Raw genomic sequence first — 60,948 nt, forward strand, 5'->3', positions numbered from 1 at the left:
TTCGCGATGCTTTTTATGTACCATATTATGGTTTTATGTACCATATTCATTTATTTACCGCCGTGATACGATATTATAAAATCCATACGATCGTGGCAGTTTTCTTGACAGAACCTCTCAATAACGAATACCTCTCGGCAGCGAATTTTTTCTCGGGATAATCGACTTCGTTATACAGAGGTTCGACTATAATTATATTTGATAAACACCCCTTTACAAGGATGAAATCACTCTTTATATAACCCGAAAACATTCTAAAATATCTTGAAAAACATACCCTGTAGATTTAAAAGAAGAAACCCCTGAAGAACCACCCCTGAAAGACTCGGTTATTCAACCCTAAACTCTTATCGGTTAACACTCTTTTCGTTGAAGAAACAAGGATGAAGTCTCCTTGAATAAATCTCGGAATCAACTTGAATTATCCTGAAATAGGGAGATGAAATCACCCTGAATATATCTCGAAACACATATGAATATATCCCCAAATACACCCTTAAATTTAATGAAATACATACCCTGAAATATCCTTGAAGGAACCCCTAAAGAACCACACCTGGAGGACTCGGTTATCCCTACACAGTGTCTCAGCTGAAGAAATGACGTGCGTTGTTATCTTCTTATGCCCAGACGAATAGACGAGTAGTTTCCAGTCTTGTTTGAGAGAAAAGAAGAATGATTGAGAGAGAGAAGTTGATGAGGGAGAACGGTTGAGAGAGAAGGGATGATGTGCAGTAGAATCATACAGTGGTGCCATTTCAACGACTCTACACAGTATAACTGTATTATTCCACTATATTGTATACTGAATGACAATAAGTTTTGCAACACTGCAATGTTTCAACATCGGACCTGTTCAATCCTGTAGAAAATTATATTTTCTCCTACACAACACACAACACTGTTTTACTTGCTTGTTGGCTGACTGACTATATAGGCCTATAGTCTAGTTGGCTCGTCTCCTACTACTTTATACTGTGTACATAGTATTATACGATGTAAAAACACTTCACTCACATGGGCTACTTTTCAACAAATTTATAAAAACAATATAAAAATCTTGAATTACCCTTTATTTTTTTAAAAAACTAGTTCAACAACTAGTTCCGACCCCAACTTAGGTCATTTTCAAGTTATGATTTCAAAAATAAAGGGTACTTCAAGATTTTTATATTGTTTTTATTAATTGTCAGTATATTGTTTTATTAATTATTAAATACGATTTATATTCACAATTATTTTTGTAATAGTAGGTACTGTATATGAGCTGCTTCGCTCGTATGCAATGACTCATTAGGCAAAAACGTTGCAACAAGTTAGCTTTGCTAACTCTAGGGCTATGGCGTTCTTATCTCGATTATTATCTTAGTTTTATCGTTTTTGACAGTAGGACTTATCTCATTATCATTATTTTGATTATCATCGATTACTTTTATAATTATCTGAATCGTTTGGAATAGAGATTGAGAATTTTTGTTTTACACGTTTACACAGTATAATCTTGGCTTTAATTTTGATGAAAGTCAAAACCAAACCACCCGAAAAATCTATAATTCTCAATAAGTTACCCCGTTGAATGTTTCGGTTGAGAAATATTTTTGTTAAATATTATAAAATTCAGGCATACAGTATTTCTTGACGACTTGATTGTTCAAGTCAAAATCAAACCACCTGAAAATTTTAAATTTCTAAAAACGTTAGCCCGTTAAAGCCCGGTTCAGACGCTCAAGTTTAGCTTCAGTCTTTTGCTCAAGCAAAAGTCGGAGCATGTAAGTCGTTGCGTCTGGACGGTAAAACGGATGGGTGTTCATGAAAGGTGATGGTCGTCAAACTTAAAATGTATCGGCCGGGAATCTTTTTCCATCAAACCGTCCGTCTTTTGCCTATCCACCAAAACCTAAATCGCGTAGAAATGGAGATAGAGAAATATTGTGATTTCAGATTCGGATTCAGCGCCCTCAAATTATTAAAATGCCTCGCGAGTACTTGAAAATAAGCAAGTTTTTTATCGATTGTATATAACGCCATAACCCTGTTTTGATTCTCATGATACTCTCAGAATTTGATGTTGATATTATGATTTACTATCATGATTTATAATAAGATGTACCTGCTATATTGTTGATAAGAATACTATCTACAAATTTCAATCCATTTACAATCACTGTGTCTCGAGATATGACATGTAAACAAAGCCATTTAGCGATTAACAGTAATATTTCTATCATTATGTTGTTGAATATAGCATTATCCAGTTGAATCAGCGATAAAATACGATATAAATTATTACTCATCTACCGGATATATGTCAACCGTATAATCTATCGAAAAGAATTGACGAAAATTGTGAAATATCAACGCAGTGGAGCTGCGGTAAATAGGAAAACGGACCACATAAGACGGGATGCGTGTGGACGCAATTTTTTTTCTTGAACCAAACGATCCTTTTGCTTGAGCGAAAAACTGATCGTAAACTTGAGCGTCTGGACCCAGCTTTATGCTTCCGTTATGAAATTATGCTCCCGTTATTAAATCGTCCAGTTGACTGTTTTACAGATGGAGTATATCTGTATCTAGTATATCTGACTCATGATGAATGTGAAAATCAAACCACACAGAAAAATCTATCAAAAATTTATCTCTAATTTTTTAAATCACGAAATTTTGGAGAAACTCTGAAATCTTTTCTCTTTGATAATGAGAGAGGAAGTGAGGCTCCACTGGAAATTTTTCAATTTTTAAAAGTTAGCCCTATTTTTAAATAATTACGGAATTTGGGGGTAGCTTTTTGGAGAAATACTGATTTTTTCTCGTTGATAATGGGACATGAAGTAAAGCTTCACAGATTGGTATAGGTATTTTCGATTGTTGAAGATTTTAAGGGCGGAAAATTAGGGGCGCTGTCCTTTTCATGAATTGAATTGATATTGATAATGAATTTGATCATTATTAAAATTTACTGAGAGGATGATACACTTCTAGAGCATTCATGCAACCCAGTGAAGAACCCGTCAATGGAAGAGCAGAAGCTATAAACAATTTATTATTATACTTGAACACATTATTACACCTTATTTATCGAATAAAAAAATAAAAGTAAAAAATCTGGTGTGGCGCACTCACACAACTTTCCTTGCCGTTCTAAAAATTGATGACCTGACGCTAGTGTGCACGTGCATCACAAGTCCACTTATAAACAAAGATCTGAGCCAGCTGGTGACAGGACAATAACGCTGGAGACATACGAGGTCTGCTATCTCTTCATAGTGAATGATTTAATAGAATCAACAGTTGCCAACAGTTTGCAATTAGATAATCACATTTTCTCGAATTTTGAGCTTATTTTCAATTTTAGGTGAAAATGGTACTGAACATTAATTGAAGAGATTTTCATATTCAATCTTTTCCACTTGAATTTTTTTGTTTAAATTGTATCTGAAGCCTGATAATTTGGGAATCTAAAATCAAACTTTGCATAGATGGGGCGGAGCTCCTGAAATTTTTACAGATATAGGACTTGTGGCAATTGATAGAACTTATCAATGACTATTCTAGGTATACATTTAATAAATTGAATTTGATAAACCAAAGTTTAATAAATCATAGTTCAGCTTTAGCCTACTTAATAATAAAAGCTCAACTAAACAGAGCCTTCTCGAATATGAGTGAATCCGTGGCGTAATTGGTAGTACGAGTGACTGATAAATGAAAGGTTGCTGGTTCGAGATCGATCGAATTTATTTTTTCGCTGAGAAATTTCAATTCTGATGAAGATTATACACGTAATTTTAACAAAATAATGAATAATTATTCTAGTTTTCATGTTTCCTGGACATAAGGACATTGCGTTTTACAAAACAAAAATTTCCCCAGTGCAAAGCACGGGCTATCTGATAGTACAAAATAATTGAACGATCGTTAGCGAGTTCTCACTTTTGACTTACTGAAGGCCCAAGTCGTTCTCCGTCTGTTTGTATGTTCTACAATAAATTTAGATTTAATTGATCAATCTGCTTCAAATTTTGAACACGAATTCTTCTAACCTTTTTACAGGTCAAGTTTGTTGGACAACAAAATTGACTCACTCCTTCGTCTATTTTTAAAATATAAAATAAAACATTGAAAGTGCATAACAAAAAAAAATTGTTGTGACTTATCAATTAGTCAACTGGAATAATTATGTGCTTGCTATTTCTTCTGTATTTTTCCATTCATTTGAAAAAGCTGATACCATTTGGGAGATATCAACGGAGATACCTCCGTCTGTCGGAGGAGACGGTAAGCTGTCGGTCCCGACTACCTAAAAAGTAGTAATCTCTCATCGTCATCCATCTCACTCATTACCCACGCACAAGCCTAAGAGCGTATGTGGGCATCACCCTCAGTATTATAATTATTATTATCACACAGATTAACCTTCATGTGCCGATACATGATTTCAGCTAAATAATACAGATTTAATAAGTTCATAATTTCACAGATTTATAATTCATAAGTTCCATATTAACTCGCTTCCGTTAACGTCTGTCTGCCTGTCTACTGTCTGTCTGTAACTTAGTGGCAGGGCAGAGATTTGACAACGCTGTTTTTCTAACATTTTCTACTGCCATTATAACGTGTGGACCCCAATATAGTGTGTTGATTGTCATCTTTAGAAAATATATTAATATTCGTGGATATGAAGATGCCAAGAAAATCAATGAGATCCTTGTGGAATAAATCTATATAAATTCCTCAAATTTTGACATTCAATCATTTATTTATGTGTCCACCGAATTTGATGATTTTTTCTTAGTATTGTTCGTTATGTTCAGGACCAGGTTTATGGCCTATGAAATTTATAATCCGTCTTAAGGGCTCTTTCCTACGGTCCTTCAAAGTTTGCATTTAATCCTTATGGGAGAAGATTTGTAAACTGGCTACACACAGAAATGAAAATCAGCTGTTATAATCATTGCTTCATCCAACATCCGTCGGTAGATCTGTTTTTACTTTCCTTGCCCTACTACCATAGGTAAGGAAAGTATTGCTTTCCAAAAAAAATTAAGGTACCCCAATTTCCAGTTTTTCAGACGTTTCAAGGCCCCCTGAGTCCAAAAACATGATTTTTGGGTGTTGGTCTGTGTGTGTGTATGTGTGTGTGTATGTGTGTATGTCTGTGAACACGATAACTCCATTCCCAATCAACCGATTGACTTGAAATTTTAAACCTAAGGTCCTTATACCATGAGGATCCGACAATAAGAAATTCAATAAAATTCAATCCAAGATGGCGGAAAAAATGGCGGATTATTACTAAAAAACCATGTTTTTCACGGTTTTCTCGAAAACGGCTCTAACGATTTTCTTCAAATTTATACCATGGATAGCTATTTACAAGCCCTATCAACTGGCATGAGTCTCATTTCTGGGAAAATTTCAGGAGCTCTGTAATATTATTGAGAAAAATGGTGGATAATGACTAAAAAAACATGTTTTTCACGGTTTTCTCGAGAAAGGCTCTAACGATTTTCTTCAAATTTATACCATGGATAGCTATTTATAAGCCCTATCAACTGGCATTAGTCTCATTTCTGGGAAAATTTCAGGAGCTCCGTAATATTCTTGAGAAAAATGGCGGATAATCACTAAAAAACCATGTTTTTCACGATTTTCTCAGAAACGGCTCTAATGATTTTTTCAAATTCATACCCTGTATATTTATTTATCAGATCTATCAACTGGCATGAGTCTTTTTCCTGGGAAACTAATGTGGTCCACCCCATCCTTGAGAAATGGACTTTGTAACCTCCATCTCGTGCATGAGGTAGGTAGGTGGAGCAGTTTATAAAGAGTACACACATAGTCAAGATATTTCATCTGTAGAACAGCTGTTTTGACGACTTTAGAAAAAATCATCGAATTTCACAATACAGTAATTTACACAAAGGAAAAAGTACTCTGAAAACATTATAATATACACATATACAGTAGTCTGATCGTAGTTGCAAATATGTTACCGCCAATTAAGTTTGTAGTGTTAATGTTGATGTTGTGTAACTTTTCCATAATTGAATAGACTTAGAACGTTGTCAAAAATCCACTTTAATTAAATTAAAATTAAAAAGCATGCTCCTGTAAAATATTAATTTTTAATTTTTATTTAATTAAAGTGGATTTTTGACAACGTTCCAAGTCTATTCAATTGCCGCCAATTGTCATTATGTTATTCCCCTACATTATTCTGAGGCTTACGAATGAGGCTTACAGTTCAATGAGCAAGGAAAGTTGTGTGAGTGTACCACACCAGATTTTTCAATTTTTTTTTCTACTGATTAACAAAAGTTTTATTCTTTATAATGCCGCGGTACGAACGACGTAGACAAAGTTGGGTCGTAGAGCTCGAAATGCTGTAAATTTAGAATTTGCACAGGAAAATCAGCAGCAAGGAGATATACCATTCAATTCCCAGCAAGCTGTATTCATCTATAACTAAAAATACAAACTGCTGTACATAGGAAGTCCATATTGAGATTCAAATGTAAATACTGATTGTTGGATAATTTTCATAAAAATATAGTGAATCAGATTAAGCTAAGGCTAAGCACACCTGAGGAGGCGCGGCTTGGTGATACAAAGTGTTGATCTTATGGAGATTGCCTTATCACACCGTTCAACGCCATGCTCGATTCAGTATGTGCTAGTTCTTCCATTCAAACCAATAAGCAAGAAGAAACTGGATAGAAAATGCTGCATCGCGCCTCCTCCGATGTGCATCCAGCTAAAGTTTGTCATGAGATGCATTAACAACAGAACTACTGTATTTGGCGGTACAAAGTTCGCCGGGCCAGCTAGTTTGTAATAAAAATTAGTCTCAGTCGTATGGTTTTATTTTACAAATTTTAAAAATAGTGTTCAATAACTTACAAGCTAAACTAAAATCTAATAATAAGATCAGTTATAGATTAGTTCCGATGTTCCTTATCGAGCCTTGTCTCCTTCTAAGGTTTGAATCTCTGTTAGCTGCTTCATTGTCTTTTGTAGAGTTTCCCGTGTTTTTCGAAAAGACCGCCTCACTGGAATCACATTTTTCAGCAAGGTTTTCTTTGGTGTTGGCTGCTGAAAACAATTGATTTATTAGAAAATATATGAGAAATTCGTGAGGATAATGATAAATATTGTAATGGAAAGTGAATATAAATGACTTAAGGCGGGTTGCACAAAGGCCTGTTGAGCTATAACCGTGATTAATTTCACGAGAACCAATCAGAGAAGGGTTTTTTGTAAAGATGGCTTCTCTGATTGGTTCTCGTGGAATTAATCACGATTAAAATTTAACCGGCTTTTGTGCAAACGGCACTTAAACTAATAGAATATTATTGAAATAACTAAGAATGAAAGACAAAGGATTATTCACAGCAGTACATAACCACAAAAATCTGGTGTGGCGCACTCACACAACTTTCCTTGCCGTTATGAAAATTGATCACCTGACGCTAGTGTTCCCGCTCATCTCAAGTCTACTATTCAAAGATCTGAGCCAGCTGGTGACAGGACAATAACGCTGGATACACACGAGATCTGCTATCTCTTCATAGTGAATGATTTAATAGAATCAACAGTTGCCAACAGTTTCCAATTGAATAATCACATTTTCTCAAATTTCAAGCTTATTTTTAATTTTAGGTGAAAATGTTACTGAACATTAATTGAAGAGATTTTCATGCTCAATCTTTTCCACTCGAAATGTTTCGTTTAAATTATATCTGAGACCTGATAATTGGAAATCTAAAATCAAACTTTGCATAGATGGGGCGGAGCTCCTGAAATTTTTACAGATATGGGACTTGTGGCAGTTGATAGAGCTTATCAATTATTTTAGGTATGAATTTGATCAAAATCGTTGGAGCCATTTTCGAGAAAAACGCGAAAACCCATGTTTTTGACATTTTCGACATTTTAGCCGCCATCTTGAATTGCATTTGATCGAAATTGTTCGTGTCGGATCCTTATAGTGTAACGACCTCAAGTTCCAAATTTCAAGTCATTCCGTTGATTGGGAGACGAGATATCGTGTACACAGACGCATATACACTCATACACACACACACACACACACACACACACACACACACACACACACACACCTTAGCTCTCTTTTTGCATAACTGAAGATCTCACACTCAACACTGAAGCTGCTGCAACAGTCGTGGGGATGTGCGTAAACTTGTGAAATTATACATCAAATTGAAGAGAATTTGATGCTCTGAAAGCTCATGATAAGCATGGATTTTTCCCATCGATATTAAAAAAGTTATAAGAGCAAAAATATCAAAAAAATCGAAGGAAAATGTGTTTTTTCAAAAATGTCACATCTTTTAGAGCGGATATCTCGAAAAGTGAAAGAGATATTGAAAACCTTGGCGATTTTCAAAGAATCAGGGAAGACTCCTGCTTGAAAAGCGCTATTCACAAGGAAAACGAGAGGCTCGGCGATTACATCACAACATTTTCTAAGGACTTTAACAGAAATGCTGTCATACCCAACACTATTTTTTTGCTTCAAGCTTTTTATCACTTGCATAACTTCGGTTACATTTGTTGGACTTAGAAAGTAGCTTGCCAATCTATTTTTCACAGTTGGTGGTTGTGTATTATTTTGTATAGGCCTACCACTAGACTTTGGAACGGGAGCAATGGAAATGAAATATCTGTTGAGAACATCTGCAATATCCTTCGGCTCAGACACTTTCTTATTATTCACTTCCAGAACTATGTCCTTCATCAATGTATTTTTTCCTCCTCTAAATTTATTTATTATGTTCCAACTAGTTTTAGACTTATTATTTGAACTTGAAATAATATTAGCATAGTGCTGTTTCTTCGCCTCAATGACCTTATTGACATATTGCCGCTTAACACGCCTCAATAAATCCTCATCTACAACCAACCCCTCCTTGATCCTGAATCTTGACAAGTCTATAAGCGCCCTTAGCTGCTGAATCTCAGGATTTATCGACTCAAGTCTCATCCTAAACATCCTATTTTCATTTCTCTTACTGCGTTTTCTCTTTTTTTTTATTGGTGGACACTGAACACCTATATGATGCAATAGGCAGCTGTGAAAGGAATCAAATTGTTGGTTCACATCAGACTTTTCATATAGAGAGGACCACGTTTCTCTACTAAGAGCTGCTTTCAAATTGTTCAAATTCGAATTTGAGAAATTATAAGGAAATGCTGGACCAGCCTGATCATCCTTCTTATCAGCTCTCCCCGAATCAAGATCAACAGTGGTGGAGAACACTTGAGCTGAATGATCTGACAAAAAAGTATGCAGAACCGCTGACTTACAATTATCCTCAAAAATGTTGGTCATTACATTATCTATCGTTGTTCTGGAGTCAGGTCTAATTCTTATTGGCTCTGATATTGTATAACGTAAACCAAACTGATCCAAGACGATAACCAAATTTCTGTAAGCTGGGGTATTTTTTAAGACATCAATATTATAATCGCCAGCTAAAATAATGTTATTTTTCAACCTCTCTGTTATCCGTTCAATTAAGCATGAGAATCTGTCGAAAAACAAGTCAATATCTCCATTAGGTGGTCGATATACCCCACAGATTACAAAGTCCACATCTTTCCCAAATTCTAACCTAATACCGCATATCTCAATGTCGCCCATTGAACATATGTTACTATTATCCAGAATCCTCAAACTGCTACCCAAAAAATCCAACAAAACATCACTGACAAATATAGCAACCCCCCCTTTTCTCATACCGGACCTACAATAGCTACATGACAGAGACATATTATTCAATTTTATACAATTTATTTTGTCCTCCTTTAGACCATGCTCTGTAATAATTAAGACGTCAGGCCTTTCATCTTCAATTAAAATCTCTAGCAGATTTATCTTGTGAAATAGACCATCTATGTTCTGATGAATCACTTTAAAATTATTAGCCACCTGCTTATGTCTATTTGTCTTGAATTCACAGTTATCTACAATGTTATTTACATGATTGATAGAGGAAGAAGAAGAAGGAGAAGTAGCCATCACATTAGCCTTGTCATAATCTATTCGTTTAAATCCGGGCTACATGAAGATGATGCATAATTATGTTCAAATACCACATTTTTACCATTATCATGTATTTGAATAACAGATAAATCATCCGATACTTCGATGCTTGAATCATTCATCATCACCGGAATAACTGAAAACATTGTCCTATTGGGAGATGTATTACAAGGTACAGGAGACTGCGATGAAAAGGGTGCAAGAGAAGAGGATTCATAGAGGGAGGCTACTCCCATAAGAGACATCTCTGCAGGAACAGGAGTCAGACAACAGAGAGTCGGAGAACTGGATGGAATGATTGTGATGGGGTAAGACCCTATGTCGGGAGATTCAGGCAATCGGTTGATTATTTTATTTATAGCAGCCTCACCTCCAGCAGTCACCGTTCGATCAGCACCACTCATCAAAGTCTGCTTTTACGAATCTTCCCAAGTGTTTTGAGAGTACTTGTTTACCACGCCTATTCAGATGCAGACCGTGTTTTGTGAGGCTGGATCTCTGGAGGATGTCATTGATGTCCAGGAAGGAAAGCTGCAGCACACCAACATAGCCGTGCACCACTCTTGATATGTACGAGTTTGAGTAGATTATGTTATCGTTTAGGCTGGTGTCATCATAGCGGCAAGGGACGCTGCAAATCACAATATTGGACTCCAACTTCAGTTCTAGAAGACTACTTATTCCTTGGCAAATTGTAAGTTGATGGGGTTCATCTTTATGAAAATCATTTGTTCCTGCCAGTATTACGATGACATCATCCTTAGTGAAATCCTTGACAAACTGTAGCCCATCCAGGATGACGTGTTTTAATTTAGCTCCTGGCTTGGTATAAACGAAAAAATCAAAGTCCTCATGCAGTTGATCTAGGTATTTACTCAATTGTTTACCCTGACTATCAGCTAATATTGTCATCCTCTTTTTCTTTTTATTGTAGGTTGAATCACTATATTTCAAGTAATGAGTCTTTTGAACCCTGTTTTCAGCAGCAGGTCTATGAACTTTACCTTTCACCTGTTGTTTATGAGAAATAGGCCTATTCTTTGTCGCAGATAACGAAAACTCAGAGAACGAATCAAATCTGTTTTGTACCATTATAGCAGCTCCTGTTTCATTAAGATTGGTTCCAGCCTTTATCGAGTGTCTTGGCTCAATAAAATCATCATACTGAGAGCCTACTTTGTCGATGACAATAGGTACTTTCATTCGTAGGTACATTATCGTTTTCAGTTTGAATTATTCTAATTATTTCATTTTTATTCATCAATTCTTCTTTAATTTGATCAATATCTTGCAGCAGTGAGTTAATCTTATCAAAGCTCGTTCTCAATTCACTACTCAAGTCTTCTATTTCTCTATGGAGAAGGTTATTATTTTCATTTAGAAGTTTAATTGTATTCTCTCGGAGAATAATAATATCCAGCCCATCACAGTCAGGCTTGCATTTCTTTGTCGATAGTCTATAACTAGATTCGGTTTGTGTATCTATGTTTCTCAAATCAAGTTCCCGCTTATCAGTATTAGGTACATTTTCCAGGTCAAGCTCAGTTTGTGTTCCATTATCATTAACGTGATTTTTAACCCCATTCCCTACAATGGAATGGATTTCATCAATATACGACACACACCCCAATCAGATCTTCAATTTGAGTTTGAGTTTCACAGTCAACAACAGATTTATCAGTTAGGCTCATCAATTTCAACTCATTCTCAATTGATCTGTGTATTGCCGCGTCCCATTCAGTTCGCATCTTTTCAAGTTGGCGTCTAAGTGCGACATTATCACGCTCTGCCGCTGACTGACCTTCACAACCCTCTTGCCTATTATCGATTATCGGAGAAACACACCCATTTGTATTATTTAAGGAGCAAGAGTGACAAGAGTTTTCAATGCATTCAAATTCCTTTGGTGAAGAGCATTGAGTACTGTTAATATTTAGACTAATGCTCTTTATGAAGGATGAGGAGAAATTACTGGAAACTCTCACAGAGCCCCGCTCAACCCTGGGGGTGCTGGGGGTGCAATTACTACTAGAAGCTCCCTTACTCATGATCGTCTTACTTCTAGAGTCCGCATCGAAGTCAGAAGGCAAAACTCTTTCTTCTTCGTCAATATTTGGTGTGGAGTATGCGACAGAGTTATCTAACTCATTGTTACCAATATCCGGAGTTGAATGATTATGTAAGAGAGGAAGCTCAGTTATTCTAGATACAGACTTATCTGTTTTGAGAGATGCACTACATGTTTTATTAAGACAACGCCATCTAATATCACCCAATGCAGTATCTGCTGATTTTCTAAAAGAGTACCCCCTGAACACCAGTTTTGGATTTCCGCGACTAGTAACACCAAGAGAAAACTTATTCATCCCTACACTTGAATGATAGCAATTATACTAAAAATAAAAACTAGAAAGAATCAAATATAACGACTGACAATATACTATACTATGATCTAAGTACTATGAGACTATACTATAGGCATAAATAAATGATCATCAAACAATTTTCTTTCCACATATAGTTACGAACACATTTTTATAGTTAGTATATCAGGAAGAACAATCGATTTAAAAAGATTTATTCTTATTAAATATGTATTGATCAAATTTTGCTAATGAAAAGGAAATATTATATAGTGAGAAATGAGAAAAACATGATAACAGTCGTCAAGCTCAATAAGTAATCATTATCATCTCAGGTCTCAGTATGAAGCACTAGAAGTGCAGATTAGACCGACCAGTCACCAAGCAGCCAATTCATTCCTACGTAGAAAACACCAACGAGTGAGAGATAAAGCCGATAGAAAGGATGACATCAGTCTTCAATACTCCTTATCACAAGTTAGCAATACGATTCTCTCAAATAGGTGTAGTATCCGATGCAATTAAACACAGCCAGCATGCAGCATCCAAAACGCAGAGTTATGAACAAGAAGGCAGACAACACTGTATACTAAGGTATCCTGGTATACACCAAATATAATACACCGACAGCCCAAGCGTTACAAACAAAATGTAGATTAGTAGTGATTGAGAAATGCTAGTTGATACGGAGCAATTCGCATGTCAGTTCAACATATGTGAAGCGGTTTTTGACATAAGTTCAATATGACAGGAAAACTTTCATTTGTAAAGTTTGTTGTAAGATTCAACCTGGATGACAATTGATTTGAATGATTTCCAAAATCATACGTAAATTTATATGTAATTTATCTTTCTGTAATGACGGATTGATTATCAGATTGACCCTTGTTATTATTATCATCCAAAGCAATGTAACAATCAGCTGAACGATATGATAACGAAGATTGAAACTAGAGTCTATAGGTACTGTATTGAAAGTTGAAGCAGCAAGCTACAGGTCACAGAGCGCACTGATAAACGAACTATGTTCAAATTCTTACCCGCCGGCTTTGAAATATTGAGGTTAGGAGCAGAAGAGATTATTTAAAAACCACTCACAATTCAAAAACACTTTGGCATTTGACTACTTCTTTCGAAACATTGGAGACATGAGACTTCACTGATACCACTAAACACAGTCTAATAAGTTAACTGAGTGAGTAATTGTATAAATCACGATACTTTGAAGAGCTAATAAATTGTTGACCAACACACTGCGCGCATGCGCTCCTCTCCTCTCCTCTCCTCTCCGCTCCTCTCAATAACATATGGTATGGACATTTCAATTATAATTTTAAGATATTGGAATAAGAAGAATATACATGCTAAAAGAACTTTAAACCCTTAAAAACCACCCTAAGAGTTAAAATATCGCCAAAAGATTTCTTAGTGCGCCTCTAAAGGGCCAACTGAACATACCTACCAAATTTGAACGTCTTTGGTCTGGTTGATTTTTAGTTCTACGAGTGAGTACCATTTAACTTTTATTTATATAGATAGAAGATATTTGATAAAAACTTGAAGTACCCTTTAAAATAAATAAAGTAATAATACCCTTTAATAAAGGTTACTACAAGTTTTTATTCATTTGAACAAAAGTAGCCCATTTAAGTGATTTTACTGTAATATTTGTTTATTAAATTCCTAATTCGCACACGACTCGACATACGTCTCAATGAACTAAAATGCCAATGCTCCGATGACGACTAGTGTGCGCAGCAACTAAAAAAATCTGGTGTGGCGCACTCACACAACTTTCCTTGCCATTAAATTGATCACCTGACGCTAGTGTAAACGCGCATCTCAACTCAAAGATCTGAGCCAGCTGGTGACAGTTCAATAACGCTGGATACACACGAGATCAGCTTTCTCTTCATAGTGAATGATTTAATAGAATCAACAGTTGCCAAAAGTTTGCAATTGAATAATTACATTTTCTCAAATTTCAAGCTTATTTTCAATTTTAGGTGAAAATGTTACTAGACATCAATTGAAGAGATTTCCATGCTCAATTTTTCCCACTCAAAATTTTCCGTTTCAATTATATCTGAGACCTGATAATTAGAAAACTAAAATCGAACTTTGGATAGATGGGGCAGAGCTCATGAAATTTTTTCAGATATGGGACTTGTGGCAGTTGATATAGCTTATCAATGACTATTTTAGTTATGAATTTGATCAAAATCGTTGGAGCCATTTTAGAGAAAATCGCGAAAAACCCTGTTTTTGCCATTTTAGCCACCATCTTGAATGGAATTTGATCGAAATTGTTCGTGTCGGATCCTTATAGTGTAAGGACCTTAAGTTCCAAATTTCAAGTCATTCCGTTAATTGGGAGATGAGATATCGTGTACACAGACGCACATACACTCATACACACACACACACACATACAGACCAATACCCAAAAACAACTTTTTTGGACTCAGGGGACCTTAAAACGTATAGAAATTTAGAAATTGGGGTACCTTATTTTTTTTCGGAAAGCAATACTTTCCTTACCTATGGTAAAAGGGCAAGGAAAGTAAAAAGTATGATCCGTCCGATGACGATCTGTGTGCGCCTACTATAAGAGTATGAACGGCACAATATGAGAGACTACCAGCGTCATAAAGCTTCACGGGAAAGAACTACGTGTACTATAGGCTTGAGATAACAGTAAAAGTTGCGATATAAACGCCCTATACCATGGGATATCTACTTAGGCTATTGTTTTTCTATGCTAATATTAAAAAATTAGACTGCAGTGTCGTTAAAAATAGTTCAAAAAACGGATTATTATTTACAGCTCGTCATGGATAGTGAAATAGATCAATATAAAGCTTATGATGAGAAACAATACCGGTAAGTCAAGAATATTTATTATTTATTCATTTCATTCTCTCACTTGAAATGACATCAATGATGAAACATGTTGTGAGTAAAATAAAAAAAGGAACTTGGATTCTTTATTTTTATTTCTTGATAATGTCAAAGCTTGTATGTAAGTAAGTTATAATATAATTGTTGTACAGTATTCAGTATATTATCATAGAGAAACAATAGCGTAAGTAGATATCCCATGGTATAGGGAATTTATGTCGCAACTTTTACTGTTATCTCAAGCTGTTTACAGTCGATTATTGTCAATTTTTACTGTTTTTTTGAGGTGATAGTGTATGAACTGCACAATTTGAGAGACTACCAGCGTCACACAGCTGCATAGGAAAGAACTACGTGAACTATCGGCTTGGGATAACAGTAAAAGTTGCGACATAAACGCCCTATACCATGGGATATCTACTTATGCTATCGTTTCTCTATGATATTATTCAGTAATTGATGTTTACTAATCATATGTAAAGACAATTACAAGCTTTCTGTTTATCTACGATTTAAAACAGAGCATTACACCTCATTTTTAAACGGTCAAAACTCTTGATGACAGAGCCGTATGCCGACACGAGTAGGAGCGTGTAAACAGCAAGCCTGTAATCACCTTCAAATATAATACGCTATAAACGACTTTATAACGTGCTTACATACGAGCTTTGTCATATAAAAAGGACAAGTACTGTCTATTACAAGCGATTCTTTCAACGAAATGAAATATCAACCGACGCTGACTCCTTTGGACTTAGCTGAGTATGAAAACTGTTTTGATTCCATGTCATATCAACCCCCACGATATCATTGTGTCGGCGAGAAATCTGTGAGTATGAAAACGGCCAATACGTACTGTGCAAATATGATAAAAAGCTTGTTTCGTTAACTCATGCTAGATGTGTCAAATCACTACCTCCGTAAACAAAGCCGTAGTGCATTCGTGTGACGTCAGCACAGGTAGGGCTCCTACACTAAAGTGCGAGATAAATTACTTTTAACACGGCTCTTTCTCGAAGACGGAGAGGTCCGATGCTCTATCCTCCACTAATCACTCCCACTACCTAGCAGCATTCTCCTTCTTTTGTGTCTGAGTGAGAGAGCTTTGTAACGCGACGCGGCAACACTCCCCTCCATCTATTGCTGGCAATGTTCCAAGTAGTGAACTGGTCAGCAGGTATATTGGTTTGTGTATGTTACGGAGATGTGTCAAATCAAATCAAATCAAATTTATTTGTTTCCAACATTTACAGTATAAACAATATATAAAAAGATATAATTGAAACAACACTCACATGGACACGCAGGTCTGTTTGTGAGTTGTTTGAGTTCGTAATTACATTATTTAAATTATTATAACTTGAGAGAAATTCCTGGAAATTAGATTTGGCTAGGTACATTGTATTGAAATGAACAGAATAACTTAAATAAAGAAGTAAATTGAATTATGATATGTTAGATAATAGAAATTATTATTCAATCATAGAAATATTGTAGCACAACTACACACATACAACTCACACATACAGGGAGGGGGAAGACAGCCACACACACACCACACACATACACACACACCAACAATCTAAAATGGCTGTTAAATGCATTTAAATTCATTGGTTGATTACTGATGGAGGTAAAGAAGATGAAAATTGGAAGCTCAAAATAATAAATATATAGAGGAATAAAATTTGTATAGAATATAGGTCTACAGTAGAATAATTTGAAGCGTAAGCCTGGAGTTTAACCAACCGCGTTAGCGCGCAGCGGGGCTAGACGTACGCAGATCTCAAAATCAGATCACATTCGTCGTTATTTAAGGCAGATAACCACCCCCGCAATACTCTTTTGTAATGGTATATTGAGCATTCCCCCGGCTGACTAACAAACAAAGGTGCATTCCGCAGAATTACGTGAACCAGATATGTCACATTTCTGTCGCAGACAGATCTCATATTACGTGAAACACCAGAATGATGGAGATATGAGCCGCGGGTCAGGTAATTGTGTTGAGAGGAATTATTGAAAACAATCTTATTTTTAAATGCATAGGTCATAACAGATTTGATGAAAAGTTTTTTTATAGTGAGAACATTGAAAAAATTGAACAAGAGATCTGATGAATAAGTCCTTTCCAGACCTAGTCCAGCCTTGATAATTGCTTTCTGAGTTATAGATAATTCTTTAATGTATACATCACATGCACCGCCCCATGCAATAATACCGTATGTCATGATGGACTGAGCAAATGAAAAATATATCATTCTTAATTCTTTAACATTGAGGATACCATGTAATTTAGAGAAAACGAAGATCAACTTTCTCAACTTATTTTTCAAGTAGGCTATGTGCTGCATCCAACTCAGTCTATTATCAAAAATGATACCCAGATATTTTATTTCATTTACAGACTCAATTGACCTGCAGTCACATTCAACATCCCACTCACGACCACACATGTGAAGTTTAAGATCCAACTGGGGAGGTGGGGCACGTTTTTTGTGAAGAAAAATAGGCATGACTTTGGTTTTACTAATATTCATACTAAGGATATTGCTATCAAACCACTTTTTCAGTCTCACTACACCACTATTTGCGGTCCTGTACACTTCTCTCCAGCTATCCCCCTCAAAATACACAGCAGTGTCGTCAGCAAATAACAAAATTTTCCCCATAATATTGCTTTCAATTATGTCATTAATGTACAGGAGAAATAGAACCGGACCAAGGGTACTACCCTGGACTACTCCATAGTCTATTCCCTGAACATTACTATATGTATTGTTGATACTCACAATCTGTTTACGCTCAGACAAGTAGCTATTGATCCATGAATGGGCTATCCCAGCAATACCATATTTATACAGTTTTCTCATCAAGATGGAGCGGTCTATAGAATCAAAAGCCTTGGTGAGGTCAACAAATAGAAGAAGAATGTATTTATTATTATTAATACCCACCCTCAAAAAGTCGCTTAAGCGATAAAAGCAGTTTTCTGAGTTGCAATCGTCCCTGAAGCCGAATTGAAACTCAGTGAGTAGGTTGTTAGTTTTTATGTAATTAGTTAATTGTTTTTTAAAACATTTTTCAATAACTTTTGAGAAAATACTAAGTAATGATATAGGACGGTAATTATTAAGGTCAACTTTACTACCTGACTTGTGGAGAGGGATTACTTTGGCAAGCTTAAACAAATCAGGGAAAATTCCGGTTCTGAAACTACAATTTATGATGTGGCAGAGCGGGGTGAGAAGAATATCAATATTATTTTTTATCAAGTTAACGGGAATGTCATCACAGCCAGGGGCAGAGCCTCCCCGAATTCCCATCACACATTGGCGTCCTGTTCTGAAACCTCTCTAAGAATAAATCTGGATTCAGAGTCAGGTGGTGTAAATGGAATTGTTCTGATATTGGCATTATTTTGTCTTATTTTTGAGCTAGATCAGCTCCTATGTTAGCAAAAAATTTATTGAAGTCATTGGCAATATCTAGTGAGGAATTTAATGTATGGTTATCACTGGAGCATGAGCTTAAGAAAATTTTGTACTGGAAAAGGAGTTTTATTGTTATTTGAACCAGATATTTCATTAATTGTTTTCCAAAATTGTTTAGGGTTGTTAGTTGATTCAAATATTTTCTGTTTATAGTAAGCTTTTTTAGTTGTTTTAAGAAGTCGGCTTAATACACGGCGATACTCGGTGTAATAATTTATCAGTTGCACATTAAACGGCTGTCTTCTAATTACTCTGTGTAAATTATTTCTTTTTCTAATTGCCCTGACAAGGCTTAAAGTGATCCAGGGCTTCAGTCTTTTATCAGCACTCCTCCTCGGATGAGACGAGGTGGAACGCTGATACACACTTTGAATTAATTCAATAAATTTAGTTGAACTTGTGTTCGGGTCATCCGAGGAAATGACCTCGCCCCATGGCTGTTCAGATAGAAGATTTGAAAATATTGCAAGGTTTGTTCTCTGATAGTCATAATTTGAACGAATTTCCGGCCTATTTATTATATTTTGTTTTATAATTATACCTATTGGATAATGGTCTGTGATATCATACTTCAATACTGACGGGAAAAGGGAATTAGTATCATGATGTTTAACAAATAAATGGTCAATGCAAGATGATGAATTGGCTGTTACTCTAGTTGGTACGTCAATACAGCAAACGAAACCAGCTTCATATAATGTGTCAAGGTACCTACTGCTAATGTTATTAATTTGGTCGCCGAGAATATTGCAGTTGATGTCGCCAACAATCAACTGGATTACTCTATTATTATTAAGTTGATGATGATGATTATCAATATTGTTATTATTATGATTGATATTATTTTCTTGATATCTATCCCCCAACCCATCGATAAAGCTAGCCAGGTCAACTCCGTGACAACGATAAACACAAAGTAAGTTGTAGCGTTGATTATCCTTATCACAAACCAGATTAAGACACCGCAATCCTCCGACATTCACTTCACAGCAAGAATACAGCAAACTCGAACTCACATAAACTACTATTCCATCATTCTGATTGTATTGGGTAGACGTTTGAAAAATTGCATACCCATCGAGCTGGTCCGCGAATTCAACTCCATCCATCCAAGTTTCAGTAAGAACTATGACATCGAATTTAAAATTGATGCTTTGAAGTAAAAGTAATAATTCATCAAAGTTCCTTCTATAACTTCTTATATTTAAATGAAACACACTCAATCCAGACTGACCATTCATACTTAGGAAATCACCATACACACTGCAATCATCAAACACACTACAACTTACATGCCTAAAATCAGTTAAATCATCCAATACATTCATAGTTCATTCTTCGCTCGAGCCGTTAATGATAAAATATTAATAAAGTAGGTAACCAACAAAATAAGTTTTAATCAAAATTCATTTAAAAATAAAAAGTAGCTTCCAATCTATTGGGAGAGAGAAAAAATTTAGTAATAATATAGATAAAAAAAATTCTGTGTTCATCACAAGAACATGAAGTGAAATGATACCAAGCATGGTAAGTTAGTTATTTTTACAAATTGATTTACTAATTGCATCTGATTACATCCCAGCTATTATATGGATTTCGTATTTGATCGAATAGTATGCGGAGTGCCTCTATATGATTGTCCACACAGTGTAATGATGCTTTGGTATAGTTGAAGGAGATCATTTCCGAATTTCTGTAACAAAAATAAACATACTATATCAATACGGAACAAGACTGAAATTTACCCTAAACAATTTATGAGTGTAACTATAAATGAAAAGTAAATGTAAAAATATCTCATCCAATTCATAAATATATTCATATTTGAGAATATAATTGTTTTAATAGGCTAATCCTACTACACCTTTCCCTATTCTATTCGATAAGTGTCAGTTGAATTTGAGAAGTTATCACGATTGTTATTGAGAATAGTAATTGTATTTGAAAATATTGTGAAATCATAATGATTTGAAAAAAAAAATTATGAATAAGATATATTTTAGATTTAAATGATCATTATTAGCAAGAATAAGAAAATTATATTATTAGGTATACCGGGATAACTTGAATTCCAGCTGTATACACTAGAAGATTGTGGAATAGTTATTTGTATATCTAGAGTGAAAAGTAATGTTCTTTCTCCCTGAGGGGAAAGTTTGAAGCCCGAGGCGAAGCCGAGGGGCAACAATTTTCCTATCACTCATGATATACACAACATTTTTCTTCCAACTACATTTTTATAAAAACTGCAAATAAAATAATTTTTAAAAACGTACGTGACCAAACAATGTGTCAATCTAAAAAGTAAACAGAACCAGCCGGCGGTTTGTAATCACAGTTCTCCGCCGACAGCGCTATCTGTCGAGTTGTAACAACAATGGCCGCCACAACTACAGCTATGATGAAGTTCCCGTTTCAAATTTGATTAGTTAATGAGGAATAATCGTTGGCTGGTATTTTGAATAAAATGAAATAATAAAAAAATTATACATTTTTTTAGTATAGTGATATGAAGTTTGTAATAATTTTAGCATGCTTCCCATGTTATTTAAATGGAGTTACTTTTACGCTCTAGGGAGTTTTTCTGTTTTTTAGTACCAAGAGCGAAAAAGTGACACTTTAGTATTATGTTCCAGGGAGTCAAGTAAACACTTTAGACAGGAGGTGGAGGAAAAAAACTTTATTAACAACCTTCATTGTTCTCACAGTAATACATTCTTATATACAGAGTAGTTCATTTTTTAAGAATGTAATACAACTTGAAGATTTCAAAGAATTAACTTTTAAAGAACTTATTATAAATAGAAATTAAAAAATCCATAATGAATCTTATACTGGATTGGATTAAGATAATAGTTATTTGTGCAACTAGTGCACAAAGTGACAGTTTGCTGCACCGAAAGAAACGTTTAGGAATGATTTCTTGAGTGCAGCAAACGAACTTTGCGCACGTATTTCACATTAAATTTTTCCTACAGTTACCATTGAATATGAAAAGTGGGTAATTACAGGTAAAATTCCCTGAAATCCATCAAATGTTTTTCTGTATAATTTTATTATTAATAAAAACCTTAATTTATTTAAAATTGAATAATAATTGAATTATAATGATTAGTAATTCAATTGAAAATTTATCTGACTGCTTGAAGGGGGTTTATGTTATGTAAGCATTGAAATGACTATAATCAAAGCACATAATGGCAAGGCAACGCTGTTCTCCACTGCCATTCATTATAACGTGGGCCTCACTATGAGTGCAGTTACCAACTTAATTTTGATTTTGCTGCACTGGTGCTCCATAAACCTACTAACTATTTTGCGTTGTCATGCTGCAAATCTGGAATACGCAAAGTACTCACTTTGCGCACTAGTGCGGAAAAGTGATTCTTTGCGGCCTGCAATCAGTGCACAAATGGTAACTTTTCAAGGTATCTGTAGGAAAATGTTTATTTTAAATTATCTATCTCCATTATGTAGTGTTTCAATCTTGTTATAAATGTTAAATATTACTTATCATAGCTTCATTGTATTTGTCTTTTTGAATTTTCCATTTGCTTGTACTTTTGTTACTTTGTCTTATCGTTTGTAAAGATTGAGATGTAACCTAGTTTCCGTAATTTTATTTATTTTAGTGATTTGAATAAGCTTTATTTTCTTTCTATTGACATGTTTGCTGTACCTAGTTGTTCGAACTCACTGCCGGCGCACAAGTTGTTCTTTGCCGGTAGTGCCATTTTGTAAGTTAGAATATTCATTTTATCAATCTGTATTATTTTATAGCAAAATAAATGAATTTTCATTTTCATTTTCAGAGTAGTTGAGATTATAGAATAACTTGGCAAATGTGAATGAGTTGCACTCACACGAACCAACCCGGCCGACCTCCATTCGAACGGCGGAAACAGCGAGCAGAAGAGGGGGGGCAGAGGCAGAGGGCAGGGGGTGCGAGGCGCATACGCCGTCTGCTGCTGTCCCCTGCAGTCATATGCAGGCGGCCGTGTGCAGGTGCTGCAGCGAGGTGGCAGCACTGAGTGCCGACGCGGCACAGGTGACCCCCCCTGGCCCACCGACCCCCCCTAGCAGCGCCCCCCGCTCCATCTCGCTGGGCCCGTTGAGGGCTGCGGCTGACTGCGCGGCCGCGGCACAGTTGTTGCGCTGCCTGCACAGGTAGGGTGTGTCGCCAGGAGATGGTGTGTCTCTTCCCTGCTCAACAAAACGGCACACAACATCAGTTATTGACAGAGAAATAAATCGAAAAACAGATATATGATACAAATCAATACTATACTAGACTAAGTTTTACATGGGAATCAAAATATTCAATTCACTCCCATCTCACATCAGAGAATGCTTGAGGGAGTTAAAAAACACTCAGGGAATTCCTTATTGTATTATGTCCATACAAATTGGCAGACTGCCTTGTTAGTAATGTATGAAGGATATTAGTAATATATCATATTATATATTATAATTATGATTTGTGATTGTCAATGAAATAAATAGATATAATTAGATTACACTTTGACGTGTCATAGGCCTATACTGCGGGAGCGTTGCTTCATTCATGCAGTTCCATATGACGAACAAGAAAGAAAGAAAAAAAGAATTATACGATACAGTTATGAAGCCACTTGTGTTAAATCATATGGAGAAAATAGTATAAGTAGATATTCCATGGTATAGGTTGTTTATAGCGATGTAAAATACCCGGGTATTTAAAACTCGGGGTAAATACCCGATATTCATAAATACCCGGGTAAATTGGGTACATATTTATGGAATCATGGATTTTTAAACCCCTGAATACATTATTATTAATTATTATCATTGTATGATATTGTGATAGCATGTATGGCATAGTCTTAGTTATAATGCATTTTTTTCAATGACTAGATTATTATTTTTCAAATATTAGGCTACTCAAAAGATTTTTGTTAACTAAAGCCGATTACTGTCCTGTCAATTATTACTGTTTTGTTGGGGTGAGAGTGTAAAAACGGCACAGTATGAGAGACTATCAGCGTCACATACCTTAACAAAACAAAACTATACTGGGACTATCGGCTTAAATAGACAATGCAATTTGAAAAATAAACGTCCTATACCATGGGATATCTTCTTATGCTATCGTTTCTCTACTATGGTTGTATGGAGCAGAGACATGGGTTTAAACAAAAAAGGAAGATATATTAAATATTTGGGCGCGAAAGGTTTGGAGGATATTTGGCCCAGTTTATGTTAATGTTGAATGGCGAATACGATCAAGAGCTGTGTGATATGTACCAGAAATGACAAATTTAGCAATATAGAAAATAGATACCACAGATACTTATATAGATACAAATATACCATATGATAGCTGCTTAGCAAAGCAAGCTCTAGCAAAATAAATTCATACAAGCTCACATAATACGCTTCCTGATTACGGAATAGAAAAGTCTGGACTTCATCAGTTTCTGTTCCGCTGGGGAAAAAAGTATTCCATTACTTCTCATGGGAATGTACACACAATTTCATATCGCCACTGTGTGAATACACCCATGAGATCCAATGCTATTGTTTTTTACATAGAAGAGACATACATTTACTGTACAGTGGACAGAGTTGTAATAAAGGCTTTCATAAGATCTTTTCAAGGAATTTCTGTTCCGGTGGGCGCAAAAATAGTTATTTGTGCAACTAGTGCGCAAAGTGACAGTTTGCTGCACCGAAAGAAACGTTTACGGAATGGCTTCTTGAGTGCAGCAGAAGAACTTTGCGCACGTATTTCACATTAAATTTTTCCTACAGTTACCATTGAATATGAAAAGTGGGTAATTATCGGTAAAATGATGGCTGAAATCCATTAAATGTTCGAGTGTGTGTGATGATGTTATTAATAACAACCTTAATTCATTTAAAAATTAATAATCCAATTGAAGTTGAAAATTCTCAGCCAAAGTTCTCATTTTTATTCATTCAAGAATCAGAAAAAATACAGATGGAACAAAAAATTCACATTCAAAATACACGCCAACAGCTTGTTGGCTGAACCAAGCTGCAAGATGGCTGAACACAACAAGATGGCTGAACCGACAAGCGCGCGACCTAGCGGGAAGAATCGTACCTAAGTTTGTTTCATCCAGCTAAAAATTACTGAAACACGATTCAGAAATTTAGACTTTTGCTCAAATTACCGAGAAGTAAAGTGACTCAAAGTAAACTGAAAAATATTTATAAAAATAACATAGACAATAGAGAATATTTATTGTAGTATTCTTATGTTTTTTATTATTTTTATTTATATGAATATCGAACGGTAATCTCATTTAACCTCAAAATTCGAATTTTATAATGTATATTTATTTGCTACTTTTCTCATTTCTTGCAGTTGAAATAATAATTATCAATTGAAAAGAACTATTATTTACTATTAAATGATGAGAATTCGTAAATGATGATTATTTAATTATGATTAATATGAACATTATTCTTGTTTTGGATTTCTAGATTGGGATTTTATCATAAATGTAGGGTAGCCATTGAAATGATTCTTATCTAAATCTAACCACAGTCATTGTTACCATAATTTTTGTTTTCGTGCACTAATCCTTCATATAACCCAACAACTATTTTGTGTTGCCATGTTGCAAATCTGGAGTGCAGGAAAAATTTTTCCCGCACTAGAGCGGAAAAGTGAATCTTTGCGTTCTGTAATCAGTGCAGGAATTGTCACTTTTCAAGGTAACTGTAGGAAAAGAATATTTTTGGTTCTTGTGGGAGTGCACAAACAATTTCATATCGCCAATGTGTGAATACTCCCTCGAGAGTCAATGGTTTTTTACTGTATAAAAGAGCCAGAAATTCATTGGAAAGAATGGAGTAAAATAGGTCCAGTATTTACTGCATGTAAAAATAATACATTTTCAAGACAAATCTGTCTTGTGTTAGAATTGAATTTTGTTTTTAATAATTTTTTTTCTAATAGCTTACTGTGATGTACTCATGTTTTGCTGCATTGTAACACACATTTCATTGCATCTCTGTTATGCTTTGTCCGATTCTCATTTTTTTGGTGTTGACTGATCGTAAATAAAATTTCCTAAAAAAATTGTTATTGGTAAATTTCTCTATCTATCACCGTTCTCCCGCAATTTTGGATTGAAAGTTTAAAATGGACGCAATTTTGAATTTTCGAATTGGACAAAGTTGAATATTTTTTCTACAGTTCATCTCTCTTATTTGAACATACCTACCGATTTTTATAGCGATCAATTGGAAAACTTTGAAGATAAAAAATATTTTGTAAAAAATACAAAATGGCAAACATCTCATAAACGAAGCGTTTTAGGAAAAAAAATATTCTACATTTTCTCTATTTTGACCCATAGAACCTATTTTCGAAGTTTGACACTTTAATTTTGGGATACCCTGTATAGGGTATCCTCTCAAGAAGATACTATTCTATCAGAATTATTTCCATAAATCCCCTCAAAAATTCAATAAGCCTCCATATAAACACCCACTAGACTCCATAAGTTTCTCACTCATATCAATCACCTGATTTTCCGCTATGAGCTCCAATCCAAGATTTATAACGTATTTAGAATAAACATAATAATTATGTTACAATTATTGTCAACAAGAAAAAAACTTGAATGTTATTACTTAAACACTTAGATCAAACACAGAAGAAACCCAACTTATATTAGCTAATACTGTACCTTTGTTGAACGTTAGTTGTTATGCATATAAAAAATTAAACCCCAGAGAGAGACATAGAGATTTCTTAGATTAGTTAGGATTAATAGAGTACCACCCACCCATTCCAAGTTCTACTCAATGTGAGTAGAATAGAGTATTCTATATTCTATACACTGTATTATATGTACTATTGGCTTAAGTGGTCCCTGGATGGTTAATATTTTTGTGCAATATCAGTACCTACTTAGAGCATCAGCCACAATGTGTCGTGTATTCTAGTTGTGTGGCCTGTTGTTAATAGTAGGTACTGTTAATTGTACAATAATATTGAATTTCTAGGGACCGCTTAATGGATATTTATTTATTTAGCGTATGGCAGATACACAACATATATATTATAGCTCATGAGTAACAAATGCCTAGATATACACTGCATATTTCCAAATTATTTAAGATGTTGTGTAGTTCTCGGTCAGAACATAAGTTTGTCTAACCGCCATTATTTGCTAGTCCATTTAGCGTTACCCAATGTGCACCATGGAGGCGAACTAGCGTTACACATATAAAAATCTGATTGCTGGAAGAATTTTCAAGGTTAAAGAAGGTTGAGATTCAATTTTAAATTTTCAAAGAAAAAAAATTTCAAATCACCTTCACCATTTCAAATGTCCAAAATTGCTTCAAATTGTAATTTATCACATAAAACAATCCAAATATAGAATTTCTGTTTGAAATTTTGTCATCAAATAACTGAATAGTGAGCATTTAAAAAAACGCTTAATGGATAACCAATACTAGATGGAGAGCGCCCAGTATAGTAATTACGTGGCCCTAAGTATAATATGAAACTCCAGTTCCCTATCTATTGATTTCATAAGCAATCCAAAAAATCTGGTGTGGCGCACTCACACAATTTTCCTTGCTGTTATGAGAATTGATCACCTGACGCTAGTGTTCACGCGCATCACAAGTCTACTTATAAACAAAGATCTGAGCCAGCTGGTGACAGGACAATAACGCTGGAGACATATGAGGTCTGCTATCTCTTCATAGTGAATCATTTAATAGCATCAACCGTTTGCAATTTGATAATCACATTTTTTCTCGAATTTCGAGCTTATTTTTAATTTTAGGTGGAAATGTTACTGAACATTAGTTGTAGAGATTCTCATGCTGAATCTTTTCCACTCAAATTTTTTTGTTTAAATTGTATCTGAAGCCTGATAATTGAGAATCTAAAATCAAACTTTGCATAGATGGGGTGGAGCTCCTGAAATTTTTAGAGATATGGGACTTCTGACAGTTGATAGAGCTTATCGATGACTATTTCAGGTATAACTTTAATCAAAATCGTTTTTGAGAAAATCGCGAAAAACCCTGTTTTTGACAACATTTTCTCCATTTTAGCCGCCATCTTGAATTTCATTTGATCGAAATTGTTCGTGTCGGATCCTTATAGTGTAAGGACCTTAAGTTCCAAATTTCAAGTCATTCCGTTAATTGGGAGATGAGATATTGTGTGTACACACACACACACACACACATACAGACCAATCCCCAAAAACCTTTTTTTTGGACTCAGGGGACCTTGAAACGTATAGAAATTGGGGTACCTTACTCTTTTTCGGAAAGCAATACTTTCCTTACCTATGGTAATAGGGCAAGGAAAGTAAAATCAGCGCAACACAAAAGCCAAAATCCATTATCCAAACAATCCTCTCCTTATAATAGTCCAGACAATTTATTTTAGTAACTGTGTTCACTGTCAGAACAATATTGTTCGCCAGATGATTACATTTAGTTAGCAGGCAAGAGCAGCAACAAAGCCTATTGTCCATTACCTGAACAATCCTATCCACCAGACAATTTAGTTTAGTAACGGTGTCCACTGACCGGACAATATTGTTCACCAGATGATTAAATCTATTTAGCAAGCACGAGCAGCATCACAAAGTCTATTGTCCATTGTCCAGACAATATTATTGTTAGTATTGTCTCCGGACGATTTATTCTCCGCCGGTCAAGTTAATAAACATTTCCGGACACTCAAGTTATCTGATTAGTTATCCGGACAAATTATCCGATAATCTGCGGACAAGTAATCCGATTAGTTCCAGACAAGTAATCCGATTAGTTCCAGACAAGTAACCCGATTAGTTCCAGACAAGTAATCCGATTAGTTGTGGACTGATTGGTTGGTTGAAGTTAGCAGATTGGCGTGAGCAAGATGAAAGCTGCAGCCCATTCTGTCCGGCCGGACAATTATAGTAATGAATATCTACACACATAAATAGTTGATCATCTTCACTGACGTGCTTAGAGGGACCACAGCAGGTGGACAGGGCGCACGGCTTGTCTGTTTTCGGACAGTCCAACACACAGTCATCGCCCGAAGCTGTCTCCTGTACTCGGTCGTCCTCTGCAAACTGAAAACACAACAAATAAAACACCATTATTCACCTTAAGCTTGGTAATCTTATTCATCGCAAAAATTATTCATTGAAGAACTATACATGTTATAATAGATAGGAAAATAGATAGATTATAATGGAAGTACACGTGAAGAAAGATAGGGGAGCAGCGTTGCCGATTCTCTGCCTTGTTTTATAGAGGATAGCTGATTCCTCTATATATGATATAACATTAAGGCTCAACTAACACTTACACGACTCAGGTCGAGAAGAGACTCGACTCTAGTCGATAGCATGTGTTTCCAAATGGTCACACTCAGACCAGTCGATTCTAGTCTCCGCGACGTCACAATTTGAAAGCACATGCTCTCGAATAGAGTCGAGTCTCTTCTCGACCTGAGTCGCGTAAGTGTGAGTTGACCCTTGATGTTCATTGTTGTTTAAAATAATAAATTATATTTTATTCGTCAAGCAAATATATTTTTCAATGATTCAATCAAGAATTTACATAATTGAGATGAAATATTCTGTTAATTATATTCCCACATTGTTAAAATACGATCTGGCATTATTGCAGAGCTACAAAGGGATAGCGTCAACTGCTTTGTAGACTGATAAACAAGGATAGCAACCCCAATGTTCATCAAATACTGCCATTATAACGTGGACCTCACTAAGTTATATTATGTGATCGATTTTATCTAAATTCGGGAGAGAAATAGCTCAAAGTGACCTTTTTTCTCTCTTAATAATTTTAATTATGTGGTTTCTGTAAAAATAAGGAATAAAGAAACTCAAACAAAACATTGTAGTATACTCACAAAAAGGAGAGACTTTGGTTCAAATACAGCTAACCTAACTCAACTATTACTCACACAAAAAATGCAAAAAAAAATATTACTCACAGAAAAAAGAATATTGTAGTTAATTGAAAAGAGGAAAGACTTCACTACCGTACAAAGATAGCCAACTTTCGCGACTGAGCTAGTGGGCTGGAGAACTCGCTCGAAACGCCATTGATATTTTGTAAGCTCTTCTATCGAGAGCATTGAAAATCAAGAGATATAGTTCAAGTTGCCTCTTCTATTACTTAGGCAGGCCTCTACTGCAGGCATGTCAAGCATGCTTGTACAAGTGAATTTGCACAAGGCAAATTAAGCTTGTACAAGTTTTTATGTTGGCAGCCTGTGAGCTGTGAATCAGGTGATGGATGGGGGTTATGTCGGAAGGTCGGTCTTGCGTGCTCTTAATAGTATAGTTTCATGTATACACAATTGTGTTTTATTTCTTCAACATTCTACATAGGCCTACACTGTACAAGTGAAATGGCACAAGCCGAATTAAGCTTGTACAAGCAAACCAGACCTGAAAGAGCACACTAACGATACGACTTTTACTTCAGTCGAAACGAATTCAACAGTTTCTAACAAAAATTAAACAACAAATAAACAACTGGATAAAACTGTTTAAACCATAAACCTTAGACTAATCCTGAATAAATAAACTAACTTACACTGTAACACTACACTATTCATTTGTAATTACACTACTGAATTGTTTCGTTTAATTTGGAAAAAATGAAAAAATTGTCTACAATTAAAAGAGAAGCCTGGTACTTACTTCTGCAACTTCTACAAATTCAGGCTGAATAGTAGTCGAGTGAATGCCTTCGTTATGAAAGAACTCCTTCACTTTCTCAGCGATTTTCATGTACTCGGAAAGATTTCGACACCTGCAGAATTATACAAAATATTTATTATTTTACAAAGGCTACTTTCTAGAAGTATTTTAAGCCTAGGTGATGATGATGGGATGAATGATAGATAATACAATGACGGTAGAGTTATGGATGAATAAAAATTATAGGCTATGCTATAAAATATATAAATAAATATAGAGCATGATTGGAATAAAGAGAGCGATACAGAAAATATATACAACTACAAACAACCACACATTACCTCAACCTAAGATAACAACTTCGAAAATAACTCTTTTCTTGAACAAAGACAAAATGTTGCTAGTTAAAAATGTTGACACTCTAATTTCTGGGATATCTTTTATGAATAATTTCAAATAAATTTTATATCATTTTGTTTTGAAAGGTTGGTTTGACAAGGCCAATGTGTTTTAAAATATTCATGACCAATAGAATATTTATTTATTTATTACTGACCTGATATGCGCTGAAGCAATGATCCTGTCACCAGCCAATTGCCAGACGTGGAACTCGTGTACGGCCAGAACTCCATCCACTTTGTCCAGCAGTCTGCGCTGAATCGCATCCACCTGATAACAAAACAGTGCTTTCATCATTCAAAGTTCAAGTACAGCCACAAATCCAATACAATGATTGGGAGAAGACAACAGGCTAAGCGCTGAGCGCCCAAAACTGTGCCTCTCCCAAATTGTTATTAATCAAAGAGAAATTGGAGTTGAAAGTAAGAGGAAACACATTAAACAAAAATTATATCATATTAATTGAACTGAGTAGAGAGTTCTCAGTTTAGATTTAAGGGGTTTGGTGATTATACACTAGGGACAAAACATATTGCAGCAACAAAGGTAGCTTCAAGCTTGAGAGTTTTTGAAATAATGTATGATTTTATTTAAATGAGATAAATGCACTATGTTTTGACCCTCAGACAATAAATAAACCAATAAACAATAAACACATTTTAAAAGTATATTGTTTAAGCTACTATAGAGATAGCCTAAAATTCATTCGACAATGAAATTGACCAACTTCTTTATCCTTTATGAAGCGAAACAGGATATCATATCAGAAGAACATGTAGTGAACAAAAATCATCAACAAATTTAGTGGGAGTGGTTTTCAAAATATATAGTATAATAAAATAGAATATAATTTTATTAGTCATTCAATATTTACAAAAAAATACATCGACTTCGTCAAAATACATCCTTCTCAAATCACTATTATTTATTAGTCAGTCTTAAAAATACAAAAATAAAATTAACAAGTAATGTAAAGCATAGATCACAAGTTACTCATTATATCACAAGAGAAATAGTACCCAGTTTATAGAAAAGAAATCATTTACTGTGTACAAACATTCATAATTAATTTTATTTTGAAATTGAGTGAATGCTAGTAACTTTAATATTTGTCTGGTGTGGAGTTATATAATTTTATTGACATGAAGTGCCAGTTTCTCTATTTCGTGTATTAAAATTATGGTGTTGGTTTGTATCATATTCATCCAAATTTTTTTGTACATAACATAAAATATTAAAATCATACAGTGATGGCAATGTCAGCAATCCAAGTTCTATGAAATGTGGTCTACAATGAGCATTGAAAGGCAAATGACATATGATTCTAATAGCCTTCTTCTGAAGGAAGAAGTATCTCAATATGTGTAGGAACAGGTTTTGTTTGAACCATTATAGAGATCAAATTCGTTTGACAATGAAATTAGCCATGGAGCAAAATATCAAATTTTAGAATATCATATCAGAAGTGTAAGTGTAATATCATATCACCATCAATTCTACTAATTTTATTAGAAGTGTAAGATGTGAACAAATATCATCGATGAATTTAATTGACATTTATTCACCTGAATATGTCGACTATCATATATATTTATCTATAACAGTCGTGAGGCCCATCAACAGCGTCTATTATATACTGAGGTAGGGTGGAATTTCCGTGAGGGACTCCCTACTACTCAAAGCCATACAAATATTATTATTATTACCTGAATATGTGTAGGAACAGTTTGTAGGAGGATAAGAGCTGACTCCTGCAGCAGAGGCCAGACTGATCGGAGGATGAGGACCACCATGACAATGCTCAGAGCCGGGTCCATGTAGTACTTGAAGCGCCAGTCTGTCAGCCATACAACCTGGCCAATACAACAAATATATTTACAACATTATTTACGTCTTGTCAAGTAAATCAATCAATTTTCACAGACCAGCATTGCTTTAATAGGTCAGTAAAAAACGGCAGAATGAACGATATAAATATTTAGTTCATTTGTGCTTGAAAACGTTCATTTTATCTGCCGAGCTAATCAATATAAAAAAAATTGGTGAAGTGTAAACATAACCTATTTTTGTACAATTTCTATGTAAATTTGGGAAAGGAACAGTTTTGGGCTTTAAACCTATTGTTCCTTTTCCAATCATTCATAGTTGAGAATTATATTGTAACCTATGTATCAATGTATAAATAAATAAATATTGGCTGACTAGCTCGGCTTGAAAAATGAACTATTTAGCACAACTGAACCAGATATCTATATAGTTCATTCTACCGTTCTCTAAAAGCCATTCAATCAAGGCTTGAGGAATATTGAAGGGTTCGCCCATTTTTCCTTTCCCAATATGATTTTAATGACAAGTGATGCAGTTGTAATAAAAATGGATAAATGAATAAATGCTGATTATTTTCTCACTAATCACTCTGTATGACTGTTAAAATGGGAAAAGTTAAATTTGTCACTATTAATTTTATGTAGTGAGAAACTATAGTAAAATTCACGTTAGAATCAAGAAATAGAAGCAGAATTTATTATGAATTCAGCACCTGGTTAACATTGGCTGCTGACCTTGTCTGTCGTTAGACAAAGCAGATAGCTCTATCAATAGCTTGGCAACGTTGCCAAATCGTTTGTAGGTTATGAATAAATGTAATGAACTACCATAATAAGAAAATGTATTTTTTTAATTAAAGGAAGAAATGTTTTCTTGGCGAATAAGATGTATTGATATAAATGATCATCATTAACAAAAATGATCTATTAATATGATTTAAGTGATTATTGATATATCAGAATGATATACCGTAATGATTTAAACCACATCTTAATTAGAATCTAACTTACTATAGAAAGCGGTGGTAATAGAGAATTGGCAACTCTGATTTCCAATTATAACGTGAAACGTAATATGACTTAATAACGTGAATCCCATTATAGTAATTTGTCTAGCTGTACAACACAGTGTGGGCTTTGGCTTCCTCCACAACACTCCTCCAAGAATCTCTGTCTTCAATCAAATTTACCCATTCTCTAAAAACCATTCCACCCAAGAAACTAGTGAACAAACAAACAAAACTGTACTGAATAAATACTGGAACAGATCTAAATGCAAACCCCAACACACTATAATAAATATTGAAACATATTTCATTTCGCTTCATGTTTTTGTCCTCTAAAGCAAAACAAATAATGTTAAAATGAGTTGTTTTTCAAAGTGGATTTTCATTAGTATTTTTCATTTTGTATTTTTAGCCGGTACAATGTTTTGTAATAATATTATGTTGTGCGAAATAAATTAATTTTTGAATTTAAATTGAATTGAATATCTAAATGCAAACCCCAACACACTATAGTAATTGTTTTAGCTCAACATAGTTTGGGCTTTAGCTTCCTCCACAACACTCCTCCAAACATTTCTGTCTTCAATCAAATTTACCCATCCTCTATAAACCATCTCACCCAAGAAGCTAGTAAACAAACAAAAATGTATTGAATAAATACTGAACCCCAAGCATCTCTGTCTTCAATCAAATTTTATCCATCCTCTATAAACCATTCCAACCATGAAACTAGTGAATGAACAAAGAAATATGTATTGAATAAATACTGAACTCCAAGCATCTCTGTCTTCAATCAAATTTCATCCATCCTCTATAAACCATTCCACGCATGAAACTAGTGGATAAACAAAGAAAAATGTATTCAATAAATAAAGAAACAAACAAAAATGTACTGAATAAATACTGAAACAGATCTAAATGCAACGCCAACTGACCAGAGCCGATATGATGACAATAACCGATCCGAGCGCATCGGCCAACACGTGGAGGAATACACCGCGCATATTCATCTGCGCAGCGTCAGCGGCCATCTTGCCGTTGTGCTGATGCCCTCCCATGCCGCTCACAATGCGCCCCGCCAAGCCAGCACCGCCACTGAGGTTCTCGTTGTCATCGGTGGTGTTACCATTGGCCGCGTTTCCAGCCACTGAAGATGCACCTGCCGACACCAGCTGCGTCAGTCGCGTGTGGCTGCGTGATAGGTGGCTGTGCGCATGCGCACTGTCCGACTGGCTAAAGCCGCCGTGAGAGTGACCGTGGCCTCCGTGTTCTAAAAATACACAAAAATCGACGTATTTTATTGGTTCCTCAAGTAAATAAAGTGGAAAAATCAAATATTTCAATGAACATTTACTTTTTAAACTATGGGCCGGTTTCCAAGCACGGGATTCAGATAAGTTCTAGACTTTAAACATCTGGAGTTATAAAATGAGTTTTCTGAAACGGGGCGTACTCGTGGTTTTTTATAATCTTTATTTTCTCATTTCCTTGACAAAATGAAACATTCCTCAATAATTAAAAATAGCTGAAACTTTACACTATTTTCTCTTTATTTTATTTTGAGTTAAATTTCCAAATTTTCAAAATTTTGATTAAAATGTTGAATACGACTACGCCCCGTTTCAGTAAGCTCATTTTATAACTCCAGCTGTTCAAAGTCTAGAACTTGGCTAAATCCCGAGCTCGGTAGCCGGCCCTTAGACTGTAAAATTTAGTAGCCTACATCCAAATACAAGAACTAGTTGAACTCTAAATTAACTGAGATTTATGTTTCTTTGGGTTCGGAAGGTGTATTGGGGGTCAACATTCATCGGAAAACTTTCGGTTCATTCAATAATCATTGACAATCTTAGCCTGAGAAAACAGGCAAAAGCTTGTAACATTGGCATCGTATTAGCATTCACAAATTGTGAATGGAAGAATATCTATGAATGAAGGCAGAACACTCACCATGGAACAGGAAGAGTCCAATAATATTAACTATTAGTCCTAATGCCCCGACAACAACGATCAGCTGCGGTTCATGGATTATTTCTACCTCTATAAATCTGAAAACAAACACAGGAAAAATACAATCAATATCAAAATAATGAAAAGCTGATCATTTATGTTGTTACACAAGGTGGGCTTAGCTTACTAAGTTCAAGAATGCAATATCTTTATTTGCTATCAAATGAAACAAGTTTTTCGATAGGTATCCTCAACTATAAAATATAATTATCAAATAGAAACACTTCAATCCATAAATAACACATATCTATATAAATCAACAATCAACATTATATCAAGTTCTTATATTACGTCAACTTATTAATCATAAACTCTATTAGCTCATATCTGTGAGTAAATGCATTCTGCCGTTCTTCAAGGATATAAGATCTGTTACAACTTCCAAAACCAATAATATTACAAATAAAGTAATACAAAATTACAAAATGTAAAGAGAAAACAGGTATGACCTTCGAAATTTAAAAAATTCTTATATAATGAAATGAAATTATACATGAAACAAGAACGGTACCTGACAAAGTTACGTTTTCAAAATATGGCCTAAACCAACGATTATTAACTATTATGCAATTCACGATTACTTGGCAGTATAGGTCACAATATTAGATTGTTACCCAAGTCAATTGAACAATAATTGCTAATCCATTACATAATACCTGGCTACCTGACTTGGAACAATATGCCAAGACATACTTTCAAACAATATGAATGATGAAAGGAGACATGGATTGAATTGAAAATATATCCCACTTCTTTACCTCTTCTTCTTGAGCTTTAATTTCATTATTATCTTTTGCTTTTGGCTTGCAAGACTATTAGAGGTAACAGTAACAGTAACAGTGAGAAGACTAACTTTCAATCTTATCTCATTGCAACACAAGGTTCAGTTAAACAGTACATATTTGGGCAGCCTTGTTTGTATTCAGGCCTATTATCTACTAGTTGATAGTGCCTCTTTCACATTCAGATATTTATAGTGTATTAAGAACGAACATTTGAAATGATACAGTATACAAAAGGGTATAAGATCTTTTTACCATTCAATACAAAAGGGTATTCAAATATTTCTATGAGCTGTGAGAGTATACAATCTTGAGAATTATGATGTATAAGCTAGCTAGATAGATAGATAGATAATTTTGCAGTCCCTGACCCCCTTTCAAAGGGGTATATAGCATAAATGCGCATTTGTTTTGACCCAAGCATGCGGCGATTCGCGTAGTGGGTTTCCAATGGCCGTTTTCACACTAACCGATTGTCGGCCGAAATACATTTGTCACAATATACAGAATATCCTCCGATTGGCCGATAATCAGCTGTTGGTGAGAATTAGCCAATCGGAGGACATTCTGGATGTCGTGGTCTTGACGATCTAATGTCGGCCGACAACCGGTAAGTGTCAAAACGGTCATTGTAGAATTATATCTACTACATAATAACACTTCTTATTTTTCCACTTCTATCTTGTTTTTGTAGTAATCTATATTAATTTTTACTGGGCTCATCTATTATAATTTTAGTTTTACATTAATACTTATAGTTTATTCATGTACAGTGCTATTCTGTTTTGTATCACTATGGGTCTTGTAAGACTCAGTGGAAATTGTCATATTGTATAAATAAATAATAATATATACTGGATTGTATATTTTCGGACTAAAAATTGAACTTAATTTATTCAGTGACAAAATATAACCTATAATCCGGGATTATGGACTGTTTTCGGCTGAGCCTGTTGGCCCTTTCCAAATCAAATCATTCATATGATTTGTATAATATTAAATGTAAAATTAGTATAGAAATAATTTTAGTACACTTTTTTACATAGATACTACTAGTTTCAGTATTTACAGATGGAAATTACTGAGATATTGCAATTATTCAAATGTTAATGAATTAATTATTATTATTGAACGAAAATCCAAATTAAATGCTGTAATTTACTCCGAAGACTTCTGCTAATGCAAATATTAAAAATATTTAAAATGTTGCAAATACTGTATTTAATTTCCATCTGTAGACTGGCTGGCCGCTATGGCTACGTATAAGATGACCGCTGCTATCCAGAGATTGTCAGTTTGGTGTAAGGGTAAGCATTCCTGACCGGCAATTAGGAGGTCTGGGTTCGATTCCCGGGCTGACAAATACTTTTTGAATAGCAGTGCTCATCGAATTTCCATTTAGCTGTTACCCTGTTGTCAATATTTGCAGTAGCAGAAGTCGGGAATTAGCAGAAGTAGCAGAAGGGTGAATTACAGCATTTAATTTGGATTTTCGTTTAATAATAATAATAGTTTCAGTATTCATGCCATTTTCAGGTGTCCTTTTTTCAACATGTGTTTATGTTAATAATACATGTGCAATGTGCTAGAACTAGTAGTGTTTATGTAAAAAAAAGTTTAAAAAGGGTACTAGGTTATTTCTATGAAAATTAAACAATTCAAGCAGCCCTAGTAAAATACTGTATTATTAGATGTAAATGTAGAATTATTTGTGTTTGGTACCTTTTGCATGCCTCTACGGTGATGGAGAAGCAGAGAGCGACTAGAAAGACGGCGTTAACGAGGGCTCCCAGCACCTCCGCACGCGCCCAACCAAACGTGTTTTTCGACCATTTTTTCGGCGACATCTGCAAAACAATCCAACAAAATTCAACCACAAAAACAACAATCCCTAAATGAATGATATACATTGAATCGACATAGATACTGTACATTGTCAACAAAAATATTAATTGAATTTAAAAAATAGTTCCTCTTACACAGATGGAAATAAAAATGAACAGATATGTTATTTATATGTTATCTAGCTGTTTACCCTGTTGTCAATATTTGCAGTAGCAGAAGTCTTCGGGGTGATTCACAGCATTTAATTTTCGTTCAATAATAATCAGTTCCTCTTACATTGATGACACAACCAATTTCAAACATATTATAGCTTCCAATCTGCTAGAGAGTTTGAAAAAATCTAATTTTCATAAACTCTTAATAATTATCGTGTTATCATTTGTGTTAAATTTTTCCTGTCTTGTAGAAGATTTCAATTTTTTTCAATCAATGGCATTGAGGAAAAGCACAACAGGCTCATGCCCAAAACTGTCCCATTTCCAATTTATACTACCGTATTATACTGTCCAAATAAAAATGTTGGTTATGTCACTTTCATTTTTAAAAATACAATTTACGCTCTTCAATACTCAGTAAAACGAGCAAATTTTGAATTAAATAGATACTATTAAAGTCTAGAATCAAAAAATCTAGAACAGTAACTTAATAATTACAGTATTCAAAAAGTCTTAGTATTAAAGTATTTAATAGATAGTTCTTAGTTTTATTTAGTTATATATTTTTCTCTCTTTCATTTTCGTTTTCAATAAATATTGTTTTTTTCTGTCTCTCTGATGCTCCTCCATGCGGACGTGACTTAGTCACTTGCATGGTAGAATATTTCTGTATATTATGTGAAATTTCTGCAAGTGCAATTTTGTAATTATTTTGTTTTTTTTATACGGAAATAAAGATTATTATTATTATTATTAGTCTAAATTTGGAATGAAACTGGAAATTTTTTAGCTAAAAACTTCACACTTTACAAAAAACCACATTATTGTATGTTGGAAAGAAGTCCCAACTAGATCTGTTGTAATCATATATTTGTAGCAGCTTTCTGTTAGCTACCTATATTCATGTACCTAAACCATAATCAAAATAGATCAGTGATTCGCTAGGGTAGACCACATACTTTATTTATGATAGTTTTCAGGTGATATATGTGTTTCTCTTTCATAGAATTAATGCAATTGTTGAAAAACCATTCATCAGTTCAGAGCCCGATGATGAGTTACCAATAATATCAATAATGACAAAAAATCAAGAGCTTTGTACAGACTTACGCGCCACGAGCACATGCGTGTGTTCATGACGCCCAAGTCTGTACACAGCTAAAAGTGTAATTTGAACTCTGGGTGGAGACGTCACTTATTAATTCAAGTTCAATGAAATTCTTATGAGGATTTTTATTTAAATCAAGTTAAATGCAATTATTATAAATTGATTTGATAGTAGGTGTGACATCGTTGATGTCAATGCGTATCAGGCCTTAAGTAGATGTCTCTCTGATATTTATAGTGAAACCTGACTCGGAAGCGAATACTGTCTTGGATAATTCTTGTCTGTCTTATTGTTTCAGACAGAAAGTTATTTATAGAAAAATTAAAATAACAAAATAAAAACCTTATGAAATCAAGCACAATATCAAGAAAAATAGCAACAAAAAATAATGAATACACTAAATTTTATAACTTTTACGAAAATGGTCTGGATGGGCAAATGCCTGTGCACAAAACAGAGTTGCTTATTCAGATTTCAACAGAGAGGAAGGGAACAATTTTGATGCATTAATAAGCTTATTCAGTAAATTATTAAAATTACATTCAGTGATTTTAATTAATTTACAGAACTCAATCCACTCGCGACATGGTTATCGTGATGACCAAGTTCAACAATTGAAATGAAATTAATTAAACATATATATAGTATGTGTAAAATAAGTTGAGACTTGGCCCTCCATCCGAAGAAATTACAGGGTTGTCAAATCGTATAAAGTTGCAACATTCTCAAATTTCCAATTCAACGTCAGAATTAGATGTAGAATATCCAAGTACGTTTGACAATTGGAAAAATAATTTCAATTATTTCTGAGAAACTTTCTTGCTTTCACCACCTACTTATCTTTTGAAACAAAAAAGTTTCTAGCATGTCGAAAATTTTATGTTTCTGCTCGAAATGTCTCGACATTGACAAACATAATCATCAATTAAAAAATAACTATAAGTCGGATAAAAATTATTTCTACACCAATAGAAAGGAGACACTCTCCCCGTTAATTTGATATAAAATTATTACGAATTACGACGCCCCATGATTCTGAGAGAAGTGATATTCTAAACAGATCTTCGCGATGTTTCCAATTTGCCATAAAAGTTGAATTTCCTTTTAATCCAACTCTGAAACTTTTTAGCTCTACTAGGATATCGGGGATGATATTCTACATCCAATTATGACGTCGAATTGGAAATTTGAGAAAGAAGTAAGTATACACGATTTGGCAACCCTGTAATTTCTTCGGATGTAGGACCAAGTCTCAACTTATTTTACACAAACTATAGGAAATATTTTACTAAAATATTTCATTAATAAATATTAATTGATATTTAAGAAGAGAATCTGCTTATACACGTACGAGATAGGAAATTCATGAATGACGCATTATCACGTCTGAATTACTGGACTGATTAACGTGAAATTTACCACAAAGATTCTTAATTTACCGAGGATGGTTATAGGCCTATGAACTATAGACTATAATTCTTCATGAAAATATCGTAGACTTGATTTTGTGCTTGTTTGAATAAATTATCATAGATTTTTTGCATGAGGATGAAAATAATTCAGAATGAAAGTGGTACTGACCTTGACCGATAGGAAAGCGACCACTAACGCAGCGACATCGCTGAGCATGTGGAAGCTGTCGGCGACCAGCGCCATGGAGTTGGTGACATAGCCGACGATTATCTCCACCAGGAAGAAGAACGCCGTCAGCCAGAACATGCACACCAGGCGACATTTTTTGCCCGTATAGCGGCCCATAACATCACCTCAGTGCCACGCAAGCGTACAGTCTGGCACACCCAATGTCTGCAACACACGGGAAAATCACGGGGTTAGGAATTATCAGAGACAAATAATACAAGGTAACAGCAATAAAATTAAATAAACGGTAAACGGTGATACAGAGACATCGATAAGTCGTGCACAAGTGAATGAACCTTCCTGTAAATTGCAGTTTCCATGAATCATACTCTGTACAAAATTACTTCTCACTTGGGATGGACATGCGCAGCAGAGAAAGCATACAGCGGGAGGGATACAGAGGCGCGATGTTGCCGTTTTGAACCGACTATTAACTCTTTCATTCATTCAAAAAAGAATGGTGAAGATACATCAGGTAGGCAGTTTCATACATTACTAATCATCACGATAGATTGACCTCAAATTCAATACAACTGGCCTACCTGTGTTCTCTAAATGCCTTGATCACCAAGTTCCATAATATATTAAATTTATAGTACTTCAGTGATTAACTTAGAAAATTCTGACCAACTGGGTAAAACTAGGGTATAACTAGGTATAATTGGGTATAAATATATTATGTTTAATATTTTTAATGAATTGTGTACAATTGAATCAATAAATTCATTATATCCCAATCTATATCCATCAGTACATATCAGCAGAGACAAACGAATATCCTAGTAGTATTAACTAATATAAAATAATATAATAGTAGTATTCGTTTCTCTATAACAGTACGCTAACCAATCTATATCAGTAGAAAACATAGAACAATATTCTACTGACCAATTCTAATATGATTTTGCCCAATTTATAACAACAAAACAAAGCCAGGAAAGCAGTTTCTATTAAACCAATCTACATTCTCCACTCAATTGAGAACCAATTCTGTTAGAAACACAAACACTGAGCCCAAACCCATTTTCCTATGCATCAGTTGCTATTACACCGGCTGTCAGTTCATTTTCCTGTTGAGTACATAAAGATAAATTGACAAGATAAAGTTGTTTTTTCTCCCTCAGAGTTGGTGAGCTCTATTGTTATTATTTATAGCCAGTATAGTTTCAAACACATTTCAACAGTGACACAATTTATTTGACATACGAATGAAAAATGCGATAATAATTTGTGGTTTTTTCAACAATTGATAAAAATTCTTTGTTTACATTACTTGACATTTCAATAGTTATATCGGTATTTTACTTCAACTAATCGCAAAATGTTCAACATTTCTTGACAGTCCAGTAACTTAATGGTGTGTATTTTACAGCTAATAATCGCCAAATTTTCTGACTCATTCAAATTTTTCAACATTTTCTTGACATTCCAATAATAGTTTGTTTGTATTTTACCTCTACTAATCGCGAAATTTTCAAACTCACTCAAAATCTTCGACATTTCTTGACATTCCAATAGTCTTGCAAGAAAGTTGAACAAGTATTTTTGTTCAACTGACGTTAAAACTCTTTGTTTACTTAGCCTACAAGGTTCAAAAGATTACTTTTAGTACAGAGCTTAGATTAGTTTTACCATGAGACGATAGAATTCTATCTTTGTTTAACGTTATTCCAAGGTGGAAATCTCTGACCTCAATTTGACATTTTAAGTCACCAATATCGTACTGTACATTTCAAACTTCTATCAACCTTTGTTAAAAAGTAATATATTGCATGTTTTTTACTATTGATTAGCTACAGTATATAACGTTGAAAGTTCAAAAAAATAAATGAATAGATAAATATGAATAATAATGTATAATTATAAGTTGTAAAATAAGTTTGTAACTTGTAACAGTTGAAAAAATTTAATTTACGTAGTTTGTAAGTATGTAACTTTATAAGTGGTACGTATAACTTTTCAAGTTCAAAGAATAAATTAATAATAATGTATTATTGAGAGTTTTTAATTATGTTATTACATAATTGAATAAATATTCAAATGTTAATCTTTTAAAGCAAATTGGATATTCTCGATAGCCATAAATTCTACAATATTCTGCATGAAAAAGTAAAAATGTCGGGGACGTCATTTTACATTTTGCTATGGAAATCTATTACATTATTTGATGAGATTTGAGCGTCTCAAATTCGCCTACCAGCGAAGGACTCAGATATCAACCTATTTCATACTATAATAGTCATCAATATTTTCTCTTGATTTCCAACTCCAAATTTCCATCTACGACTAACTTAGTCTACTAGAAATACTATCATCACACATTCACTTGTTATCCAAGTTCAAAAGTTTCAATAATCAATTCTTACTACATTTTATATCTCTTTCGTTCTTATTCAAATATTTCAATAATCAATTCTCGCTGCAATTCATACATCTTTCGCTGTTATCCAATGTCTTTTCCTTACTCCCACCCATCCTTTTCCATCTCTAGCCTCTACCTTAAATTATTCAGTCTGCTTCTTTGCTCTTCTCACATTCCCCTCTCTCTTTCTCTTTGCCATCTCTCTCCTTCGTGTATTTCCCAGGTCACATTGTCCCGGTTCGGGCTGCGAAAATCGTTAGTGCATTCAACCTCACACACCTCTCTTCCTCCTTCTTCGTCCTCCTCCACCACCTCTTCTACTTCTTCTTAATTCTCTTTCTCTTCCTCTACGTGTTCTTCTCCTCCTCCTCCTCCCACTAGATCGCTACATAGTGACAACAATGGTGATCTCTCGAGTCCCTTATATTCATTCGTTCCTCTCGAAATGCTCTACTGTGCAGTGAATGTGTTTCTCACGACTTTTTCACTCTCTTCCTCTACCTCTATTCTCTATCCTCCAACTACTTTTCTCCCTCTTCCTCCACCGACTCCTCACCCACAGTAGTTCTCTCCCAAGTACTTCTGTTTCCAACTCCTTATTCTACGTTGGCAGTGAATGTGTTTCTTAACGACTTTCTCTCTCTGTCTATCTCTTCTCCTTCAATCTCTTACTTTTTTCTCTCTCTCTTCCTCCGGCTACTCCTCCTACAGAAAGTAGTTCTCCTCCCGAGTACTTCTGTTTTCAACTCCTTATTCTAGTTACCCTTTTCTTTTCACACAAAGAACTCCAATCCTTGGTCACTCACTTCAAATTTTATTATCTCTCAGTGGGACCACTGAATTTGCTTCTTTCACATATTTCTTCTAATTCTTTTTTTTATTCTTCTTCTTCTTTTTCTCCTCAATCTTCTTACACTCTTCATCTCTTCATCATTTCTCTTTCTCCTCTACCTCTTTCATAAAAGTAGGTTCTTAATCACTCACGTCACATTTTGTTGTCTCTAAGTCGGAACATTGAGAGTGCTTCTCACAACATTTTTTTCTATCTTCCGCTTGCTCTTCTTTTTCTTCTTGTCGTTGTTGTTCTTCTTCTTCGCCTCCTCCTCCTCCTCCTTCTTCTTCTTCTTCTTCTTCTTCTTCTTCTTCTTCTTCTTCTTCTTCTTCTTCTTCTTCTTCTTCTCCTCCTCCTGTCTTTACTTCTATTCCTCCAAGTCACCCTATTTCTCTTGCCTCCATCAACCATCTCTTTCACACAGCCAATGTACTTTTCGCATTTCAAATGATTTTTTCTTTTCTCTTCTCTTTCTTCCATCTTCTTCCTCTCCTCACCCTTCTTCTTTTCCTTCCTTTCCTCATCTTATTTCCACCCCTCCTCATCCATCAATTCCCGTCACCTTCCTTGAGCCAAACACTTCACATTCGTTGCTTCTCAGTGAATCCACAGAATTTTAGCTTTCCACAGCTTCTTCCTTCTCTTCTTTTATCATTTTTCTTTCACTACTCAATTCTTCATCTTTCTCATTCTATCCCCTTATCCATAATATTTTTCACACAGTAATTTTGAAAACAGCACTAAAAACTTCTCTTCACATTTCATTCTCTCTCACTCTCCTCTCTCTCCCTACTTCTTGTTTTCTAATCTCTCTTTCTCTCTTGTAATCTTCTACTCCTTCTTCTCTCTCTCTAGTTACTCTCTCTCTAGTCATCTTCTAATCCTTCCTCTCTCATCATCTTCTAATCCTTCAATCTCTCTCTCTTTCTCTCTCATCATCATTTTCTAATCCATCTCTCTCTCTCTCTCTCTCTCTCTCTCTCTCTCCTCTCTCTCTCTCTCTCTCTCTCTCTCTCTCTCTCTCCTCTCTCTCTCTCTCTCTCTCTCTAGTGTCATCTTCTACTCTTCATCCTCTCATCATTCTTCTTCCTCTTCTTCTTATCCCTCTCTCTTTCTCACCCTTTTCCTCCTACTTCGTTGACCCTTTCAGTTGGCAAGGTAATACCAAGCACGTGCACATTTTTCCTCTTCCTCTTCTTGGCTCACGCTACTACTTTGTTGTCTTTCTCACATCCTTCTCCTCTTCTCTCTTCCTCATCCTCCTCCTCCTCATCTACATCCTGTTTCTTTCTTTCATTTTCCTTCTTCTCCGTCACTCCACTTCCTGCCAACGGTTTTCCCCCAACTAAATTGCTACAACATTGATTCACTCCAACTCGATATGTAATTCATAGTCATCAAAATCTAATTACATACAGTAACGTTTTTCATACAACTCAGTACTAACAAGAATTATTTCATTTTTTCGTACACAGTAAATGCGGGTTTCAAATTGATTCCTGATTGTATGTAACACCTAATATTTCTAGTATCGTCGTATGTTATTCCAGACTACAAATTCACAATCATGTTGAAATATTAATTTAATTCGATTTTTATTCTTCAAATTCAAAAATTAATTCAATATAATTTATATTTACAATCTCGATTATGAACATTTATAATTTGTTAATAGATATGTTTGCCGGCAAGGTTAGCCTACTGGTAAGGGACGTTACAGCCTTCAATTTGGTAGCAACGCTTGGTTTGTGGGTTCGTATCCCGCGAGGAGGCATGGACGTTTAACCAACTCACCAATCACCAACACACAGGCAACAAGCTTACGTGAGCATCATCCTCAATAAAAAAGAATAGTTTTTCCAGTGTTAAATATGAATGAACTCAAAATAAAACTACTCCTATTAACAATAGCCTGTTGTTAATTCCCAATCATATTCATATGATTTTTAATTGTATCTACAAATAAATAAATAAAATAAACCTTATCAATATTAATTAACTTATCAACAATATCAATCAAGAGAACACGAGTTCGAATCTCGACCGGGGCAAAATTTTTTGACCACATCACAATCACATAGATAAGGGTCACCCCGTCTTTTGGAGGAGACGATAAGCCGTCAGTCCTACCTGAAAAGTAGTCATCTCTCATCACCTCTTACCCATTACTCACGCACAAGACTTAGAGCTTATGTGGGCATCACCCTCAGTATTATTAATATATTTCAACAAGACTTCGGGGGTACTGGGCCAACAGAATTGGTTAGAGATTGTTTCTATTCAGTGTCCATAACAAAACCTCATAACAATAATTTCCTCATTCAACCAGTACTGACTGAATGACGTGAATTTCACTATAGAAAATTTTAAAATATTAGTGACTTATCAATAAAGTCTGAAGAGCTTCTACAGTGAGATCCAATTTGAACTGACAGCATTTGCTAAATGGAAGCATTGATGCTATATTCTATAAGAAATGCTGACAGTTTGAAATGAATAGCACTATATAGTTAGGGTTTTAATAATCTAGAGCAGATATTATCTCAATAATTTCACTCTAAATCCGAGGCGAATTTCTGCAATCAATGCCTTCAGAATGTTTGGTTGTACAGAAAAATGTTCATTTGTTTAGAGGACTTCTACTTTCCAACCGGTTGTAGGCTATTTGCAAATTTATTAGGTTGTGCAAAGTGTTGTATTTTGTACATAACATTGATGTTTGAAATCACGATTTCAGTCTATTTTGATGTTGGAATTTCATTGAGAATAATCCTAAAATATTGTATAGTAACTGTATAAATTATTGAGTAGAGAATTATTACAGTGTCATTTTGAATGTAATTATTTGAAAAATAATTCAGAAAGGTAAGTCTCTTTGTTGATCGAAAGTAATGTAACGTTCAACAAAGAAAATCCTAAAATATATTATAGATCAACAAACTACAGATTGTAAAGCTCTGTATAAATTAACACACAGTATCGACACGAAATTAAAAAGTTGTTGATTAATACAATATTAATTATTCACATATTGAATAAAATACGAATTTTCTCTAAAACTTTGCAATGTCGAGCAAATATTTTGTAAAAATGTCACAACAAATCAGAACACGAAGAAATTCTTTGCTGAAAGTTACATCAAGTTCGATCAACAAAGAGACTTACCTTTCTAAGTTATTTTGCAAATAATTGCATTCAAAATGACACAGTAATAATTCTCAACAGATTTTCCCATTTTCCAATTACTGTTGCTATGTAATGCACATTTTATTTCCAACTATTGATAGTAATCAACATGCGGGTTACGTCATGCCCTTGAGACCTATTGCAATCCTGGTCTACTCCAAGTTTATTGTCATAAATTAAACTCACCACAACTCGACTCTAGACACATTAATGTATTTATTTTATGGCAATTTCTTCCTCATTCATTCATCAATGAGATAAGAGAGCTCAATATGGAAGTTATTTTTACGCAAAAGCGATATTTTTTAATTTTTGAGCATCACACATCCAAATCATTTTTTAACAGGACCGTGACTGATTTTTGTTTTAAAGCAGAGAAATAATATAATTTCTGTTCTTCAAGAAATTATTTATTCAAAGGAAAACCAAAAAGTCTATAAAACATACAGGAACTTTATTTTTTGGCCTAATGAGTTATTTTTTTATTTTGTTTATTTTTTTCTAATGAGTTAGAAAGCAATTTTATAGTAAAAAAACTGAAAAATTTACACTAATAGTCCATATCTCAGTCTGTTACAGTCCAGTTAAAAGCCGAGAAATAATAGAATCCCTAGTCTTTAAGAAACAATTTATTGTAGGGAAAACCAGAGTCCCTCTAAGATACAGGAACAAAGACAAAAAAATTCATACTAACAGTTCAGTTATCGAGAATAGACGAAAGAAAATGATATAAAAATACGAGCAAGTTTTCTACAGATATAGGAATATATACAGATATAGGAATTCCGAACAACAATCCAGAGTTCTACTAACCAAAAAACAGAATCACAAACCAAAAAAGAGAGAAAAACAGGTGAACAAAAACAGCGAATATCAAGCTGTGCAGAACGAATTTTCCGTTTTTCCTTTTTTTGGGGCGACTCGGTTTCATCGATAAACGTGGAAATCTAGGAAAAAGGAGGGGGAGGATAGAGGGAGATAAAGAGGAAAAGAAAAGTGTAGAAAACTCGACCTGGTTTTTCTGGGAGCTTTTCCAAGTTCGGTAGCGGGACGTGAGTTTGCGTGAGTGAGTGATGGGAGAGCTCACTCGAGAGAAAGAGAGGGAGTCATTTTGAAACAGTGTAAGAGAGAAAACAGATAGGAGGGAACAGTTTCAAGTAAGAGAGACTGAGTCAGAAAGGGTTAGAAGGAAACCACTCTGAAATAGAGAGAAAGAATCAGGGGAAAAGAGGGTACAATTCTGACAGTACAATATACTGTAGATGAGAGTCGTTGGTAAGAAGAGACAAGTAGGAGGGAGTGAGAGAGAGTGAGTGAGAGGAGGGAAACGTAAAAATCTAAGAGAGAAGGAGAAGGTGACGAAAGAGAAGAGAGAAGAGAAGGACGAGTAGTATGGTTATTGAAAATAGAAGGAAAAGGAAGGAACTGTAAATATAAGAAAACGAAGATAAGCACGTGTAGAAAAAAGAGGAGGCACAGAAAAGAAAGAACGGGGAAATAAAGGAGAAGGAAGAGGATGGAAAACAGAGTGTTTTCTTATTTGTAATTCAGTGGCTAATTGAAAAATAAGTAAAAGTCAGGACATCATTTCTATATCCAGCCAGGACTCTAGTAGGTTCCTACTTTACTTTAAATCTCTTTTCAAGATTAATTTTTGAGCTACAACTAACGAATCTGTCAGTCATGTATTACTAGTTTACAATAATTATTAACAAACGACTGTCAGAACGATTGTCAAAACACACAAACGTATCAAAATATAAATAGCTAATATTTAGATACTGTAATTATTAACAAGATAATGATAATATCTAAATAAGGGTGATCTCGAATGATGAAAACCAAACACTCAAACACTAGTCCCAATGACTCAAACAAAATTCCACAGACGATTCACTCATTGCTCTGGTATCTAGTGCTTAGAAATGGGACCACTCTTTCCGAGAACCATAATTACGTCACAATGAATAATCACCGAGCAACGGAAAGTTGCCGAAAAATATCAAGGAACCGGTCTCAGCAACCAAATTGCTCGTCCAACCAGGATTCACCTTAATTACATCTGTGCGAAATAGTAGTTTAATCAGACTGCAAGTGAAACTACTTTTAACTACGGTAGAACCGCGATAATACACAGTAAGAGATGATAATGTTAACTCAAGTCCTAGACCCGGTTGCACAAACGCCGGTTAAATTTTAACCGTGATTAATTTCATGAGAACAAATAATCAGAGAAGGGTTTTTTGAAAAAACAGCTTCTCTGATTTGGTCTCCTGGAATTAATTACGGTTAAAATTCAACCGGATTTTTGCAACCGGCACTTATTGTATTATCTCTGTACTTGGTAGTTTGATATGACTATAAGTGAAACTACTTCTAACTACGGTAGAACATTGATAATCTCGTTAGAATCTAAAAATCTACAGTAGAACCTGCGATCTCTAAAACTGTCAAAATATGATGTCATATTCTATTATCTCTGTACGAGTACTTGAGTAGGATTAATCAGACTACAAGTGAAATTACTTTTCTAACTACGGTTGAACCTTGATACTGTAATCTCGGTAGAACTAAGGATCTACGGTAGAACCTGCGATCTAAGCTGCGACCTAACCTGCTGTCAAAGATAATAATAAGTCATGTTCTTTAACTCTGTAAATGGTACTTTAATCGGAGAAGTTAAATTACTTTTAACTACGGTAGAACCACAATAAAACGTAGTCAGAGAGAAAATAACTGATGTCCAATTCTATTCTCTCTGTACCCCCAAATTGCTCCAACCAGGATGTTGGACCAATGTTGTATGTATTGTAACATACATAAATAAAGAAATCTAATCTAATCTACCCCCCTACTATCAATATTTGTATGGGAAGAAAAAATACAAATTACAGAATATTGAATATATTATTGAATTCATTGTTTTAAAAAATAATAATAGATACTGCAGTTGAATTATAAGTTCAGTGCAGGGGAGGAAACGAATTATCGAGATTGTCAGTAGGGTAGTGAGAGAAAATACGAAATATAGAATATTGAATTAATATATCATCAATTCCATTGTTTTCAAGATTCTGTACTGTATTTGAAGTCAAGTGCAGTATGAAATACGAGTACAGTATAAGTTTCATTCATGGGAAATATTGCCAAATAATGACATTTGTTTATACATCAATAAATTTTCGTAACGAATAATTTCTCATATCACAGACGATATGTCAGATTTTCGAATAAAACATATTTATCGCCTTCATAAATTCAATTTAACAATATTTATTACCTTCAGAATGACCAGATTATTTTATGAAGTCAAATTTCCCCTCATTTAAGAAGTCATTTCCTGTCATTATTTGCAAGCTGTAATCTATTAATCAAGTCTACATCGTTACAACATACAGACAAACAAATGATTTGTTAGATCAGGAAATTGGATGCATTGTAACAAAATTCAATAATAATTACTGAAACTAAATATTTGGGACACATTCAATGGCTAATGCATCCTGTTAACACATTTCCAATAAGTTTTAATTATTGTCATTTCTCTTCTTTTATGCTCTGCAATATTATTCGCTCATTGTATTACTCTACTATCACGTTTTTCCATCTTCATTCCGTCTTATTCAATTTTAGTCTTCTTCTTCTTCTACAATATCATCTACATTTACTTCCTCTTTTAAAATTATCTATATTCTACTATTTACTCCTCTTCTTGTTTTATTTCTCTCCCATTCCTACTCTTTTTCTTTTACTACTTTCACCTCTACTTTATCTCTTGCATTTTGTTGATATCTCCTTTGTTTTCTTCTTCTTGATACCCTCTTGATCTTGTCTATCTCTCATTTGTCTTCTTCTTCCCTTCCTTCCTTCCTTCAACGTGTCTCTTGACCTGTCCTAACATGAGAATAAATTGTATTGAAGATGACCTCATTTTAGCAATTAACTAAGTAGTTTCTGCGGTGGTAACATTTTGGAAAAATATTCAATATGGAAACTTCATACACGAAAGAAGAAGAAGAAGATCGTAGTGTATTTATTCGCTTTTGTCTTCTTCTTCATCTTGTCTATTTATCATTTAAACTACTCCTCTTCTTGTTTACTCTCTCGTTTTTCTTTCTCCTCCTCTTTATCTTCTTCGACTACTACTACTACTACTTCACTTCCTCTTCCTATTCTCTTTCTTATTCTGCTACTTCTTCTTCTTTCGTTTATACTTCATGTTCTTCTACTACTTCTATTTATTTCCGTTTCTATTCGTAGTTCTCCTTCTTAATCTATTCTTAGTCGTCCTTATTCTATTCCTACTCCTCCTTCTTCTACCATTTCTTCACCTCCTTCTTATACTTCATCCCCTTTTTCTCTTATTCCTACTTCACCTCTCCTTACAATAAATAAATATCTTTCGGTTCGCCTACATTCTAGATCCATGTGTGACAAAAGCCATCTTCCCATTACGTCCTTCCAACCCCCTCTTCTCTTCACTACAAAAATCAGATATTTTTGTATCTCACACAAAATCTTCCACTGGATATCTTCCCCTTGGAATGATAATACTAATGCAAATCGGTTAACATGCTGACCTTGACCAGTATAACACAGCATGGCGGATTCGCTCCTCGCTTCCTAGTCTCTCACTCACTCACTCTCTCTCTCACTCTTTATGCTCAGCTGGACTCTTGCCAGAGCTGAGAATCAATGCTGTAGCTCTAAATCAATGCAAATAATCTACTAGCACTGCTTCAAAGGGTCACTATCAGGTCATGGGTCACTGGTTAATCAATAATTATCCACGAACAATTGGAAATACGGTCGAATAATTGATAGAATCAAAGATAAATACGGTAGAATAGTGGTGATGAAGTTAGAAAACAAAATTCAAACCGTGAAGTTGAAATAGATATAATATGAGAAGATATTACTATGATTTGTAACTAAATTTCAGAGAAGTGGAATTCAAATTCAAATTCATTTTATTGAGCCAAAAAAACATACAGGCCAAGTCAAAAAATAAAATAACAGAATGACAATGTATAATTAAATATTTGAGCATATAAACTATGGTAAGAGCACACACAACAACAACAACACAGAATTCAATTGTCATCAATAGAAAATTCATCCAAACTATAATAACCCTTATTCACTAAGTATGCATATAGTTTACTCTTAAAATTTCATTGATGGGGTATATAAACATTTTGGTAGCTTTTTAAATAGTCTCAAACCAATTAAACTAGGATTATTACCTCATTTCAGACTTTTAAAATATCTTCTAAACTAGGGAGAGAAATAGTACAAGGAGTATCCTTAGTTTTTCTATCCCATTCAGTGTTTTTTTGTGAAAATAAATAAAATTACATTCATAAATGAAAATAAAATGACAGACAGGACGTAGAGAAAGAGGCTACAATGGAGAACAATCCAAAAGGGTATAAGAAAAAGTTACACTCAAGAAGATTGAAATATAAATGGCGAGGAAAACTTTAATGATAATAAAACCAATTATTAAAAATAGAGTTCATAAAGTTTACTAACAAGATGATACAGAGAAAGACTGAAGAGAAAAGCGTTATGATAAAGACAAATTGAAAGAACAATAGAAATTATACAAGATAGAAGATGAACGAAGACGATAAGTAAAAATAAAACCGTATAAAGCTAGATTAAGTCAAGATTATTGACCGAGCGAAGTGAGGTCTAAGATTCAAGTCGACGGTTTGGCATTTCTCTTGATGTTTAAATGTTTATATGTAGCGCATTTACGGCGAAACGCGGTAATAGATTTTCATGAAATTTGACAGGTATGTTTCTTTTTTAATTGCGCGTCGACGTATATACAAGGTTTTTGGAAAATTTGCATTTCAAGGATAATATAAAAGGAAAAAGGAGCCTCCTTCATACGCCAATATTAGAGTAAAAATCAGACTATAGAAGTATTCATCATAAATCAGCTGACAAGTGATTACACAGATGTGAGGAGAAGCCAGTCTATTGCTGTATTTCCATAAGGTCTATAGTTTCAATCAGGTACTTGTGGATGAGAATACTGCGTGAGGTCTACTGTTCACAGAACTACTAGTACAGAAGGAAGAGACGGAAAAGAGAAGAAAGTACAAAAAGAAAAAGGATTATGATGAAGAACAATCCAAAACAAAACCCAGAAAACTTACTATCACGTCTCTTCCGTAAGAGCCGACACGTGTCAAGAATCATTAATTGCTATCACTTAGTTCGACAAGCAAGGCTAACAGTTTCATCGCTAACAATTTGATTGTAAATATTGTCACAGTGTTGACATTAGGTAACGAATAGAACGAACTGAATCCTAATTCGTTTAAAAACACAGTTTAGAAGTCATCAGTTATACAAACTTAACTACAGGAAGACGTTAGAAGTGATGTAGAAATAATAATTATATTTGCACACATTACACTAAATAGACAAGACACATTTTATCACATAAATATCATTCTATGTTTGTCCAGTGTGTTATCATACTAAGCTACGACGAAACATAATAATAAAAGTAGAGATAAGGGAAAAGAGAAGTACTAACTTCTCTCTGATAAAAGTAACCAAGTAGACCTTCCCTTTTTATTCATTACTTTATTGAGTTTCATTTATTTCAATATCCCTAAAATGAAAAGTGAATACACTACTAGGTCTGATTGAAATTCGGACCATAAAGAAAGATAGCATAATTATGTTGTATTGCTATCGTTTGTATTTAATCATCGTATTGTATTATTTTATTATTGTTTAATAAAACGCCATATAAAACGCGTTTAATGAAACGCCATACATTGTATTATTTTGTTGTAATTATCAAATTGTATTATTTGATGCATCAAGTAATTCTATATCACTTTTTTGTTATTAAAAAGAACGACAAGCAGTCAAATTTCTCCAACAACCAAGATGCTTCAAGATGGCGGACCTGCCGAAAGATCTCGTTGTCACAGTAAAGACTACTTTACTGTATTAAGTGAATAAATTCATTTATTGAAGAAATATGACTGCTAGTCGTTCTCTTTAATAGCAAAAAATGATTAAATAGTAAGCAGTTCGTGATGGAAAACACGTAGAAGAATTTCATGCTATCTTTTCTCTATGATAATACCTAAACCCTGTAAGAGACTCCAGGACTCTGTGATTCATCAATTAAGCTCAAATTCCAATGCTTACTAATTGATTTGCTTTCAGAATATTCTAAGAATCTGGAAGTTGATACAAGTGATTGCGTCGAGCCTAAATCGGAAAAAAGAAATTGCTCAAGGATTATGATGAAGAACAATCCAAAACAAAACCCAGAAAACTTACTATCACGTCTCTTCCGTAAGAGCCGACACGTGTCAAGAATCATTAATTGCTATCACTTAGTTCGACAAGCAAGGCTAACAGTTTCATCGCTAACAATTTGATTGTAAATATTGTCACAGTGTTGACATTAGGTAACGAATAGAACGAACTGAATCCTAATTCGTTTAAAAAACACAGTTTAGAAGTCATCAGTTATACAAACTTAACTACAGGAAGAAGTTAGAAGTGATGTAGAAATAATAATTATATTTGCACACATTAAACTAAATAGACAAGACACATTTTATCACATAAATATCATTCTATGTTTGTCCAGTGGGTTATCATACTAAGCTACGACGAAACATAATAATAAAAGTAGAGATAAGGAAAAGAGAAGTACTAACTTCTCTCTGATAAAAGTAACCAAGTAGACCTTCCTTTTTATTCATTACTTTATTGAGTTTCATTTATTTCAATATCCCTAAAATGAAAAGTGAATACACTACTAGGTCTGATTGAAATTCGGACCATAAAGAAAAGATAGCATAATTATGTTGTATTGCTATCGTTTGTATTTAATCATCGTATTGTATTATTTTATTATTGTTTAATAAAACGCCATATAAAACGCGTTTAATGAAACGCCATACATTGTATTATTTTGTTGTAATTATCAAATTGTATTATTTGATGCATCAAGTAATTCTATATCACTTTTTTGTTATTAAAAAGAACGACAAGCAGTCAAATTTCTCCAACAACCAAGATGCTTCAAGATGGCGGACCTGCCGAAAGATCTCGTTGTCACAGTAAAGACTACTTTACTGTATTAAGTGAATAAATTCATTTATTGAAGAAATATGACTGCTAGTCGTTCTCTTTAATAGCAAAAAATGATTAAATAGTAAGCAGTTCGTGATGGAAAACACGTAGAAGAATTTCATGCTATCTTTTCTCTATGATAATACCTAAACCCTGTAAGAGACTCCAGGACTCTGTGATTCATCAATTAAGCTCAAATTCCAATGCTTACTAATTGATTTGCTTTCAGAATATTCTAAGAATCTGGAAGTTGATACAAGTGATTGCGTCGAGCCTAAATCGGAAAAAAGAAATTGCTCAATGATTTTGAGTTGAAAAGATACCCGACATAAAAATTTTATTGTTTTTGTGAAAAAAAACTCATTTAGGAAGTTGACTCAGCCGTTTATACAGTGAAAGCTATAAAGCTGCGTTTACACCAAAGTTATCAACAAAATGTTTATTTTTCCGTCCTTTTAGATTCTATTAGATTAAACGGAGCTTGACAAACACACATGCACTGCACATCATGTGTATGATAAATTCTGTTTAATCATAGAAAAACAATAGCGTAAGTTATATTGTTACTCTATGGTTCAATCTAATAGAATCTATAAGGACGGAAAAATAAACATTTTGTTAATAAATTTGGTGTAAAGGCAGCTTAACTAAATTGAATCAGCTGGTGGCTTGAACTTCGAATGAACCACATTCTAAAAAACGAAACTTGATATGGATTTAATCAAGATTAAAATGAAATTTCGTTCAAACTGGCACTGTTCATACCGCACTTAGTCACTAAGCTGTGCATAATGAAGTACATGGCTAACGAAAATGTAATCAAGCCGTTACAAATAGCTCTTTGAATTTGCGTACATGACACATACAAGAAAATTATGAGTAAGTTATCTCAGATTGAGTTACATTATTAGCAAGAATGTTAATGGGTAGACCTACTGTGCAATCAACTGTCAGTGCGATAACAATATTACAAGAAACTTTTCTTGGCTTCCCAAGTTTTAAAAGTGAAGCACTTTTGCTTTCTTTATACAGAAACCTTGATTCTGCTTCGAAAAAATGTGAGAGATAATGAAGGAGAGAGAAGAAGGAGAGATAAAGAACAGAGGGATAGAGAAAGAGATTAAGAACAGGAGAGAGAAAGAGATGAAGAACAGAAAAAAGAAGAAAGAATAACTTTATAGAAGAGAACAAAAACAGAGCAAAAATAATAGTTACGCCAAACAAATCAATACTTGTTCATTTCTTCTAGTCTATTTTCACTAGAGCCACTTTTTGTTTTCTTTCTCGCCACCAAATTCTATATCCGGAATCTGCAAAGCTATTACACCTAGTTTGAAAGGTGATTTATAGCTAGTTATTTTTCCCCATTCTCCTTCTTTCTCTGTTACCTTCTGTCACTATTATCTCTTTCTTCTTTTTCCTACAATGATTGGAAACATCTACCGTTGTTTATAGCCTAGAAATGGGAAGTAATTTTTCATTGTTGTAGGGAAAGGAGATTCAAACTCTTTGGAAAACTAATGATGATTGGAATCAATAGAGTATTGACCATAAAATAATAAGAATTGAGAAATACGGCAATTTGACAATGGAAACATTTTGTTTCTTACTCAGTGGTTTATTTAAAAGTTGTATTAAATTTATCATTAATTTTTAATAATTATTATCAATTCATTTATTTAACTTATCAATTACATAAAAATACTATGAAATTGTCAAAAACCACAGATTTTATTGAAAGTTAGAAAGACCAGAGTTTATAAGAGATTGACAATGGTGTAACAACCAATACAGGTCTTTATAACTTTCAATAAAATCTGTGGTTTTGACAATTTCTTAATCTTTTTATTTAATATGAATAATCACCATAATATCAACTTCTCAACTACACATAAAGTATTTATCAGTTATTTATGTTTTGCTGGATTTAATTATGATATATCATGTTTTTAGCTTGGAGTGGGTTGTTCTCGTATGTTGTTGAGTGTTAAACTCAAGTTGAATTTTATTTCACATATTGAAATAATGTTTTAATTTGAGTATTGATTAATCATGTGAGTCTTTTATGTTCAACGTAAATTTCTTACAATACACGAGCAAAAGATAAGTAACAATCATCTAACAATACATCCATTTAGACACAAAACTAATCTGAAAATATTTTACGTATCACTAATATCCATGATAACTGATGCTATTATGAATTGAACTATTTTCACTCACATGTAATGGCCAAGCAGCGGTTTCAATTACAAAGAAGTGTTAGCGAATGTTATTACCTGAAAAAAATGAAAAACACACTTTAAAACAGAAACTTCATTTGAAATACTGTATGATTACTGTGAATGAAATATCGCTCAATTTAATGTAGATTAAAACATGTATTAGTTCTAAAGCATTTCTCTTTGTATATCTATCTCTTTGTTTCATGAAAAAATAATGCGTTCATATGGCATTCATTTTTTCTATTCTAGATCTCTTTCTTTTAATCTTGATTTCATTGCATCTATTTCACTCCTATTCCTCAATTTTTCTAGCTTTTTTCAACAATCCTATTTCTATAATTATTGAAGAGACTTGGGATGTTGTCAAAAAATCAACTTTATTTTAGTAAAAAATAATTATTTCACAGGGACTTTTCATAAATTATCCTATTTCTCTACTCTTCCATACTACTATTTCTCCATCTTTCTAGCTTTCTTTTATTTCAATCTTATTTTCACATATTTTTCCCATCTTTCTAGTTTACCTCCTCTATTTCCTTTCCGTCTCTCTGGCACATCTCTTTCTTTCCACACTACATCTTCTCCCTCCCACCATCTCACTCCTTCTCCGTCATCCTCCTCTTCATCACCATTTTTTCTTTCTTTTCATTCCACCCACACGATTACTTCCGTCCTTCTCCTCTACTGCGCTGTTGTCTACTTCCTTCCTTGTCCTGTATTGCTGCCAAATTTTCTCAGCAGCCGAATCATAAACCTTGGTATCTTGTGCTCATGAGAACATTTTCATCGTGTAAAAATAGAGTGACAAAGTACACTCACCAGCAGCAACTACTGAACAATTTTCTTGTTCGTCCATTTTGAAGACTGTTTTAATGACCCCGTGCTACAGATTTAGCGCAACCAAGACAGAAACAAGGAGAACAAAAATAAACACACTGCACGAGAAAATTGAGTTGACAACAATGTATAAATCAGATGGGGATAATCTTACCCTCGTCTCCTCCACAATATTTTTGAAATGTCATCTCCTACTTATTCGCTTTTGTCTTCTTCTCCTTCCTTCTCCTCCTCATCTTCTTCTTCCTCTTCATTATCTTCTTCTTCTTTCTTCTTCTTATCACCATCTTCTTCTCCTTCTTCTTCCTTCCCCTCCTTTTCTTCTTTTCCTCCTCCTCCCCAAATTCCTACAATTTCCTCTTCGCTAACTTCAAATTCAATCATGCGATGTTAGAACAAGGTATTATTAGAATGCTAGACTAAATAATGCATCTCGATACATACACTCTGTAGTGGAATGATACATGTTAGTTAAAGCATAATATTTAACTTACTTTCACTCATATTTTAGTTATTTTTATGATTAATGAATACCTCCGACATAGAGTTAGATTTAGTTAGGGTTACAGACAAAATTAATTCATTTTTCACACATTATCTCACACTTCATCAATATTTTAGTCCCTCACCCATTCTCTCCTTCTTCTTCTTTTCCTCCTCCTTCTTTTTTGTTTTTCTCCTCCCTCTACTTCTTTTTCTCCTCTTCCGCATACTACCACATCTTCTTCTTCTTCTTCTCTTTCTCTTTCCTGCACCTCTTCCTAATCTCAATGATTCTTCTTCTTCTCCAGTATCTCCTACTCCTCCTCATGCTTCTCCTTCTTCTTTTTCTTCTTGTCCTCCTCCTCCTCCAATTCCTCTCATACTCAGGACGAACAAAATCAATACACAGAAATAAATGAGCAGAATCAAACAAAAGCAGGGATAATAATAATAATAAGTAATAAGTAATAAATAAGTGAGATTTTATAAATTTGAAGAAAGACTCAATATTGAAAATATTCATACCTTTCTAATATCGTCAAAATATTTAACTACCAACTACGTAGATACGTTAATCAACACTTGTTCTATTTGAAAACCAACCACACACCAACACAAACTGTGTTAAATAACACGGTTATCAAATAAATCTAACAAACGTGTTATCAACTCAACTTGAAAACACAAATCACAAATTATGTTAATCGTCACAACGTTCAACTAAAAACCAACTGCCAGTCCGTTATCATTATCAACACAATTTCAAAATCAGAACAAACTCTTCTGACTCACTATTAGCAGAGGGTCATTACCAATATCAACAATCGACACTCATATGTCGATTAGAAAGTATCGAATTGGAAAGTTGTGTGCTTGGTGACTAATTTCAGGACAATGACTGACTGCTACACTATTGTTTAAACAGGCCAAACTTTCAATTAAACCACTGGTCTGAAACACTTCTACTTAATCCTAATTGTTTAAATAAACTTTTAACCAAACAATGGCTTCTAATTGCTTGAGATTAAGATTTATGAATGGATTGTGATAAGAAGTTCTATTTGTTTTGGTTGAAGGTTACTAGAGTAGTATGACTGCATTTTAAAATGCCTATCAAAAACGTATTAATCCATGCAAATTGGAAAGTTTTTGTTAGTTTTGTGTCTGAAATTGATTATCACAAACGTAATAATTTCAAATTCAATTAGAAAGCGTTGCAAACTGCAGTGATATGATTACTACTTCGGCCCGGTTGCACAAAAGCCGGATAAATTTTAACCGTGATTAATTCCACGAGAACCAATTAGAGAAGCCGTCTTCTTAATAAGGCAGCTTCTCTAATTGGTTCTCGTTGAATCAATCACGATAAAAATTTAACCGGCTTTTGTGCAACCAGCACTTAGAAGTGAAGGAACAATAACGTCAAAGAATACGCAGAATTTGAAGGAGAAAGAGGAACGAGTGAGAAGAAGTGAAAGAAGCAGTACAAGAAATAGTGGAAAACGAGTAGAAGAGGAAGATGGAGAAGTAGAAATAGTAAAGGCTGAGAAGAAAGAAGAAGAAGTAATAACCGAGATATAAA

General features: G+C 34.3%; 1 protein-coding gene across 3 annotated transcripts; it reads right to left on the reverse strand.

Moving 5' to 3' along the window:
• Nucleotides 1-20,285: 20,285 nt before the first annotated feature.
• On the reverse strand, nt 20,286-58,097 carry LOC111061069 (zinc transporter 1). Of its 3 annotated transcripts, none has more exons than XM_039438864.1 (11): nt 58,045-58,097; nt 41,258-41,482; nt 38,291-38,415; nt 35,727-35,824; nt 34,712-35,046; nt 32,650-32,796; nt 31,101-31,213; nt 30,545-30,656; nt 28,826-28,939; nt 22,694-23,033; nt 20,286-20,523 (listed from the first exon to the last, which is right to left on the reverse strand). In XM_039438864.1, the coding sequence occupies exons 2-10, from the start codon at nt 41,432-41,434 to the stop codon at nt 22,812-22,814; spliced, it is 1,443 nt and encodes a 480-aa protein (XP_039294798.1). In that variant the 5' UTR covers nt 41,435-41,482; nt 58,045-58,097; the 3' UTR covers nt 20,286-20,523; nt 22,694-22,811. The 3 variants fall into 3 exon arrangements, with proteins under 3 accessions (XP_039294798.1, XP_039294799.1, XP_039294800.1); XM_039438865.1 differs by lacking the exon at nt 58,045-58,097 and adding an exon at nt 42,206-42,349; XM_039438866.1 differs by having other exon boundaries at nt 20,294-20,523; nt 28,800-28,939.
• Between the last annotated feature and the right edge of the window lie 2,851 nt (nt 58,098-60,948).

The sequence above is a fragment of the Nilaparvata lugens genome, chromosome 12 (assembly GCF_014356525.2).
Source record: "Nilaparvata lugens isolate BPH chromosome 12, ASM1435652v1, whole genome shotgun sequence".
Classification (NCBI taxonomy): Eukaryota; Metazoa; Arthropoda; class Insecta; order Hemiptera; family Delphacidae; genus Nilaparvata; species Nilaparvata lugens.

Bases quoted from the DNA above. Each gene is read 5' to 3' on its own strand.
- LOC111061069 (XM_039438864.1), bottom strand. From the start codon at position 41,434: ATGGGCCGCTATACGGGCAAAAAATGTCGCCTGGTGTGCATGTTCTGG. The intron at 38,416-41,257 runs GTCAGTACCACT...ATTGTTTTGCAG, and splicing joins TCGCTTTCCTATCGGTCAAG to ATGTCGCCGAAAAAATGGTC. The intron at 31,214-32,649 runs GTAATAATAATA...TTTTGTTATCAG, and splicing joins CTGTTCCTACACATATTCAG to GTGGATGCGATTCAGCGCAG.